Source organism: Haliotis cracherodii, unplaced genomic scaffold (assembly GCF_022045235.1).
Source record: "Haliotis cracherodii isolate W230 unplaced genomic scaffold, xgHalCrac1.p SCAF_32, whole genome shotgun sequence".
NCBI classification, from domain to species: Eukaryota; Metazoa; Mollusca; class Gastropoda; order Lepetellida; family Haliotidae; genus Haliotis; species Haliotis cracherodii.
In genome coordinates, this window is record NW_027266289.1 from 1160422 (window position 1) to 1232510 (window position 72089).

Sequence of the window (72089 nt, forward strand, 5' to 3'; positions counted from 1 at the left end):
ATGTGATCATCAACATCATGACAACATATAAATACTTATGTGATCATCAACATCATGACAACATATTGATACCTATGTGATCATCAACATCATGACAACATATAGATACTTATGTGATCATCAACATCATGACAACATCTAGATACCTATGTGATCATCAACATCATTACACCATCTAGATACCTATGTGATCATCAACATCATGACAACATATTGATACCTATGTGATCATCAACATCATGACAACATCTAGATACCTATGTGGTCATCAACATCATGACAACATCTAGATACCTATGTGATCATCAACATCATGACAAAATATTGATACTTATGTGATCATCAACATCATGACAACATCTAGATACCTATGTGATCATCAACATCATGACAACATCTAGATACCTATGTGATCATCAACATCATGACAACATATTGATACCTATGTGATCATCAACATCATGACAACATATAGATACTTATGTGATCATCAACATCATGACAACATATAGATACCTATGTGATCATCAACATCATGACAACATATAGATACTAATGTGATCATCAACATCATGACAACATATAGATACCTATGTGATCATCAACATCATGACAACATCTAGATACCTATGTGATCATCAACATCATGACAACATCTAGATACCTATGTGATCATCAACATCATGACAACATCTAGATACCTATGTGATCATCAACATCATGACAACATCTAGATACCTATGTGATCATCAACATCATGACAACATCTAGATACCTATGTGATCATCAACATCATGACAACATCTAGATACCTATGTGATCATCAATATCATGAAAACATATTGATACCTATGTGATCATCAACATCATGACAACATCTAGATACTTGTGTGATCATCAACATCATGACAACATCTAGATACCTATGTGATCATCAACATCATGACAACATCTAGATACCTATGTGATCATCAACATCATGACAACATCTAGATACCTATGTGATCATCAACATCATGACAACATATTGATACCTATGTGATCATCAACATCATGACAACATCTAGATACCTATGTGATCATCAACATCATGACAACATATTGATACTTATGTGATCATCAACATCATGAAAACATCTAGATACCTATGTGATCATCAACATCATGACAACATATAGATACCTATGTGATCATCAACATCATGACAACATATTGATACCTATGTGATCATCAACATCATGACAACATATAGATACCTATGTGAACATCAACATCATGACAACATCTAGATACCTATGTGATCATCAACATCATGACAACATCTAGATACCTATGTGATCATCAACATCATGACAACATATTGATACTTATGTGATCATCAACATCATGACAACATATAGATACTTATGTGATCATCAACATCATGACAACATCTAGATACCTATGTGATCATCAACATCATGACAACATCTAGATACCTATGTGATCATCAATATCATGACAACATCTAGATACCTATGTGATCATCAACATCATGACAACATCTAGATACCTATGTGATCATCAACATCATGACAACATCTAGATACCTATGTGATCATCAACATCATTACAACATCTAGATACCTATGTGATCATCAACATCATGACAACATATTGATACCTATGTGATCATCAACATCATGACAACATATAGATACTTGTGTGATCATCAACATCATGACAACATCTAGATACCTATGTGATCATCAACATCATGACAACATCTAGATACCTATGTGATCATCAACATCATGACAACATCTAGATACCTATGTGATCATCAACATCATGACAACATATTGATACTTGTGTGATCATCAACATCATGACACCATCTAGATACCTATGTGATCATCAACATCATGACAACATATTGATACCTATGTGATCATCAACATCATGACAACATCTAGATACCTATGTGGTCATCAACATCATGACAACATCTAGATACCTATGTGATCATCAACATCATGACAACATATTGATACTTATGTGATCATCAACATCATGACAACATCTAGATACCTATGTGATCATCAACATCATGACAACATCTAGATACCTATGTGATCATCAACATCATGACAACATATTGATACTTATGTGATCATCAACATCATGACAACATCTAGATACCTATGTGATCATCAACATCATGACAACATATAGATACCTATGTGATCATCAACATCATGACAACATATAAATACTTATGTGATCATCAACATCATGACAACATATTGATACCTATGTGATCATCAACATCATGACAACATATAGATACTTATGTGATCATCAACATCATGACAACTTCTAGATACCTATGTGATCATCAACATCATTACACCATCTAGATACCTATGTGATCATCAACATCATGACAACATATTGATACCTATGTGATCATCAACATCATGACAACATCTAGATACCTATGTGGTCATCAACATCATGACAACATCTAGATACCTATGTGATCATCAACATCATGAAAACATATTGATACCTATGTGATCATCAACATCATGACAACATATAGATACTTGTGTGATCATCAACATCATGACAACATCTAGATACCTATGTGATCATCAACATCATGACAACATCTAGATACCTATGTGATCATCAACATCATGACAACATCTAGATACCTATGTGATCATCAACATCATGACAACATATTGATACCTATGTGATCATCAACATCATGACAACATCTAGATACCTATGTGATCATCAACATCATGACAACATATTGATACTCATGTGATCATCAACATCATGAAAACATCTAGATACCTATGTGATCATCAACATCATGACAACATATAGATACCTATGTGATCATCAACATCATAACAACATATTGATACTTATGTGATCATCAACATCATGACAACATCTAGATACCTATGTGATCATCAACATCATGACAACATATAGATACCTATGTGATCATCAACATCATGACAACATATAGATACTTATGTGATCATCAACATCATGACAACATATTGATACGTATGTGATCATCAACATCATGACAACATATAGATACTTATGTGATCATCAACATCATGACAACATCTAGATACCTATGTGATCATCAACATCATGACAACATCTAGATACCTATGTGATCATCAACATCATGACAACATATTGATACCTATGTGATCATCAACATCATGACAACATCTAGATACCTATGTGGTCATCAACATCATGACAACATCTAGATACCTATGTGATCATCAACATCATGACAACATATTGATACTTATGTGATCATCAACATCATGACAACATATAGATACCTATGTGATCATCAACATCATGACAACATATAGATACCTATGTGAACATCAACATCATGACAACATATTGATACCTATGTGATCATCAACATCATGACAACATCTAGATACCTATGTGATCATCAACATCATGACAACATATTGATACCTATGTGATCATCAACATCATGACAACATATAGATACTTATGTGATCATCAAGATCATGACAACATATAGATACCTATGTGATCATCAACATCATGACAACATATAGATACTTATGTGATCATCAACATCATGACAACATATTGATACTTATGTGATCATCAACATCATGACAACATATAGATACTTATGTGATCATCAACATCATGACAACATATAGATACCTGTGTGATCATCAACATCATGACAACATCTAGATACCTATGTGATCATCAACATCATGACAACATATAGATACCTATGTGATCATCAACATCATGACAACATATAGATACTTATGTGATCATCAACATCATGACAACATATTGATACCTATGTGATCATCAACATCATGACAACATATAGATACCTATGTGAACATCAACATCATGACAACATATTGATACCTATGTGATCATCAACATCATGACAACATATAGATACCTATGTGATCATCAACATCATGACAACATATTGATACCTATGTGATCATCAACATCATGACAACATATTGATACCTATGTGATCATCAACATCATGACAACATCTAGATACCTATGTGATCATCAACATCATGACAACATCTAGATACCTATGTGATCATCAACATCATGACAACATATTGATACCTATGTGATCATCAACATCATGACAACATATATATACTTATGTGATCATCAACATCATGACAACATATTGATACCTATGTGATCATCAACATCATGACAATGAGAAGGCACTGATACTATTATGTCAGTACCGCCCCGGTCCAAATATTGTGGATTCTAGAGAAGAGAAGGCCACTTTCAGAAGATTCAAGAGTGAGAATATTCTGTGAGATGACATTAATCCTAAGGCTTGTTCGTTGTTGCTGCAGGCACTTATCTGACACATAGTATGGTAAACCTGAACCACGATGTATTGATTATTCTGTGAGATGACATTCATCCTAAGGCTTGTTCGTTGTTGCTGCAGGCACTTATCTGACACATAGTATGGTAAACCTGAACCACCATGTATTGATTATTCTGTGAGATGACATTCATCCTAAGGCTTGTTCGTTGTTGCTGCTGGCACTTATCTGACACATAGTATGGTAAACCTGAACCACCATGTATTGATTATTCATTGTTTTGTGTGGTCATTTACTGATTTCACAACTTGGTTCTGTGCAAAGCGGTGTCTGGTTCACCTCTGCTCAATAGTTACGAGCCGATTCCCAAACTGAATCAATGTTGCCTGCTGGACCTGCACTGTGTACACTCATGATAAAAGAAAAGACCCCGTTTTATTTAATCTATTCATGAAATTATGTCTGCGTGTCAGGCGAACATAATCATGCATATGAAGCTATGAATGCATAATAAAGCGCCTCGCATATATATACTCCAGACACGGTATTCTATAAACCAGACAATTGGTGTTCGTTTTTTCACCCACAAGGTAAGTCTTCAAGGATCCTCATGATCTGTTTACTGACTGTAGATCTCATGTTTTAAACACATTAAAAGACTCGGATCGACTGGCCAAACATTGGAAGGTACATAGGCAATGTAGCCGGAAAATACATGCTGTGAATTAGAATTGGTTCTATGCAGTGTTAAAGATTGCCGCCTGCTGATTGTACAGAGTACAGTGTTATGTAAGGTGGAATATTTAGAGGTCATTATCAACCCAAAATCAATCTGAGATCTCATTAGCCAATGCCCAGAGGGTGGTATGGGGGTATGATGTGAACACTGGCTATCAATAACATTTGTATCATTTGCCATAATTTCAAATTACAAATGGTATATATTTGCAAGTGAATATAATACATGTCTTGTTTGGAAGACACTGTCACGGGAAAGCTGGCCCAGCATACGTCACACTAAGGGACGTAACTCCAAAGTCTTACTCCCCAGTTTGATATCGATTGCCCTTTCAAGCAAACCCTGGAGGGGTGTAATAGGGCCCTGGAGTAGCCCCTGTGATCAATGTTGGCCCTATACCACATGCAAACCGGCTGATATCATTGATAGTGTGTGATAATTTTAAGTAATCGTATCGAGGGCCAGTCTTCATATATGCAATACTTCGTACTATTATTTGTGACTACATATGTTCTCAAACAAGGGACTATTCATTTTCATATACAATTTCTTTCGATATTTTCGTTGTGGTGGCATACTTGCCCAACTTCGATTTCATGTATGCAATATACTTCGAAATAATGTCGTTATTCACAGTTTCCGTGTGTATGTGAGTGAACACTGTTTTCAAACATCCAAAGCTCACACATTCCACTGTTTTCACATCCACCAACACTGGCGGGATGCCAATAAACAGTCATAGCATCGAATCTGGGATTCTAAACCCACGATTTGAGGATTCAGAGAGGCAACATGCTGTAGTCGAAATCGTACAGTGACTTTATTTGCCTCTTTTATTCAATAAAACTTGCGTCAAACCACAGATGAAGGTGTCTGAGTTTATCCAACACAATCTTCTTCTCATCTTCACCATTCTGGCTATCGTCCTGGGATTGGTTGCTGGGATTGTGTGTCGACTGTTCGGTCCATCCTCAGACACGGTGCAGCTTGTACAGTTTCCAGGAGAGCTCTTCCTGTGTATGTTGAAGATGCTGGTGCTGCCACTGATCGTATCTAGCATCATTACAGGTAAATGTACAACATTATACTTAGTTAGTGTTTGAGTTGTGATTAACTGATTTCAACATTGCAACATGTCTGAGGATGCAGGAAGGCCTGGACAAATAAAGGGTGTAAGTGAGTACAGTTTTACGCCGCTTTCAGCAATATTCCAGCACTTTTACAGCGGGGGACACCAGAAATGGGCTTCACACATTGTACCCATTTCGGGAATCAAACCCGGGTCTTCGGCGTGACGAGCGAACGCTTTAGCCACAAGGCTATCAGACCGCCCCTAAAAGGGGACGGGGGTAGATAATGGTCATTAGTTTTGAAACGACTTTTGTTGCTTATTTTTACCTACTTATTTCTAACCGTGGTCTTAATTCAATGCCTTAGTGAAACATTCCAAACATCAGGTGGACTTCCCAAATTCGATACATCAGTGTAAATATTACTGTCTGATGGAATTCCTTAGTTTAAATTGTACCCTTTATTCACATGATTTTTTAAGTGAACGTGGACCTGTGTTTTCAAGTGATTGTGATGTTTTCCAAACATAATATGGATCTAACAAGCAAAGTAGGGATGCTCACTTATATTTGTTATGTTATGTGAGTTCCTTGTCAGCAGGAACAACAAACGTTTCATGTAGGGCAGACAGACATTGGGTTGTTGATTACAATTACTAGTATGTCTCCTTCTTTGCAAATGGCACCATCGCACTCTTACATAATCCATTCTAGCGACATTTAACAGGTTCATCTTCCATAATGAGTTTTACAAAAAACATGTGATCCAATTGCTAGAAGGCAGCTCACTTAAGTTTATTTGAATATTTTTAAGAAGTACAACCAATTATGACTTCTGTCCATTACAACATATTTAGATAGGAAAAATCAGAAAATGCAGTGTTTTCTTTGTTGCAAAGTACCAGCTATCATATTATTCTATCCATCGATGGTCATTTTTACATCCAGTTCTAAAGCTTCTCCAACGATTCTACATGGGTATACATAATATTAACCCTACGGAGCTGTGTCTCAGGAACATACAATAATCTGACGTTGATAAATACAGTTATTTTTACATCCGTCGATTCTCAGCTCAAAGTGGAATTGTGAGATTTAACATCCAATCTAATAAAACTAATGGGATCTGTTTGTTAAGGTCTGGGAAACATCACAGGATCGTGTGCTGGAAGAATATGTGCACTGTCGATGGTATACACTGCATGTACCTCTCTTGTTGCAACGCTGATTGGTTTGACATCGGTCTTGACCATCCAGCCTGGAAAATACTCGAAGTCATCAACAAATCGTTTGTCACAAAATGATGCCATGGCATCAGCAAAAGATGTTGTTTTCGATCTATTAAGGTGGGCATTTAAAAATATAACTATATAACAAAAATATATACATGTCAATCACATTATATCATTAATTTTAGGCATGTTTTAGTTGTAAGTCAGAAGTTGTGATGAAAGCCTCTTATCCTTATGGTTTGTCAGTCTTTCTTAATTAACTGAATACAACCGTTCCCTCAGCACCTCTGTGTATCACTGGTATCACCAATATAAAATGACCGCCTCCGTGGTCTAGTGGTAGAGCGTCCGCCCGGAGAGCGGAAGGTCATACCAAAAGACGTTAAAAGATGGTACTTGTTGTTACCCTGTCTGGCGCTCGACATTAAGGGCCTACAACAAGGACTGGTCGGCTCGGAGTCAGGATACTGTGTCTGAGTGGGGTATTCATGTTAAACTGCGGAATGGTGTCTCAGTGGGCTAGCACTATAAATCGGCATCAGTCCGGACTAGTACAAGCAGCCACACACACACACGTGCATGCACGTCGCTATGTAAGTGCAATAATCTTGGACGCGACGTTAAACCCAATTTCACCTCACCTCACCAATATAAAATAGTCAGTCGTATGTTTTAACCAGGAACATTGTACCAGACAACATAGTCGCTGCCACAATTCAACATGCCAGCACTGTGTTGGTTAAGGAAGAAAGAATGGAATCTGGTGGCAGCTCCAGTTACATGAAGGAGGATTCTTCGATGGAAGTCAACGGCACCAACAGTTCGATTGTCGCAAAGAAAACAGTAATGGTTGATGGCACGAACATCTTAGGTGCTGTTAATTATACAGTTTGTTACCAACGTTTCTTTACAGTAAATTGACATAATTTTTCAATTTGTCAGCTTTCATGTGCCTCTAGTTTTGCAGGAATAACATTATCTATGGCGTTAATGGCAAAGGCAATCCGGACATGAGGTCAAAATGAATGTCACTGCCATAATCTGACCATACGTCGGCTGGTCAAATCGTTCTGAGACTTACAAACAAAACCAACAATTGTGAAAGTGTTTTTAATTTTTTTTATCAACATAATGTCCTTGCTCTCCAATACACTTCTAATATCAATAGTGAAGCTTTTCAATTAAAGTCAGAAAGAAGTATTCTGATGCCACCCGGCAATACAATTCACAGCAGTTAAGAGGTCACCGTTGTCGTCATAGTGGTGGTCTTTTAGTTTAGGAAACAGGTGGAAATCACTTGGTGCCAGGTCTGGCGAGTATGGAGGGTGAGGAAGCTCTAAGAACGTACATTGTCGCACGGCAGCCTTTGCATGTCGAGAGGTATTAGGAGGGGTATTGTCATGAGCAGATATCTTCATCATCTGTACATTGTGCCTGAATAATAGCTTCAATTGATCCGTAGCTTAGGCCTGTGTCTTCCTAAAGTTCAGCAATGGTAATACGTCTATCTAAAAGTATGATGAAACTTGAGGGACGTCCAGACCTAGTGTCATCATCATATGCTTGTTCTCTCTTAAACATAGGTTCCCAATGCTAAACAGTGGACCAGCTAGATTACTTATCCCCATACACTTGTGATATGCGTTCATGAATTTCTTGGGGAGTACCTTGATGACTGATTGGCATTCCCTTTTTCCATTTCTATGTCCATTTGGACCCCAATCACATCCAACTGTCTGTCACTATACACAACCAGCCTCAAAATACGAGATACACTTGCAATGATCTATGCAAACAATGTTCTACATTTACTTTGTTGTGGCCCATTGTTAAAAGTTAGTCAGGCTTTGAAGTTTTTGACCAGCCCTCGTATTTGACGAGACTTGATAAATAATGGCAATGATATCTGGTTTATGATTTGAAGTTTTTGACGAGACCTGATAAATAAAGGCAATGATATCTGGGCCCAATAAATGTTCTGGTTTAGGTTTACACTTTCACATTCCTGCTTTGAGGATCAGTTGTCATCAAACCTTCAATATGGAATATTTGGCAGGCATGGTTTCTTGGCTTAGGATGCTATTATTATGGCACCAAGTGCCTTCTGTGTATTGTGATGTCTGTCACGTCTTGACTCTTTCACGACAGGTGTACTTACATACTGCATAGTGTTTGGAGTGATGCTGAGCCAGCTGGGTCACCGAGGATCAGCCGTGACACAATTCTTCACAGGCATCAACATTGTCACCCTCAAAATGATTAAACTTGTGATGTGGTAAGTACGACTTTTTAAAGTTGTTTGGGGGTTAATAATTGAATGCATTTGCTTCTGATTAATCAACACTTTTGTCAAAGTTTAAAACCTAATTACTCCAAAATAGAACCCTCGCCATTCATATCAAAATATTGTTATAACAAGAACACCTGCAGACTTGCAACTCTATGTTAGATGTTTCAAGCAATCCAAGCAATTATTCAAACGTTCTACATTGATACTATTTATGATCATGTCAATCAAAATCAATTATCCAGGTTCTCTCCACTTGGAATAATGTCACTCATCATGGGCCAGATGATGTTATCTGACATTATGGAGACTGGACAAACAATATCCATCTACATTGCCACTGAGTTGGCCGGACTGGCAGTCCACTCACTGGTGGTCCTCCCAGCCTTGCACTTCGTCCTGACCAGACATAATCCCTACACCGTATACATCAAGTCACTACCAGCCCTCCTGACAGCCTTTGCCACAAGCTCCAGGTAAACATTTCCCAAGTTCCATCTCATCATCCCTGTTCAATACATTTCCCTCACGTTAATAAATGCAGCAAGAACATTTAATTCGTTAAAACTTCAAACATATGTTTCTGCCCATTCTATCCTACCAGGAAATAGGATGGTGAAGTGATATTTTTCCATGTAAAATCAGACTGAATCAAGAGGATACTTGTCTTTTCAGTAGGTTTATTAGATACCATTTTGACACACTCTTTTCCTGAATTTTCTGTTTTGAAAGATGCTGTGGATTTTCGGTCTTGAAAGTTCTCTCTTAGGTAACGTCAAACGCCAAATGTATGTTTGAGGGGATTTTCGACTGTTTTTATTTTTTAGGTGTTTCTCTAAAATGTGAATGGCGCTGACAGTATATTATGTTTCATGGAGAACAGTTAAGATTCCTGGACACATTGTTTTCTCAGCTTTGAAACAAAAATCACATTTCTTTCTAACACATACCTGCATACAAGATCTGAAGTGTTTGAAAAGCAATGGGAATCAACACAGACACCTCGCGTGAAAGAGGCGGACGATTCGTACCCTACTCACACGGACATGGCGTACGGGTTGTTGCTATGTACGAGTACAACGTCACTACATATTTAATAATGGCTTTCAACAATTCAGTCCCCAGTGGTCGGGTGAAATAGACGCTTTGTAAACAAGAACCGATGCTTCTTGTAGGATTTACTTTTCTGCTCTACTTTTCAAACTTTATTGCTCATATATACACTGTAAACAGAATGTATGTACTTTTCTACTGTGACAAACTCTTTTGTAAATAAGTACTGATACTTTTCAAAGCTTCATTGTTTATTTATGCACTGTAAACAATTTCATATAAAGTAATCGGTTGGGGCAAACCCCTGTGGACAAGAAATTATCTTTTTAGTATGATCTGCTCTATTTTTTGACCATTGATAGTTTTATATACTCTGTTATCATCTGGCGCTCCATTGTTACAATGGAAACCGATTAATGAACAATGTATAATGGGCCGGTGGCCCCCTTAAGAAATAAAGTCATTCATTCAGTACAACGTTACTTGTGGGCATCTGTTACCTTCCACTGCAGAAGCTGTGAACTTTGTCTACATTGTCAAAATATATATATTGTGAACAGTTTTCCCACTTTGGGACCCTGTATATGAATCGAAATCTGGAAAGAATCTGTAGTATTTCACCACAACCTGTGGTCATAATCAGCTTGGTAATGTAATACGAACAGATCTATACCAAAAACAATGTGTGACTTCACGGTTGTGTTTGTTCCCAGCGCTGCGGCTCTGCCGGTGACAATGTGTGACTTCACGGTTGTGTTTGTTCCCAGCGCTGCGGCACTGCCGGTGACAATGCAGTGTGTGGAGGAAAGGCTGCACATAGACAGAAGGATCTCCCGAGTCATCCTCCCAGTGGGTGCGACTGTCAACATGGACGGCGCTGCTATATACGCTGTCATCGCCCCTGTGTTCATAGCTCAGTACAATGGAATCAATCTGTCTTTGGGGGATGTCATCACAATAAGGTAACGTCACGTTAACACGTTGATGGCGTGAATTGAAGCAATCATATCGTATGAAATCATAGCTCAGTACAATGGAATCAATCTGTCTTTGGGGGATGTCATCACAATAAGGTAACGTCACGTTAACACGTGGATGGCGTGAATTGAAGCAATCATATCGTATGAAATCATAGCTCAGTACAATGGAATCAATCTGTCTTTGGGGGATGTCATCAAAATAAGGTAACGTCACGTTAACACGTGGATGGCGTGAATTGAAGCAACCTCTTACTAATTTGTCACAACCCAAGAAGTTTCCGAACTGTCAATGTGGCAGTTTGGTATCGATTCCATATATGCACCAACAGAATATGGTTGCTTTGTATCGAACTTTATATAAAACATTGCTACATTTTTCGTTGGTATATTATGCCAGTCTATAATGTGAAAACCTTCTTATTGTTACTGATCAATGATGTATAGGAAGCTCTCGGTGAAAAGGTGGTAACGCATGATAGTGTGCAGGCCAGTTTAAGATATGTTTGTTTCACAAATGTTGAACAATTTTCAATTTCTACTCCACCATAGGACCCCCTCCGCCCAGAGAGCGAAACTGCGGCATGGTATCTCAGTGTGCTAGCACTATAAATCGGCATCAGTCCGGACTAGTAGAAGCAGCCAAACACAAACACACACTCACATGCACGTCGCTATAAAAGTGCAATAATCGTGGACGCGACGTTAAACCCCATTTCACCTCACCTACTCCGCCATAATGTTTAGGCCACCATGGTCATGTTTAGGAAGACGTCAAACTAGGATTCTTCACTCAAAGTATCAAGTCCCTATGACATATGGATTGTGAGGAGATGTAACAAAACAATAGCATTAAAAAGGTTGGTATGTTAAGGTACAAAACAAATGTCTGACGGATTACATATCGTAGCGTATTGCACGTACTTCCACATATCACATTCCATGATAACACACGCAGTAATAGCAGAGTTGTGTGGAAAATACGTTATTCACAATATGCCCCGATAGTGTCGGAATTCAGAGGAGATATATAGAGAAACCTGAAAGTATAAGGTCTTATATATACTTGAGTGTATACAAGTATCATGTCTCATACAGAAAACCACTTACCTGCGTAATAAATGTCATTATCGTGCATGTAGAAAATAGTAATGAAGGGTTGGTTATGAGCACAGCAGGGATCATTCATACAAAGGTCAACTCCATAGTGTCATTCTCGGAGTTTCGATCAGATAGGGGGGCACGGGCAAAAAGCTACTGGAAATGCCTACACAGTGCCCTCACCAGTCTAGCGGCACAGAAACATTCGACAGGTTTCTATAACATACTGCGGGGCACGGGTGGCCAAGTCGTCTAAGGTGCTTTGCTGTATCTTTGCAGAGTTGCGTCTCTTGGGCACGCAAAAACTCATTATTGTGGGTTCGAATACCGGTTCGCCCCGATTATGTTTCTTGGTTTGTCAGCACCATACCCGTGCTTGTGGGTTTCGCCGAAGTGGTAAACGACCGATACCTGCATCACTTCGGGCTTTCCTCCCACATTAAGCCGACACGCCATGATATGACTGGAGTAAGGTTAAAAGCGGCGTTAAACCCAACTCACTCACTCACATCGATCAGATAAATGTTGACGATTAAACGGACAATCAACGCGACACAAGCTCGCTCAACTGTTGGTCGTATGAAATGAAAAGCTGACTATTCGTATGTTTAAAGTCGGTTTTTAAAACTTTAACATCCAATTGATAAAACAATATTTTTTTCCAGTTCAACAGCCTTCCTGAGCAGTATTGGAATTGCGAGTGTCCCTGGGGTTGGTTTTGCAATGCTCATGCTTGTGCTACAGACGGTCGGTCTCCCGGACCGAGGACTCGCCTTGCTGGTCACCATTGACTGGCTGTTGTAATTAGATTGTTCCAAATATTTTCGACTAAATTGTCTTGTTCAAAGTATGTTTAACGATTATATTCAAAAGTAGAACACATACATCTTTTTTTCACCAGAACCAGTATTATCATGGAGTTTGACGGCAGAATGTCACAAATGTCTTCCCATCAGTCGATATTAACAAATACAACACTTCAAATCAAGCCTGTATTCATAAGTGTAACCTCTATAGTTGCCTTTGACAAAATACCAAGCTCCAAATATATTTAATATTTTTCAGGGATCGCTTTTCCACCACAGTGAATGTGGCCAGTGATTGCCTAGTGGTAGGAGTTGTCTCCCGTTACACCAATCTTCCCCCACGTGACCCATCACCGGCTCAACCGATGCTGGAGAATGACCTGGTTTAAGAGAAACAAAGCATCTGCCTGCATATTGCGGAACTCGTCTTGTGAAGTTTGTGTTTTTACACAGTTGAATAAACATGACACTAAGCCACTAGGCTGTCATATGATCAAATATCTTCATTTGACCTCAACTGAATGAATTTGTTCCTTTTGTCTCAGTCGCGATAAGATAATACTGATCAATAAAAAAACCTCTTTTGACTTTGAACTATATAAATATATATATTTTTTTATATTCTGGGGATCGGTAGTTTAATTTATTGTTTACTTTAATTACTTTGTTTCTGTTGAGATTCAATAGAAGTTTATTGCATTGTATTTGGACAATACTTAGTTGTCATGAATGTAGTACTATTTAATGTTTTCGGTGGTGAGGAAGTTATTATATATAGATTCTCGAATTAGATGTAAACTCCCGGAATAGTATGGATGTAGGTCAAGCGTCATAGAAACCTCTGGAATATTCTGTGATGTTCAAGTGACACTGGACTGGTCTGGCACTGTATAGAAAGTGTTTGAAGAAAGTTATAAGTTTAGCGGTCGCGTCCATGTCTCATTTCTTACATTTGATCTGACTTTACATCAAGACCAGCTTTTGTGTGAAGATCACATTTCACACTGGATTCCAAGCCTAGGCCCATCTCGGTAGCTTGACCACTGTCGAGGCGAGGTGATTATTATTCTTGTCATTGGCATTTTCACTGCTTTCAGACTGTATACTGCCATTGCAAATTGTACTACCTCTCTCTTGTAAATTGCTGTGCAGTTATTTTTGTTGATTTGTAAACTTAGCAAATTTTGTAATACAATCGTTGATTGCATACTGTTTGTTGGATGTTTGTTGGTGTAAAACTAAATTATTTTACGTATGGATATCTGGGTTAATATATTGTTTCAATTAGGATATTCACAAGTAACAATATATAGTTTTTTTAAAGTACAATAAAACACTGCGGGGAGAATAAACTATGATTAACAACTCCCACTCGTCCTTTATTCCTGATATTCAACATTATGAAAAGACTCTTTAAAGGCAAGTACAGTGACAAAATGATTTGTTTTGCGAATATCAGCTTCCGAAATAAGCCTATCTGGGGTCATGGACTAAAGCTACTGGCGCAGGGTTGATTGCGTTTTCATTGGCACGTGTTTCTAGCTTGTGATTTTTAGCCGTTATACATATACTGTTTTTACTACCTTGAAAAATCACAAGATTGCATACAAGTTTGAATGTGTGAAACGACATTTAATCTTGACATTGTCAACAATTACAATAGCAATTGAGGACTAGCGTTTTATTACTGTTTAGTAATAAACTATTAGCTGACCTCGGCCCTATTCCACACAATAAATTTCTCTCAGGAATTAATGCCCTGAGTGAACAACTGAAGGCATACTCAGTGTTGTTACCAAGGTGACATAAGTTGGTGGATGCTGTAATCAAGTAGATGTACAGGCAGAAACATGGTGTAGTGTATTGAATCATCCCAGGAAGAATGTGGCAGACTGGGCATCAGCCTGGTCGTCATGATCGGTGAAATAGCGTCGCCCGTCAAACACAGGGAACAGATTTCAACCCCAGTACGTTGCCCAGCTTCATCTATGGGGAACAACTCACTAGACACTTCCCTCTTAACAATACCGTCGTCCCATGTACGACATCAGAATGTTGCGAGTGCATGTTCGAGTCTCCATAAATGACGCCAAGATAACACATTGTTTTATAGTGAAATGAACCACGTTTCGTATTTTATTGTTCTTTGCGATATGTCGTGTAGATTACTTAAAATGCAATTGTTATCTACTCCAGTGATTATTAACATGAGCATTGATCTATCCATTTGGGCTAGAAGGACATGTGTCAACCAAGATAGCTGGCATGACCACCCGATCAGGTTAAGAGAAGGAAACCTCGGTTGACTGTTAAGAGTTGATAGGAAAAGATTATGAAAGATTATGAAAAATAACCTTCACATCGATGATGCTCTAAAATAAGATAAAGTATTGACAGATCGAGTTCGCCGTTTTCGTAAGAAGAAACAAAGGAATAAACCTCGACCCCTCGCGTTAAATTACCAGCAGCCAATCCAAGTTGGATGTCTTGTTCCGTTCCAGGAGAAAGCTAAAGCTGAAGCTGAAGTTGGGTGTGCGGCCAGGGTTAAGTTTCAGACGCAAATTAGTAATGCCTACCCATACGCTAAATATCTTCTAAACTGCCGGTCACTTAAGCCAAACAATAACAATAACGTGACATTTACTGTGAAAAAAAATCTGTGAAATGTTATACCCTCGTTAAGACCATTTATTTGCCCCTGCAAATCGCGGTGCGTCTTCGGACTATTGGTATGCTGGAACATCGTCGTGATATGGCCAATACCTTAACATTCTCACAGTCTGTGCCTATGGACCAGGTACCAACCTCATAACGTTGATGATCAGTCCCATTCAGGGCGTGACAGGTCAACGACAAGAGCACAAGATCTATTGATCCAAAACCAGGATCTACGAAATCGAGCTCAAAGGGCGAATCAAAGTGCTGTAGAGTTTCATCAGGCTACTGGAGTACGAGTTTCGTCTTCCATATGCAGCTAATCGTTACACTCGACGGAGACGTGTTCTGCCGCCCCTTAAAAATTGTCGTATTGCCAATTGACGTCAATGGTGTACACAACGTCGAAACTGGTGTAATCAGTACTCGTGGTGGATTGGTTATGGTGTGGGGTGACATCACTATGACTGACCGAACCCCACTCGATGTTGTACAAGGAAGATTCACCAATGTGTTCCCTTTTCGTTCATTATTATCATACAACTATTTCTAAAAACAAATACCTCTTACAATTTTGGAAAATTTTAGTTATTTCTCTCAAGGCACTTGAGTCATGTTAAAACGAACGTCAGGCTAAGACCAAGATGATGACTTTGACCCTTGACGTAACTGTCAAATTCATCAATGCCAGAATAATTTGCCTCGGTTTTCCGAAAAAGATTCCATCAGACGTAAAAGGCAAATTCGGGAAATAATTAATATGGAAGTTCGCAAAGAGGATAAGCGTACCATGATCTACCGGTAGTACCTGACACAAGCACAATGTTCATATACGAGCTGATATTAAACCTTAAAGCATCCGTATTAATGTGGCAGACACAAGTATTAACATACAGTTTTGTTGTACATATGTTTTATCTATTTGAGGTCCTTTAGGTTTGTAATATCATTTTAAGTTGTTAGGAAAGTAGGTTCTTAGTTCAATATCTATTATGGGCTTCTGGATTAGTTTACTTATAATGTAGAGGGTGGTTGGGTTGGTCTATGTTTGTGTCATTGTTTCTCCTCTTTGTTCTAACCCAAGCCTTGTTTTCATTGGCTTGTTCAAACTGTGCACTTTTCATCCATCTTGCACTTGACACTACACCAATTCAGAAGTCAGTCAACAATTTGGACTTGGACAGATCTGGGATAACTAATTCGATTATTAAGGTTAGTAATCTATAAAATTGCTAGCTAATCTCTATATGTATTTAAATAATAATATAACTTATGTTATCTAAGTTATGTGGAATGTTATTTCAGTATTATTAACATGCTTATCTTTGGTATGGTGATTGTGTCACCATATTACTAAGTTAATAATTAAATAAGGCTAAGTAAACACTATAAATGCTTTTCATCCTTCTTCTTTCTGTGTGTGGATGTTTGAATGAATGCGTTGATTTTTATCATTGTGTAAATACTGAATTTGTAGGCAATGTCAATCATTGTATGATAGTTTGTATTTAATAATATTTCCTCAATTGTATTCTGTGTGTTACATTTATGCATAGTTGGTTCTGTAATTAGGAGCGTGCTGACAGCTACATAGCTACCACGTAAGGCGGCTGCCTGGAGAGGACAAACACCCCAGTGTCACCCACAGGGTACGCATAATTTACATGTTTGTTGTGTCATGAAGTATAATTTGTAAATAGTGTATCATACCAAATGTATGATCAGGTAATGAATTAATATAATAGTTTCAACAAAGTGGTAATTGTATTTGAAATGTTCATTGTATGTTAGAACCGTGGACCATCTATATATTGTAATCTTATCAGTAATGTCGGGATCGAGTTATCGCCCTTGATAAATCGTTTGTTTACTTCAGGGTAAGATAATGGTTTTATATATCATTGATTATTAAGTTCATGTTGATGTAATGAATATAGACTATGTTTATATTAAATGAAAGGTCGCTTTGTATTGTATTAATATATGTGTGTATGAAACCTGTGTACTAGTGTTTTTATAATCTTATTGTTTGTACATTACAGGGTGTCATTGTTATCTACTAAGGAAATAAAGACTCACACCCGTAGCCTGTGTTGGACCTTGTATTTGCCATCACAAAACCCGGTTACAAAATGGAGCCCCCAGTGAGGATTTTTGCCTAAGAAATGTCAGCCAGCCTCTTCGTGGGATAGACAGCTCCCCTTTCATTCTGTATACAGGCACATGTACTGAGATCTGCCAAGCCATGTGATTCCCTTCACTTTCACGGTATCTGTGACTGACTTGTGTGTATTGACATTTGTGGATACAACGTGGATATAACGTTGTGTATTTTGTAACTTGTACCTTATTCCCGTACACAAAGCATATTTCTGATATCTGGTAATTTGTAAATTACTTCCCTTTGCAATCAATCATGTAATATATTTTACTTCATAGTATTTATTTGTCTTTGCCGGCTTAAGTTTTTGATTATTGTACATATATTTCAATTATCTGCATCTATGTAAGGTTTTCGTAATTCTAATTACATTCAACCTTTCTCTACATTTGTAATTATAGATATGTATCTGGCCAGTAAACCTTGTTATGTAGCATTTCGCAACTTGTGAAAACATTTTTTCGGTGATCACCAAGTTTGTATACTTTGGTATTGTGTACATTTGTTTACGGCATGTATCCTTAGTTTAGTTTAGTTTAGTTTAGTTTAGTTTAGTTTAGTTTAGTTTAGTTTAGTTTAGTTAGTTTGACTATTGGATAAACTGTTTGGTTAGTTTCAATAAAGTTTGAAATATTTGCCTACCTTACGTAGACTTGGTTTCCTTAGATTGGTTTAGTTAGTATTTAGTTAGACTTTTAGATTAGTTGTTGAGTTAGTTTCAATAAAGTATCATATTTAATTATAACCAGGTGAGTGTGTGTGTTTGAATCAGTTCTATTTGCTTCTTTCACCTTTCTACACGTATGCAAATAAACTTGGATAGGTATTAAATAATAATAATAATCAGATTAGAATTAGTTTGGGTTGTTGTTTTTTTGACTGCCCTACCACAGACTGACTTAGTTTGAAATCATTTTCCCCATCTGCACTTCTTTTTTTTTCACATTTACATAACAGCATGCTTTGATTTATTCCTTCGTGTTGTCTTGTGGGTCTTATATTCACACCGGGTATTAGTTATCTTAGGTACTTTATTTCATTATGTAGCATTTCAGTATCTACTTTTATTTTTCACTGAGATTATTTTTTTAAGAAATATTTTGCAATTAATTTTTTATATTCCATTGCAGCTGTTTTTCTTTCAGATTGCAGTTGTGACTCGGTGATCATCTCTATTCATTTTCAGATTTCAGTTATCAGCATCTTTCAAAACTTCTGTGACTTTTTATAGTCTTTGCACATCTTCTACACATGCTTTTGTGACCTTTATTTGGATTTTGTAATCCTTCCACTCGACTGCATCATACTCTTACATCATGAATCTTGAAGAAGAGGAGATGAAAAGTTTGTTAACTATATTTACAAAGATGGGACTGTCTCCAAAGGTTGAGAATCCGGATGACTTTAAAGCTTGGATTCAAGGAATGGCACAACAGGAAGGACCTATTGTAAAGACAGAGCCTGATGTCAAGGGCGCCTCCTCAGCCACTAATCCTGAACTTGCTGCTCCACCTTCAACATCTGGCATAACATACCAACACTTTCCCAAGATACCATTCTTTAGCGGAGAGACTGGAAAGGACACTCCATATGACTTGTGGAAATATGAAGTTGACTGTCTTCTACAGTCAAAGACTCATTCTCTAGATGTTATACTCCAGGTTATCAGAAAATCATTGAAGGGGGAAGCCGCACTGGTTGCCATGAAGCTTGGACACACTGCCACAGTTGAGGACCTCTTGTTCAAGATCCATTCTGCTTTCGAACTTTGAGAAGGAAGGAGACCCTGATGTCACAGTTTTATGGTACTTTCCAAGGAGACAAGGAAGATGTTACAGCATGGGGTTGCCGGCTGGAGAACCTCATGTACCAGATAGCCTCCCAACGTCAGATGAGCTTTGAGGAACAGGATGAAATGCTCCGAAGCAAGATGTGGGATGGCCTTAAGCCTGAACTGAAGAGCCTTGCTGCCCACAAGTATGATAACATCTTCAACTTTGATGAGCTCCGACTATGTTTAAGGGAAGTTGAGTTTGACATGAAGCGGGATCAAAGTCACAGCACAGGAAAGAAGACAGCTACCATAAAGATGGCCTCTGCGTCTGACTCTTCTACTGCTGTTGCTACTAAGGAAGAAGTGATGGATCTTAAAGCCATGATGAGGGATATCAAGACAGAGCTAGCTGACCTAAAGGAGCAACGTCAACATTCAGCTCAAGTATTTCTTCAACAGCCTCATCAACCATCACCAGCCTCTCAAGGTACTCCTCAGACTTCCTGGAGGAGGAACAGCAAACATTATGGGAAACGGAATGAACCATCACATCCGACAGGCTCATTCCAGTCCCAGATGCCATCTGTTATGCCTCAGCAACAGCCTTCTTACAGTCAGCACGCACCTCCAAGGCCACAAGCGCCATATATGCCCCAGTATATTCCACCACCACAACCACCTCAAGTTCATGGGTATGGATTGCAGCCAGAACCACAGGAACCCATATATTGTTACCGCTGTGGATACCCTGGACATATTGCAGTTGGGTGTAGAGTGAGACTGGACCATCTTCGACGCCCTTTAAACTTGGCCAGGCCTATGGGAGGGGGCAACCATTAGGCTTTATTGGGCGCCCCAAATATAAAGAGATTCCAGACGGACTAGTAGGAGATGCCACAGAAGTTGAGATCAGCATTGAAGGATTTCCTGTTCGTGCTCTGTTGGACACTGGTGCTACAGTCTCTTTCATATCTGAGACATTTTACACGAATCATTTACAGACTTTGCCCTTGGAACCAATCAGTGATATCTTGGATATTGAGTGTGCCGGAGGGGAACAGCTTCCATATCTTGGATATGTGACTCAATATCATTGGTGGAGGAATAAACAAAACTTCGGATTCGTGCCTCATGTTAATTGTTCCTGAACCAAGATACAATGCCAAGGTACCTGCTTTGCTTGGAACTAATGTGTTGCAGCATTTCTTGAATGAGTGTAAGCTACAACACGGAGCACGTTTTCTTCAGAAGGCCAATCTCCACACTCCTTGGTACTTAGCCTACAGGACTTTAGCATTACGGGATAAAGAACTAGAGCGACGAGGACACTGCCTTGGATTTGTTCGCAGCACAGAGAACAAGAACCTCATCATTCCACCCAACACCAACATGGTTATCAAAGGACAAGTAACCAAGGGGTTCAATTCACCAGTCATATGTGCTTTACTCCAACCTACCAGCTTTGCTTCATTACCACAGGATTTGGACATAGCCCCTACGCTTATATCTTACAACTATGACAGTCGGAACCCAGCGGATGTGCACATCTCCAACATTACAACTAGAACAGTAGTTGTCCCTCCTAGAGCTCTGTTGTGTGAGATTCAGCCTGTATCTATTCCGGAGCTACCAACTGGAGAACAAGGAGACCCAGATGACATCATCAACCAAGTCGATGTTGATGACACTGACCTGACAAGGGAAGAGATACAGATGGGACTTGACATCATCATGAAGTTCACAGACATCTTCTCCAAACATGATGATGACATTGGATGTAGCAACATGGTGCATCATCGGATAGACATTGTTGATGAAGTTCCCTTCAAACAGAGACATCGCCGAATACCACCTGCAATGTATGATGAAGTTCGGAACCATCTTCAAACACTACTCTCAGCTGAAGTAATCAGGAAGTCACACAGTCCTTGGGCATCCAATATTGTACTTGCCAGAAGGAAAGATGGGCGTCTCAGGATGTGTGCAGATTTTCGCCAGCTTAATGACCGAACCATTAAAGATTCCTACGCTCTGCCGAGGATTGAAGACTTACTGGATTGTTTGGGGGGAAACAAGTTCTTCTCAGTCCTTGACATGAAAAGTGGTTATCACCAGGTGGAGATCGAGGAAGCTCATAAAGAAAGAACTGCCTTCACTGTAGGACCTCTAGGATTCTACGAGTACAATCGTATGCCATTTGGACTTACCAACGCCCCAGCCACTAACCAGCGTCTCATGGAACGATGCCTTGAAGGTCTACACCTTAACATCTGTTTGATCCATCTCGATGATTTGATCATATTCTCTAACACGTATGAAGAACATATTCAACGACTGAAACAAGTTTTCCAACGGATACAAGAATGTGGGCTCAAACTAGCCACCAAGAAGTGCAAGTTCTTCAAAAGAAAAGTTCGGTATGTGGGGTACCTTGTTTCAGAACATGGAATTGAAGCTGACCCTGAGAAAATTGACAAAGTGCAACATTGGCCAACTCCTTCCAGCCCGGAGCAAGTCAGGAAATTTCTAGGATTTGCTGGCTATTACAGAAAATTCATCAAAGATTTTGCCAAAATTGCCAAACCACTTTCAGAGTTAATGCCAAAGTCAGCTTCAAAGAAGTCAAAGCAACCCAAGGACGTTAACTGGATGTGGGGGGAAGCCCAACAGAGTGCTTTCAACGAACTAAAGCAGCGACTCTCCATGCCACCAATTCTGGCATATGCTGACTGTACCAAGCCCTTTGAACTACATACAGGTGCTAGTGGTCATGGACTAGGTGCAGTACTCTACCAGGTGCAGGACGGACAGCCACGAGTAATAGCTTATGCAAGTAGAGGACTCAGTCGTTCTGAGAGAAATTATTCAGCACACAAGCTGGAGTTTTTGTGTCTGAAATGGTCTATCACAGAGAAGTTTCATGACTACTTGTGGGGTCATGACTTTGTGGTTATCACCGACAACAATCCATTGACGTATGTGCTGACAAGTGCTCGATTAGACGCCACGGGTCATAGATGGCTTGCTGCTCTCTCCAGCTATAATTTCAGCATTAAGTACCGCCCAGGGAAATCCAACAGTGATGCCGATGCTCTGTCCAGGTTACCAGTCAAGGAAGACCCTGATGACATGGATGAGATTGCAAAAGATTATGTCAGAGCTATTTGTCATTCTACCCATGTGACGAATCTTGTGGAAAGTCTGTGCCTCTCTGCAGATGTGGTTGAAGATGAAGACCTTGACTTAACTGAGGACAGATGTGAACAGAATGCCAGAGACTGGAGACGATCACAGGCTAAAGATCAAGCCCTTGTAGAAATTATCAAACACTTGAGGAATGGAGCAAGACCAGACCGGATGAACTACCTGAAGGATCCTGAAATGACATCATTGATGAAGAACTACAGTCAGTTCAAACTCAAGCGAGGAGTTCTATACAGATTCGCCAGTGTTAATGGCGTAGACAGGGAACAGCTAGTTCTACCCTCTCGATTAAGAACTGCGGCAATGAGGAGCCTCCATGACAATGTAGGACACCCTGGAAGAGACAGGACTGTATCACTTCTACAGGACAGATTCTACTGGCCAGGGATAACACGTGACGTGGAGACCCACCTAAAACATTGTGAGCGTTGTCTAAGGAGGAAAACTGCAACCAACATCAAAGCTCCCTTAATCAGCATCAAGACTTCCGAGCCACTAGAGCTTGTATGCATGGACTTCCTTTCCCTAGAACCTTCTAAAGGAGGAATAGAACATGTCTTGGTTGTGACAGATCACTTCACTCGCTACGCCCAAGCCTACCCAACCAAGAACATGTCAGCAAAAACAACAGCAGAAGCCTTTTTCAGCAATTTTGTCATCCATTATGGTCTTCCAAAAAGAATCCATTCTGATCAAGGAGCCAATTTTACAGGGAAGGTGATGCAGGAACTGTGCCAGCTTCTGAAGATAGAAAAGTCCCGGACAACGCCATACCATCCAATGGGCAATGGGATGACAGAACGGTTCAACCGTACTCTTTGTAACATGCTTGGTACTTTGGAACGAAATGAAAAGAAGAACTGGAAGGCACATGTAGGTCCACTTGTCCACGCCTACAACTGTACCCGCCATGAGTCAACATCTGTAGCTCCCTTTTTCTTGATGTTTGGAAGACATCCAAGACTTCCAGTTGACCTTGTTTTTGGATTGGACATGGAAATTCAGGAAAGCAAGTCCATAACAGAGTACACCAAATCCTTGAAGGACCGTTTGAGGCAAGCCTATGACATAGCTTCAACAGCATCTCAGAAATCTCAGGCCAAGCAGAAGACTTACTATGACCAGAGGGCCAGAGCTTCAATGTTGGAACCAGGAGATCGAGTCCTTGTAAAGATTGTGGCCTTTGATGGAAGACATAAATTAGCTAACAGATGGGAGGAAGATGTATATGTTGTGCTGCGCCATCCCAATCCATCGATACCTGTCTTTGAGGTTGGAAAGGAGAATGGAGAGGGAAGAAATAGAGTGCTACATCGTAACCTCTTGCTGCCAGTTAGTTCTTTGCCAGTCAAAATGCCACCAGCCATTAAACCCAGACGACGACAAGTACCAATACCTGTGCCTAAGCCGAGGAAGAACACGGCTGTCGAAACAAGCGATGATCTGTCTGATGAAGAATCAGCAATTTTATACTTCCCCCCACAGGAAAATGATGTCTCATCATTTGACCTTGCCGCTAACAAGGTCGAGAAGAGTATCAGCCACTCGGTGTCGCTGATCCCGGAATCTATCATCTGCTAGCAGAGAATTGAGATAGTTGGCTCTGGCAAGCCATTCTGGATTTCCAGGATCACATTTTTCAGAAAGAACATATTTTCCACTTCTCATCCAGCTGGGCTGTGACCTGGTCCTGGTTGACCGCCGTGGCTGGGAAGCATCTTCTGGCTGCAAATTGGTTTGTTCTTCTCTGTCATCCTCACTACCTGTGGCCCTAGTCTCAGATCTGTCTTCATCTTGCTCGTTCTGGTGAACAGTATCATCAGTTGGCTCTTCTTCTTCCCTCCCTTCTTCAGTAGGAATCTCATCTCCTTCTAAAGCTTCTTCTGACTCCCCTTCAGTTGGCCTTTCCACTGTGATCTCAGTAGGAACTGAAGGTTCTGAAGAACGGGTATAGCCAATTAACCCGGTTACATTAATACAGAGTTCTTTAAGAAAATATTATTTTAAATATTTCTTGCTTCCCCAGAAACATTGCACCTTTCCATGTCAAAGGTTAACAGGCTGTCAGCACGTAAGGTGCCCTGGTGGCATGTCTCTTGAGTTAGTACAACATCTGAGATCTTGAAAAGTAAGAAATGTAATACACAAAACAATAACTAAATGATTAAGTTTATTCACGAATGGAAACCAATAAGAAACATAGTTTAGGATGTTGGTAATATCGCTCCAGATACCTATCATGGACAACTGAATTTGTGCTTTTCATTTATGGTGCCAATACATGTATCGGCAGGGAATTAATGCCTTCTCCTGGTACAAAAACATCATCTTCAGAAAATAAGCTTAAAAGGGTCCTTGTCAAAATATGTTATCACAAAATATAACTGTTATTTATGCATTTGTGACCACTGTAAGGGAATACAACATTGTTGAGTATAAATATCGAATATAAGAACCTATAGTTGTTAATACTTTTACAAGAGCAAAAAATAATTCACTTGAAGATATATATTTTGCCTGATATTCCCAACTTACATGTCAATAGCTCAAACGTTAAACCAAATGTTTTTATCTGTAAAATATGTTATAAATATTTGCCTGTTCTGGTTATGTCGCAATGTGTGTAAGTGAGTTATGTCAATCAGTATGTCATCCTTGCACACGTATTTCTGTAAACGTGCTCCTGAACACAACTACACTTTGTCGCAATGTGTGTAAGTGAGTTATGTCAATCAGTATGTCGTCCTTGCATATTTGTTTCCGAAGCCCTCTTTAACAGAATGTTCTCAGTTCCGCGGGATTTTACATGCGTTTCATTTACTACACATATGCAAACTTAGCTTCTTCATCCGGGTAGCATGCAATTGATCAAAATATAATTACTCAGTTTCTTCAGAATAAATCTGACACCAGCTACACGTATAATATATATGGAGTAAAAAACAAGTGAGTGAGTGAGTGAGTGGGTGAGTGAGTGAGTGAGTGAGTGAGTGAGTGAGTGAGTGAGTGAGTGAGTGAGTGAGTGAGTGAGTGAGTGAGTGAGTGAGTCTGGCTGAATATGTGACAGGGCTACACTCGATGAGAGAAACATGATCTTTCACTCGACACAAGGAATATCCTCTATATTTTATACCTTTTAGTATGATTATGTCATTACAAATGTCAAACCTTGAAATTGCGACTTATATGCAGAATTAAAACTACAGATGATGATATGTCCAAGTTGCCACCTCACGCGGTTGAGTCAATATCGTGTTGGAATCAGCCCTGATAATATTGCCAGATACTATCCTGGAAGCCCTACCTCCCTATGAAAAAACAAGATGTGGTAGTTTGAATGGGCTTCACACATTGTACCAATATCGGGAATCGAACCCGGGTCTTCGGCGTGACGACCGAACGCTTTAACCACTAGGCTACCCGACCGCCCCTTACAAGAAGGGATCTTTTTGTTATCGCCCGGAAGTGTAAACCTGAAAACTGGGCTTATCACCAAAGGTGTGTCGTAATTCGTTGGACCATTTGCGTTTACTCTTTCAAAAATTATCTAAATCTGAAGAAATTGAGGAACTATTTACAATATATATTCTCAGTCGATTGCAACAAAGGATAGGAGAAACAAAAATGTTACCTTACAACTACAAAGATATATAACCCGCAAAGAGTATTATTGATTGTATGGCTGTTATAGTCAGCGCAGTCTGACCACGCGATCCACCAAGTCGCCTCTTACGACAGCCATCAGTTGCTGGGGACCTGCTCGCATCCGCCATTCGCAGTTGTGATGAAGTTCATAAGCATAGGCATCAAATAGCATATCAATTGATGCTACTCAAATGCAATAGTTATTGATGAATTGGGGGAGCATGGTTACAATAGGAAATAACCATAATACAAAAGTCTTGTTTGTTTGAGGAAAAAATATATTTGAGAATGAAAAAGCGAGTGAGAGAGTATAACGACACTTTTTGCACATTCCAGCTGTTGGCATTATCTTTTTACAATATGACCATATTTGGATTCAACACAAGGCAACCCAGACGCCTGATCGAGATTTGCAGTAATGGCGATAATCAACAGACTTTAAAGAGACTGACCAAACAACATTCCAGGAAGGTTGTCTTTTTAAGTAGAAGTAATTCTGAAACATGTCGCGAATGAAGCATGAACTTTGAAAAGTATAAAACATTTTCGATGATCCCTTTCTAAAAGTGACTTTTGAAGTTACATGGATTGAAATGTTCTGAACACGTCTGTCCATTGTTGTATATCAAGTCTTTGCACCAAGGTAGCTACACGTATTGTAACTGCTGTCTGTCTGGAGAATCCTCTCTGTGACCTTGGGTTGTCGTTTGTGGCACTGCTTCTTCTGTTTATTTCAAGTTCTTCAGCCAACTTACGAATTGTTGTATGTTCTCCACAAGACCTTAAATAAAACAAAGTGCTATGTGAAAGTAAAGGAATCTTGCACCATAGAGAAACAAATGTTGACATACTGGTGATTATAATACTCCTAACGGGACAGCTGTTTCCAAGATGAAACATGACAGTGTCATGCATCAATCTGGTTTCAATAATTTTTAAAACTGAGTGTTCGGAAGGTATTAGAGTTGAGTGTTCCGAAGTTAACTAAAACACATATCTATATGTTTACACTGGCATCAATACTTACCTGTTTCTGTTGTTACTTAGTGTTCCACAGGTAACTAAAACACATATCTGTATACACTGGCATCAATACTTACCTGTTTCAGTTGTTACTTAGTGTTCCACAGGTAACTAAAACACATATATATCTGTGTACACTGGCATCAATACTTACCTGTTTCAGTTGTTACTTAGTGTTCCACAGGTAACTAAAACACATATCTGTATACACTGACATCAATATTTACCCGTCCCCGTTGTTACAGAGTGTTCCAAAAGTAACTAGAACACATATCTGTATACACTGGCATCAATACTTACCTGTTTCTGTTGTTACCGAGTGTTCCACAGGTAACCAGAACACATATCTGTATACACTGGCATCAATACTTACCTGTTTCTGTTGTTACCGAGTGTTCCACAGGTAACCAGAACACATATCTGTATACACTGGCATCAATACTTACCTGTTTCTGTTGTTACCGAGTGTTCCACAGGTAACCAGAACACATATCTGTATACACTGGCATCAATACTTACCTGTTTCTGTTGTTACCGAGTGTTCCACAGGTAACCAGAACACATATCTGTATACACTGGCATCAATACTTACCTGTTTCTGTTGTTACCGAGTGTTCCACAGGTAACCAGAACACATATCTGTATACACTGGCATCAATACTTACCTGTTTCTGTTGTTACCGAGTGTTCCACAGGTAACCAGAACACATATCTGTATACACTGGCATCAATACTTACCTGTTTCTGTTGTTACCGAGTGTTCCACAGGTAACCAGAACACATATCTGTATACACTGGCATCAATACTTACCTGTTTCTGTTGTTACCGAGTGTTCCACAGGTAACCAGAACACATATCTGTATACACTGGCATCAATACTTACCTGTTTCTGTTGTTACCGAGTGTTCCACAGGTAACCAGAACACATATCTGTATACACTGGCATCAATACTTACCTGTTTCTGTTGTTACCGAGTGTTCCACAGGTAACCAGAACACATATCTGTATACACTGGCATCAATACTTACCTGTTTCTGTTGTTACCGAGTGTTCCACAGGTAACCAGAACACATATCTGTATACACTGACATCAATACTTACTCGTCCCCGTTGTTACTGAGTGTTCCAAGTGTATGTAGAAGACGTATCGGTACTCATTGACATCAGTATTTACCTTTCCCTTCCTTGGCCAATCTCGTGGCACCTAGAGTTACCTCCATCCCACCAGCAGCCATGTGAGGACTGACGACGACTGGATTGGGCTGCCCTCTGTATGCAGCTACAAAAGACAGATGGTGATAGGGTTATCGTTATAGGCGACAGTCATGTCAAATGCTATTCCCTATTTTCCATATTTAATGTGCACAGTTGACTTGCCGATGCATGTGTTTTTGACGGGAGTCACCGAGGAGGCAGGGCGCCCTCACCTTTTCGCGAACACCTGGTATCTTCACGATCTGATAGTGATTCATAAACACATGCTCATTGTATGATCGGAGCTGTTGGCGGTGATTTCTTGTGAGTATGGAAATAATTTTGTTTAGTTACATGGCAGTGCCTTGTTTACCATACTATAATGTATAGCAGTTATATAGAAACCAATTACATTAGTGCATGGACATGTCGACATTGCTTATGTAAATATCTGACATTGATAAAAACCTACATGTAACTATCTCACGGTCAAATAAAACATATTCCAGATTATCCTTAGCAGAATCCCATAGACACAGTGGCATAACTCTTGCATGTATATATTTATAAAAAAATCGAAAACAAATTAAATCTTGAGCTGAGTATTTCATGTATACAACGTCTTATGAGTACGTGAAGATACGATATTTTCAGATTGATTGTCTTTGCTACTTACTTATACAACAGTGAATGATTTAAATACATCATTAATACATGTATGAATACATTAAGTAGAGAGAACAACATCACACTGCATGGATCGATTGAAGAATACAAGCGAATGAACCGTAACCAGTTGAATGTTCGTGAACATTAATGTTCTCTGTGTGGCAAAGGATATGACCAGCACATACACATACCATAACCAGTGACCTGACCTTAATGTCCAGCAATCGACGGTGGTGTTTCAAATAGCCTCATATATGTTCACGTTGGAGTTTAGTTTACGCTATATATGATGGATTCTGATAAGGGCTACTTTCCTCATGGTCTCACATCCTGATAGTTCTGCTGTGTTTTATATGGTTAGCTTGACTTTGTCGGAAGTAACCCAGATACAAATCGCTGGTTGACCCAATTAGATAGATCGTGCATACGAAGTGTTTCTGAAGTTTATCACAATGCCAAACCTATTTTACGAGAAGTGATCCTTTTCACGAACTCCTGGTGTCATCACTGGCCATCAGTGGTCCCTTGATATAATGTCCACAGCTGTTCATGACTGGTTTGTCTCTTTCATTGGCAATTCATATTTCCACGTCAGCCAAAAGACCTTGCTCACATGGTCAAGAACATATTTATATTCAATGAAGAACATCGTAATGACTGTTCCAGGGTAAATGAAGGGCACTGGTGACCTATACGTCCAAGATGCTACAATTCCTTGAGTTTCGTCAATGTTCAAAACGGTTCACTCTCACAATACAACTGTTTCTGTTAATTATTATATTAATATTTTTGAGTCACTGGCTACAGTGTTTTGCTATTGTCAGGTGATGCATAACTCATTTTGTCATCTGATGAATATATACACTCCAAAACGTTGTGTTCCTCATAATAAGTAAGTTGGCATACATAAATCCTTTTCCTTATGCGTATCACTTCCAAATGCCTTTCAAAGACTCGATGATGTGTTAGTGATATAAGTGAAATATTAAATCTGTCCCGGTGGATAATCTTGACTGGTTAATCTCATCCATTGGTAATTTATATTACCATGTCAGCCAAGAGACCTTGCGAACATTGGTCAAGAAAATATTTATATTGAAAAAAAAAATCAAAAAAAATCGTAATGGCAATTCCATTGCAAATACAGAGCACTGGTTACCTGTCCGTCTAAGATGCTGCAATTCTATGAGTTGCGTCAATGTTCAAAATGGTTCGATCTCTGGTGGTCCATTTCAAGATCCTTCCACGGGAAATTGTTACCGGTTGTGACTGTACCCTTTCTGCAAGTCTTTGAGCAAACGATCCGAGGTATAACGATTTTACACTTTTTTTCCAGGGCACTTCACAATACAAAAATGTTTCTGTTAATTGTAATAGTCATGTGTTTATGTGTCACCGGTAGCATTATTTGTCTATTTCAGATGATGCATAACTCATTTTATCACCTGATGAATGTATACACTCCGAAACGTTGTATTCCTCACAATGAGTAAGTTGACATCCATAAATCGTTGTCCTTATGCGTATCACTTCTATATGCCTTTGAAAGACTCGATGATGTGTTAGTGATATAAGTGTTTATATCGTACATTGGTGATGAAATGCTCGGAACTAAAGATAATTAATATTTTTCTCATCATGTGATGTTTGCAGTATGTTATTTGTACTTGTGGCTTCTTACTGCAGATAATTATTTACCTTTCCGAATTTCTACAATACCTACCATTTTGTCTTTGTTCATTGCTTATTCTCTGCACCTGTAAGTATAAGAGCAAAATGACACGTTCCTGCACATTAGGGATAATGCACTTGAATATGCACGTGGAACCTAACTGTATCTTTAAAAGACTTTCAAACATTTTCAAGCATATGAAAGGTGCAGTCAAACATGGCATACAGGGATGACACAAGACAGTTGTTAGATATTCGGAGAACTGTTCGTGTTTTGAAAATCCGAAGTGACAATATTTTTTCACTTAAATTGTTAAGGAAAATAATGTTGTTATTCTTCAGTCGTCACTCCATAACAACCTGATTTTCCCTGCCCGTCAATGGTTTTACATAAGAATGATGTTTTATTAGAAACACAATGGCCCCACAACGCTTGCCATACCAGTTTAGTGTTAAATCTTTATCACAAACAGTATTAATATACGACTGCCATGAAGACGGCTCATCATTTTCATAGAAAACCTAACTTTACTTACCTCAGCCTGCATCTGTTCTCGTTCTCTTTGTTCCCCTAAAAACAAAATAAAGTTAAAGTTTAGATATTGTATTTAACTTAAAGTGATTGTATTTGTTTTTATCGTCCAACATTGGCTCCCACAGGATATATCGCTTGATTGAGATCAAGCGATATCTACACTGTAGATATCGCTGCAATGAAATTACATCACAATGCTTTGCATACCATTGTGACGTCACTGGTTACCATGACGTCACAATCAAATGACATCACTAATGGCTCTGCTACTGAAGCTGTAAGCAGTACTTTTTACACTTAAGACACTGCTAATTACTGTCTACAAACTGAAAAAGTTGGAAGAATGATGTTGGATGATAAATAAAATCTCACCCTCGTGTCTTTTGATATCAAATATATCAACACTCGTTGATATATTTGATATCAAAAGACACTCGGGTGAGATTCTCTATTTATATAGCTCAGATATAGAACATTATCACCATATCTGTTAAACTGAGCTTAAATTATTTACAATTTGAAATATCAAGTAAAAAGTGCTATGTAACATTTAAAAAAATGAAATAGAACTGTAAATGTCAAATTAAATAGTTGGGTTACGTTTGATGTCCTCATGTAATATCTTCTCTACTGTTCTGCTTACTTTGCAGTTGTTCCTCCATGGCTGCCTGTCTTTCCTGCATCAGTCGTCGTGCTTCTTGTTCCTCCATTGCTGCCTGTTTTTCCTGCATCAGTCGTCGTGCTTCTTGTTCCTCCGTGGCTGCCTGTCTTTCCTGCATCAGTCGTCGTGCTTCTTGTTCCTCCATTGCTGCCTGTCTTTCCAGCATGAGTTGTCGTGCTTCTTGTTCCTCCGTGGCTGCCTGTCTTTCCAGCATGAGTCGCCGTGTTTCCTCCTCCCTCTCAGACTGCTCCTTCACTTCCTGTATCTGTCATGTAATGGTTATAATGAGTTACAGGCTCTATGTGATGTTGTCATTAAGGACGATTTCAGTTTTTCTAAATTTAGATATAAATCTTTAAAAAATGAATAGGTATTGATCTAGTGCTCCAAATGTCCTAAAACGGTTGTTGTGTATTGTGTTGCACCCTGTGCACTTCTCACTGTGTACTCCTCAGGCATACATGACAACATGGTTTTAACAAGATTTACTGACATTAGTAAACCTTTCTAACATATTTTAATCAGATATTTATCAAGCCTTCAATAATAAGAACACCCTGGTATCTATATGTTATTCATCTTCCCGAGGCAAGTGAGTTAACTGACTACAAAAGTCCAGTTTCCACCCTTGCCGAACTAGGCTGGTATTATGGAGTTCTCAGTGTTAACAATGTTCTACTATGTTTTATTTGAAGATTGCTCTTGGCTCTACAAAAGACTGAAGGAATAAGGGTGTTTGCCGTGTTCTCTTCTTTCTTATTGTTCACATTGTCACAGAAAATGACACCAGAAGAAAATAGAAACGCCAGTACAAAACCTTTTTCTGCATTTCTTGTGTTTCAGTGTCTTCATCTGAAATGAAAGGAGCAATCACGAAGACTGTTAACGGTAGCTTTAAATTTGTTGTTGCTGTGGAAATACATGGATTATCGTATACTGTGGTTGTCAAATCGTACATATTGAAAGAGGCAGCCGGGTTACTAAGGTTAAAGCGTTCGCTCGTCACGCCGGCGGCCCAGGTTCGATTCCCCCCTTGGTTATAACGTGTGAAGCCTATGTCGTGTGTTCCCCGACTTGGTACAGCACGGATATTGATGAAAGCGACGGAATACCTCAATCACTCACCCACATTCTGAAAATATGATCAAATAAGTGAATGAAGTTTTACTCTACAATTTGCAAATTCCATAACAGTTAGGTGTTTCCCCTATGTTTTGTTTGTTTCACATTTGTGTACGATATTATTTATATATACTCCGTACCTGGCTCCTCAACAGAGTCTCCAGTTGCAGATCCTGCTTCATCCTTGTTGCAATTTGCATCATCACGCTTTTTGCCTGAGAAATACATTTCATAAGATATGACCAAATCTTTCGTGTTTATGTAGGTAAACCTTATGTGCTTACTTTGCTTTGATCCGCTCCATAATATATTGCAGTCAGTTCTTTAACTGAATAAGCAAACAATACTATTTCTGTTATGAGGCAGATTCCGGCTTAGAATTGGTATTCATCAACCGATACTTGAGATCTAACTAACAGGATTGGGTGGTCAGGCTCACTGGGTTGATACATGTCATCGATCCCAATTGCGTAGATCGATGTGTATGATGTCAATCACTGGATCGTCTGGTCGATTATTTAGAGACCGCCGCCATATAGCCGGAATATTGCTGAGTCGGGCGTATAACAACAAACAAACCAAACCAAATGATGAGACAATCAGGGAACTGAAGTCCTAGTCTTGTTTGGTTTATGGAAGGTTAGTCAATCAGGGAACTGTAGTCCTAGTCTTGTTTGGTTTATGGAAGGCTAGTCAATCAGGGAACTGAAGTCCTAGTCTTGTTTGGTTTATGGAAGGTTAGTCAATCAGGGAACTGTAGTCCTAGTCTTGTTTGGTTTATGGAAGGTTAGTCAATCAGGGAACTATGGTCCTAGTCTTGCTTGGTTTATGGAAGGTTAGTCAATCAGGAAAGTGTAGTCCTAGTCTTGTTTGGTTTATGGAAGGTTAGTCAATCAGGGAACTATGGTCCTAGTCTTGCTTGGTTTATGGAAGGTTAGTCAATCAGGGAACTGTACATGTAGTCCTAGTCTTGTTTGGTTTATGGAAGGTTAGTCAATCAGGGAAGTGTAGTCCTAGTCTTGTTTAGTTTATGGAAGGTTAGTCAATCAGGGAACTGTAGTCCTAGTCTTGTTAGGTTTTTGGAAGGTTAGTCAATCAGGGAAGTGTAGTCCTAGTCTTGTTTGGTTTATGGAAGGTTAGTCAATCAGGGAACTGTAGTCCTAGTCTTGTTAGGTTTTTGGAAGGTTAGTCAATCAAATGCCATTTAATCACCTCCAATTAGTTGATAATACAATATATACGACATTTATACATTTACAATAAATATCAACATACACCAGCCATATTGGTATATCTAATGGACTCTATGTGGATCGTTTCAATTACATATTTCTCTGTCAGGCACATTATTCACTGTGCAAGCAAATCATATGTTTACAGATGTATGTATATAGAACCCTGAAACGTCTTCATAGATTCAGTATGCATGTTTACCTTCGTCTGTGGGGTCATCAGGTTTTCGAAGATCAATGATGCAGTCTTTGATGATCTGCACAGCGCCATCTTGCTGTTCGCCAGAATCTTCTCTCTGTCTGATGTTCAGGTCAAGGAACTGAAGGTTTCCACCGAAGCCACCATCAGAGTAGATTTTAGAATTTTCGATGCTTTGTTCATTTTCCATGCCTCCGTGAACTTCCCCAACAACGGTAGAGTCCTTGACAGTACCACCTGCAACTCCAGTGACTTCCTTCGGTTTGTCATCTGCATCTGTGTCATCTCCGTCAGGTTGGCCTCTGCTGCCTTTGATACATATATCGCTGTCAATCACGGTCTGTTTGTTGCGCATTCCGCCTTTTACCACACCAACTACAGTCGAGTTGTCAACATCTCCCCCAGTGATGCCTGAAATGTGCTCCACTCCAACATCAGAGAAAGCAACATCTTCATCGGATGAAATAACAGTAACCTGCTTCATGCTGTCCTCTTTATCCACGCTGTCATCTCCCCCAGTGACGCCTGAAATGTGCTCCACTCCAACATCAGAGGAAGCAACATCTTCACCAGATGAAATCCCCGTGACCTGCGTTTTGATGACCTCGCCTGTGGCGACTGTGATAATTGTCACGTGTTGCATTGAAACTGTCCCCACTGTTTGCAAAAAGAACATATTTATTAATCGTCCTCGCATGGCAGGAGTACTGAGGTAAGTAGTGTGTCCGTTGGACAGTGACAACAGTCAATATCGTTCCATCTCAAACCTGTCTCTTATACAGTAGCGTAAATACATGTAGTCAAATAACAGTTGCCTTCACAAATTGTTTCTAAGTACAATTCGCGGCAATCCATCAGCCTGTACACTAGGGTAACTGCCCTTTCTAACCCTAGCCTCTACGACGTCACGTTTGTGTAGAGTGCGCCTGTCCTGTCATATTGCTACGAAGTGCAGTCAGATGTACAAACAACGACAAAATGAAACGAGCTAACTATTCGTACATATTTCGGCCAAATCCAACTGTTTTAATTTGGGGAAAAAGTTTCAAGCCGCAGAGGTCTACAAGCAAAGATATGGAAACTGCTGCTGAAACTGATATTCAGTATATCAAACTATCCTTTTGATAATGACAGCAATCATCTAAGTAGTTTATCAAGATTCCAAATGGTTAATTCTGACTCGATCGCCGAAGGACAAGGGCGACGCCATGTTTGTTTGTAAACACTGAAAGTAGTCCCTACTTGACCTTTGATATTTGCATCTCTATCAACATATATCCCAAATAGATATCATTTTTATCCATTGTTTTTATCCTGCCGAGAAACCTACCCTTTGTATGAGAACTGTTGTTTTTTGCTAACATGTGCTCATTTTCTTTACTGTTAGGTGCAAAATATATTGGTTAGGACTTCGGAGGCCATTAGTTCAACTGAACATGACTTATTCGCTAAGCTTATCTAATACATCTGAACGGCAAATGTCTGCATTGTCCCTGAAGGTGTCTCACCTCAAAGGCCACTCATAGCATGTGGTGATTCTCACAAGTTGGCAATGCTAATCCACTGCGGTAGAGAGGGTTTGTCATGCTGAAAACCCGGATTCGATTCCCTACATTCGTACAATGTGTGAAGCCCATTTTCCGGTGTCCCCTGTCGTAATATTGCTGGAATATTGCTCAAAGCATCGTAAACCCATACTCACACATTCACCAACGAACGAACGTTTAGCGATAAACTGATTTTCTATATTGCTAAATTATGCTATCATTCTATAGTCGAATGAGTGCCATGTTAATTCCTATGAGAATGTTCCTCACATACAGATCGTATAGCAATGTTCATGTCTTTTGGTTTGTTTAAAAAAAAATGCATTTAGAAACATGTGGTTCGTTGTATGCAAGGACACAGAAGTCAAGATTAATACGTGTAGTCTTACACTGGTATTCAGTGGTCGTGGTTCTGAGTGATAAGCCGCATGTAGTGGGGCCTTTGCATTGAAATAAACCTCATGAAACGATGTTTGTGGAAACTAAGAAAGTAGTGCAAACACACATCAATTTCTAATGTGAAGTGTAGACAATATACAGCCATATTCAACCCTAACCCTAACCCTTTAATGTAAAGGGTAGACGATATACAGACATATTCAACTCTAACCCTAACTCTAACCCTAACCCTAACCCTAACCCTAACCCTAACCCTTTAATGTGAAGTGTAGACGATATACAACCATCTCCAGTGCTAACTCTAACACTAACCCTTTAATGTGAAGTGTAGACGATATACAGCCACATTCAACCCTAACCCTAACCCTAACCCTAACCCTAACCCTAACCCTAAATCTTAGCCTTAGCTTAAACCTAAACCTAACCCTGATATACAGCCTTTCCAATGGGACGAGAGGCAAGTTACATGTAAAAAAAACAACGTTCATAAGCGTTTGAATAACTTTTTTATATACGTTTTTCACAAGCCTGTATTGTTTAAATGACGTAAACCGACTGCTTCCATATCTTTATGGAAACCCCTGGGAATCACCAAGTATGTAGAAATACAGACACATTGTTTGATCTGTAAAATAGTGTTTTGGTATACATTGGGAAACCTACCCTTGTGACGAAAATGAAGAAATGCAAACTGTAAACTCGATCCGTGTCCAGACAGTCCACAGCAATCAAAGCATTTACATGAGTATTTACTTGACACATCTTTACTAACTCTTCACTGATCGGACAATTGTGCTATAATCTATTTCACTGCATGTCATGTTGTATATATTGACAACTTGTCCCCTTACCCTGAGTGTTAAGTCCCGATTGCTGTGATCTATTTCACTGCATGTCATGTTGGATATATTGACAACACGCCCCCTTACCCTGAATGTTAAGTCCCGAGTGCCGTGATCTATTTCACTGCATGTCATGTTGTATATATTGACAACGTGTCCCTTACCCTGAATATTAAGTCCCTAGTGCTGTGATCTATTTCACTGCATGTCATGTTGTATATATTGACAACGTGTCCCTTACCCTGAATATTAAGTCCCTAGTGCTGTGATCTATTTCACTGCATGTCATGTTGTATATATTGACAACGTGTCCCTTACCCTGAATATTAAGTCCCTAGTGCTTTGATCTATTTCACTACATGTCATGTTGTAACTATTGACAACATGCCGTTCTTACCCTGAGTGTTAAGTCCCGTGTGCTGTGATCTATTTCACTGCATGTCATGTTGTAACTATTGACAACATGTCACCCTACCCTGAGTGTTAAGTCCCGTGTGCTGTGATCTATTTCACTGCATGTCATATTGTAACTATTGACATCGTACTAATGACTAGTAAAGCAGAACGATGGAGGCGTTAATACAAGTACACTGCTATGTTAATTGCTATGGACATTTATGCATAACAATTTTAATAATCAAACACAGTGGGAACTCTGCGTGTGTAGACACAGATGTGTAGTAAATGCGCCTCAGTAACTAGTCATGCATGTCAGAGGGATTCCATCTGGCACACCTTCTGCAGGCCTGTTGCACAGGACTTGATTGAGAGTCGTTCACACGGTCTACGTAACCCCCCGCCCTTCAACGTGGGTAACTAAGACTGTAAAGGTTACAGCTCACTGCACTGTGTACCACAGACTGGCGTCATTGCGACCCAGCGGGGTATCCTGAATATAATATGCACCCAGTGGCGACAACATGTTTTGTTTGTTTGTTGTTGAACGCCGCACACAGCGGTAGTCCAGCTATGTGACGGCGGTCTGTAAATAATCGAGTTTGGACCAGGGAGTCATGTGATTGAAATCATGAACATCGATGCACGCAATTGGGATCGATGACATGTATCAACCAAGTCAGCGAGCCTGACTACCCGATCTACACCTCGTGAATGAAAAATGGACTTTGTAGCAGACGTTCTATCCACTACACCACGGGATTGAACCATGGACTTTGTAGCAGACGTCCTATCCACTACACCACGGTGTCATTCACGGTGTTAAACGACAATGAACAAATAAACAAATAAACAAACAAACAGAGAAGTAAAACAAGTACAGTAGGAACGAGCAAGTGGAACTCATTACGTGTGAACACAGTGTTAACAATTTACATTTATATCGCAGCGTCGACCTTACGCAAGAAGAGTTCACCCTGTGCCCGATGTTAACAGTGTGACGAAATTACTGTTCCCATATATACTCTTCAAAACAAGAAACGCAAAAAAGATATTTTTGGCCATAAAAACAAACTTAGCTTACCGAGAGGTGCAAAATGAATAGGTTTAATGTGTTATAGTGTCAGTGACAAATTCCCGGGATCAAAATGATCAAAACAGGGACATGCAAACCATTAGTCGGGAAACACGTACGATTCGGAAAAACGCACCCAGTGCATTAACAAAAGGGCCTTTGAGTTGCACCCACTGCACATGCAGCAGCACTATGAACGGTAATAAAGTGCAGTTTTTGTGATTGCCTGGCATCTGCGTCAATCGAACAGTGACAGTTTAACAAGATGCCAAGGTTAACAGAAGTGCAATGAAACAACGTCAAATGGCGCTCAAGGGTGTTCAATGTAGTGCCCAGCACCATCACAAGACAGCATGGGTCAACACGTGATCGGTCGAGGTCGGGACGACCAAGAATAACTACTCCCGCCCAAGACTGCTACATCCGACTGCGCCACCAACGTGAAAGGGCGACCACAGCCAACTCAACCGCATGCAAAATACCCCGACTGCGCGGAATCTCCGACCAGACCGTACGAAACCGCTTAAGAGCAGCAGGTCTACGAGCAAGACGTCTTACTCGACGCGTTGTATTGAGTCGACAACATCGTCAACAACGACTGCATTGGTGTCATCAACACAGGTGTCATCACTTGCGACGGGGAGATGTCTGGTTCAGCGACGAATCAAGATTTCGTCTCCGTCGAGGGGAGGGAAGAGCACGGGTCTACAGACGTCGGGGAGAAGGTTACGCCGGAAACTGCGTAAAGGAAGTGGACAGGTTTGGTGGAGGTAAAGTAATGTAAAGGGCGGCTATCTCTCATCATCGCAAGACAGGTTTGGTCCATATCCCGGGATTTCAACCCGATATAGCATCTGTGGATTGAATTAGATAGACGGCTACGCCGACGTCAACCCAACCCCAGACGTTGCAGCAGTTGGCTTTGGCGTTGCAGGACGCTTGGGCAAATACTCGTCTCTTCCATTGGCAGGAGATGTCAAGCCGGTATCGATTCCAGCGGGGGACATACGCGTTATTGATAGTAGCTGACCTTCACCTTGGACTTTTCCTATGTACCGATAACTGAGATGACTACAGTCATAAAGCGTTCTCTCCACAACATTTTGGCTCAATACCTTGTACAGTTCCTCGTATAAATGTCCTACCTCACACAAATCTGGTTTTGTGTTTCTTTTTTTGATAAGTAAACATTGCACAATCACCTTGTTGCTTTTGATGTTTACGGAACTCACATAGTCAAATAACCCTTTCCGTAGTCTGCTAAAGTCAGTACATCATATGATTCCAAGTAAAGCATTAGCATGTGTCTATGAGTCACCTTCAAAGAGGAAATTATGTTTGCGAAACTTTTGAACATATCCTGCACCACAGATGACACAACACGGTATCAGCGTCATTGACACAATACAACATCATAACAGTGGGAACAACGCAGTTTCAGCATCTTGAACACAACACAGTGTCAACACCATGGACAAAACAAAATGTCAACATCATGGACACAACAAAATGTCAACATCATGGACACAACACAATGTCAGCATCATGGACACAAGACAGTGTCAACATCATGGACACAACACAATGTCAGCATCATGGACACAAGACAGTGTCAACATCATGGACACAACAGAGTGTCAACATCATGGACACAACACAGTGTCAACACCATGGATACAACAAAATGTTAACATCATGGACACAACACAGTGTCAACATCATGGACACAACACAATGTCAACATCATGGACACAACACAATGTCAGCATCATGGACACAACACAGTGTCAGCATCAAAGACACAACACAGTGTCAGCATCATGGACACAACACAGTGTCAGCACCATGGACACAAGACAGTGTCAACATCATGGACAAAACACAATGTCAGCATCATGGACACAACACAGTGTCAGCATCATAGACACAACACAGTGTCAGCATCATGGACACAACACAGTGTCAGCAACATGGACACAACACAATGTCAGCATCATGGACACAACACAGTGTCAACATTATGGACACAACACAGTGTCAGCATCATGGACACAACACAGTGTCAACACAATGGACACAACACAGTGTCAGCATCATGGACACAACACAGTGTCAGCATCATGGACACAACACAGTGTCAGCATCATAGACACAACACAATGTCAACACCATGGACACAATACAGTGTCAGCATCATGGACACAACACAGTGTCAGCATCATAGACACAACACAGTGTCAGCATCATGGACACAACACATTGTAAACACAATGGACACAAGACAGTATCAGCATCATGGACACAACACAGTGTAAACACAATGGACACAACACAGTGTCAGCATCATGGACACAACACAGTGTAAACACAATGGACACAAGACAGTGTCAGCATCATGGACACAGCACAATGTCAGCATCATGGACACAACACAATGTCAACATCATGGACACAACACAGTGTCAGCATCATGGACACAACACAGTGTAAACACAATGGACACAACACAATGTCAGCATCATGGACACAACACAGTGTCAGTATCATGGATACAACACAGTGTCAGCATCATGGACACAACACGGTGTCAGCATCATGGACACAACACAGTGTCAACACAATGGACACAACACAGTGTCAGCATCATGGACACAACACAGTTTCAGCATCATGGACACAACACAGTGTCAGTATCATAGACACAACATAGTGTCAACAAAATGGACACAACACAGTGTCAACAGAATGGACAGAACACAATGTCAACATCATGAACACAACACAGTGTCAACAAAATTGACACAACACAGTGTCAACAGAATGGACACAACACAATGTCAACATCATGGACACAACACAGTGTCAGCATCATGGACACAACACAGTGTCAGCATCATGGACACAAGACAGTGTCAGCATCATGGACACAACACAAACACAGCATCATGGACATAACACAGTGTCAACATCATGGACACAACACAGTGTCAGCATCATGGACACAACACAGTGTCAGCATCATGGACACAACACATTGTAAACACAATGGACACAAGACAGTGTCAGCATCATGGACACAACACAGTGTAAACACAATGGAGACAACACAGTGTCAGCATCATGGACACAACACAGTGTCAACATTATGGACACAACACAGTGTCAGCATCATGGACACAACACAGTGTCAGCATCATAGACACAATATAGTGTCAACAAAATGGACACAACACAGTGTCAACAGAATGGACACAACACAATGTCAACATCATGGACACAACACAGTTTCAGCATCATGGACACAACACAGTGTCAACATCATAGACACAACACAGTGTCAACACAATGGATACAACACAGTGTCAACATCATGGACACAACACAATGTCAGGATCATAGACACAACACAGTGTCAACACAATGGATACAACACAGTGTCAACATCATGGACACAACACAGTGTCAACAAAATGGACACAACACAGTGTCAACAGAATGGACAGAACACAATGTCAACATCATGAACACAACACAGTGTCAACAAAATTGACACAACACAGTGTCAACAGAATGGACACAACACAATGTCAACATCATGGACACAACACAGTGTCAGCATCATGGACACAACACAGTGTCAGCATCATGGACACAAGACAGTGTCAGCATCATGGACACAACACAAACACAGCATCATGGACATAACACAGTGTCAACATCATGGACACAACACAGTGTCAGCATCATGGACACAACACAGTGTCAGCATCATGGACACAACACATTGTAAACACAATGGACACAAGACAGTGTCAGCATCATGGACACAACACAGTGTAAACACAATGGAGACAACACAGTGTCAGCATCATGGACACAACACAGTGTCAACATTATGGACACAACACAGTGTCAGCATCATAGACACAATATAGTGTCAACAAAATGGACACAACACAGTGTCAACAGAATGGACACAACACAATGTCAACATCATGGACACAACACAGTTTCAGCATCATGGACACAACACAGTGTCAACATCATAGACACAACACAGTGTCAACACAATGGATACAACACAGTGTCAACATCATGGACACAACACAATGTCAGGATCATAGACACAACACAGTGTCAACACAATGGATACAACACAGTGTCAACATCATGGACACAACACAGTGTCAGCATCATGGACACAACACAGTGTCAGCATCATGGACACAACACAATGTCAGCATCATAGACACAACACAGTGTCAATACAATGGATACAACACAGTGTCAACATCATGGACACAACACAGTGTCAGCATCATGGACACAACACAATGTCAGCATCATGGAAACAACACAGTGTCAGCATCATGGACACAACACAGTGTCAGCATCATGGACACAACACAGTGTCAGCATCATAGGCACAACACAGTGTCAACACAATGGATACAACACAGTGTCAACATCATGGACACAACAGAATGTCAGGATCATAGACACAACACAGTGTCAACATCATGGATACATCACAATGTCAGCACCATGGACTCTTCACAATGTCAACATCTTGGAACATTATGTCATTATCATTGACACAACACAATGTTAGCAACATGGACACAACACAATGTTAGCAAAATGGACACAACACAATGTTAGCATCATTGACACAACACAATGTTAGCAACATGGATACAAGAGAGAAGAACATCGAACGTACCTGAGACCTGCACAAGCTGCCGCAGTACAAAGCCAGTATTGTGAGCGGGGCTTCCCGTTACACATGAAGTACACCCATACAGATGAAATGAAGCCTGTGACAATTGTAGCATTGACCTCACGTCGACACAGACACTGAGATTGAACAATGAAGCCTTACAGGAGTTTGTAACCGACCGCTTGATATTCTGTTAGAGGAGGTGATTTTGCTTGTGGGGTGGGGGCTGGGGTGGGGTGGGGTGGGGTGGGGTGGGGTGGGGTGGGGGTTGGGGTTGGGGTTGGGGTGTCAATGATGTGTCAGTGATGTGTGAATGATGTGTCAATAAGTGTCAGTCGTATGTTAGTGGTGTGTCAGTGGTGTGTCAGTGGTGTATCAGTGGTGAGTCGATGGTGTGTCAGTGGTGTGTTAGTGGCGTGTCAATGATGTGTCAATGATGTGTCAGTGGTGTGTCAACGATGTGTCAGTGATGTGTCAGTGGTGTGTCAGTGGTGTGTCAGTGATGTGTCAGTGATGTGTCAGTGATGTGTCAGTGGTGTCAATGATGTGTCAACGATGTGTCAACGATGTGTCAATGATGTGTCAATAAGTGTCAGTCGTATGTCAGTGGTGTGTCAGTGGCGTGTCAGTGGTGAGTCAATGGTGTTTCAGTGGTGGGTCAGTGGTGAGTCAATGGTGTGTCAGTGGTGTATCAGTGGCGTGTCAATGATGTGTCAATGATGTGTCAGTGGTGTGTCAGTGGTGTGTCAGTGGTGAGTCAATGGTGTGTCAGTGGTGAGTCAATGGTGTGTCAGTGATGTGTCAATGATGTGTCAATGATGTGTCAATGATGTGTCAGTGGTGTGTCAGTGGTCAGTCAATGATGTGTCAATGATGTGTCAACGATGTTTCAGTGATTTGTCATTGATGTGTCAATGATGTGTCAATGATGTGTCAGTGAGGCAACAGTGACAGGTCTTGAGTGTCTACCATACATGTACATAACACTGAGGGCGGTCGGGTAGCCTAGTGGTTAAATCGTTCGCTAATCACGCCGAAGACCCGGGTTCGACTCCTGACATGGGTTCAATGTGTGAAGCCCATTTTTGGCATACCCCGCAATAATATTGATGGAATATTTCTAAAAGCGGCGTAAAATCAAACTCACTCACTCACATAAAACTGACTGTACACTGTTGATACATTTGAATCACCAATTGTCAAAATCCAGGGTAATGTCTATAAATATGCTACATAATCATATATGTCACACACTGATTAATTCCACTACGGAAATCTCAGAAAACTAACACAATAAAGGTTACGTGTGAATGAAATGACGAAAAAATCAATACTTACACAAACGTAAATAATCAAAGGCAAGTGTCACAAATACATACTGCGCAGGCTCCGACTGACGATGTACTAAAGACGCGACACTTGTCTTTAGAATGAAGTGATATGTACCCCACGTGACCCTCTATACGGATGGGTAATAGCGCGGATACAACATTCAGGGACGTCATAAACACCAAGATACACACCCATAATGGTGTTCTCTTGTTGCCGTGTATACATACGTATGTATTGTGAGGTATGGCCACACACATAAAACAGGAGGAACGGTGGGCAGCGGTTGAACAGGTTCAAGGAATGTTTGGTAATACGACTACACAATGGATATACATAACAGTATGACAAAGTGGCAAATGTCTATTGAAATACCTTGAAATGTTTTTGAGGCAACCACAAACGTTTTCTAGAATTTCTAACTGGATGTGTGTGACTCACACTTGACATTCTCAAGCGGGCGATAAACGCGCAAGCACTCGAATCGTGCGCTTTGCAAATTGTATTCATACGTCTTCATGAACATGTATTGAAAGATGCATTTTTTATTTAGAGAAGAATATGTTTCTTTTTATCGAATTTAATATAAAACACAGCTACTTGTCTTCGTTAGTAAACTGGGCGGCAAAAGAAAGTATATGTCGAGTTCCATGATCGATAAAAAATAACAAGAAGAGGTTTTGTTGTGAATTATGATATAATCTAGGGATGGGTCACAAATGATTGATCAACCACAGTTTGAATGAAATTGTACAATCACAGGTAATGTAAGCTCAAGGTAAACAATGGTGGGGTAAGAAATTTCATTTTCAAAGGTTGTCTGAAATGTCACCAACAAATTGTCAGGCACACTACAAGTTCATTGTCGACACATGGCGTGTATGACCTCCAGATGCCTCATTGCATCCTGTGATACGCCGCCTCATCGATGACGTGGACTGGAATTCGTTGCCACTCGTCTCTCAGGGCCTGCTGCAATTCCTGTCTGTTGACGGGAGGCTGATGGCGTGCTCTAATCTGTCAGTCAAGATGGTCCCACAGATGTTCAATAGGATTCTTATCAGGTGAGTGGGCAGGCCAGGGCAAAACGACACCTCCCCCGCCGAATGGATGGACATCTGGGATACATGCCGGAGTCAAACGTCATTTCGAAATAAGTTAAACTTACTTTCATCAGTAAACAACACTCGACGCCAATTTCTCACTTGCCAGCGTCGAACCTGCTACGCCCATCGCAGTCTGAGGTGTTGAGCAGTCAGTTCCATTCCTCGGAAAGGACGATACGCTCGGATTCCAGCAGCACGAAGTCGTAGTACTGTACGTTGGCTAATGGGATGTCCCAACGCTGTTGCTGCCGTCGCCGTCGCTGTTACGAATCTGTTTTGCAGGGGAATGAGCCGTGTCTGACCGCCTTCCAGTGGTGTTGTCACTCGGGGTCGTCCGGTTTTAGGCCTGTCCTGTGTCCTCCCTGTCTGCCTGTACCGTTGAATCAGCCTGGCTACTGTCAATGGTGTACAACCAAACCTTCTGGCAATTGGGACCTTTGTTGCCCCCATTTCGACCATATTGATGTTTCTCTCTCTCTGCTCCTGTGACAGTCGTGGCATTTCTTTTGTGTGCTTTCATCACGTGTGGTTATACCCTACAGACGAACGCATTTATGCACCTAACATGCACGTGCAGTTTATGCCATAGGCGGGAAACCTGTTTCACCATTTTATTGTCACAGCACGAGCGCCGTCAAAGATGGCGCGTTCTGTTGAGGCGTTTTTTTGTACCTGTTCCTGGGCTGTCATATTCCCAATACCCACTTTCCACTAGTTATCGCTGTTTTTAGGAAAATTACAAATTGCCATTTACAAATTTATTTACTTATTACCAATGGCAAATGTGTTTAGTAAGTCTACAGTGATAGGAAGATGATGATCGTTTTTGTATTTCTGAAAATAATGTACATATGCACGTTTCAGTGAGTGTGAGTGAGTGAGTATGGTTCTACGCCGATTTCTGGCAATATTCCAGCAATCACGGCGAGGCCACCAGAAATTAGGAATCGAACCCGGGTCTTTCTTAAACAGGATTGGGGATTGAGGGGGGAAGGGGGTGGGTGCTGAGGTGTGGTGGATAAACGGTTGGGTTGGTTAGGGGGCAGGGGATTGAGCAGTCTGAAAAACAGGGTGTGTGGGTGGGGGGGGGGGGGGGGGGGGGGGGTGGGTTGGTGTTGTAAAGGGGTGGGGGTTGATGGGATGGTTGGTGAGTGATTGAGGGGTGTGGTGATGAGGAGTGAGAGTTTCAGGGGGAGGTAGCGAGAGAGCAGGACAGTAAGGGATCTGAAACACAGGGTTGGGTTATTGAGGGTTTGGGTGGTGAGTGAGTGAGTGAGTATGGTTCTAAAGTGCTTTTGACAATATTCCAATATCACGGCGGGGACACCTGAAATGGGCTTCACACAATGTGCCCATGTGGGGAATCGAACCCGGGTCTTCGGCGTGACGAGCGAACGCTTTAACCACTAGGCTACCCGTCTGCCCCTCATGTAGGTTTGGAGGTGAAACAGGTGGCATATTGGTACATAGCATGAAACAAGTAATTAACACATCTCGACCAAATTGGATATTACGTTTAAGTAGAGCAGCATTAATAAGACATCTCAAACCCATGACCTTGTGGATTATTACAAAACTTTTTAAGCTGTCGCGTATTTGTGACATTAAAACTCACAAAACCCCAACCCCACCCCAACCCCCAACCCCTCACTTATGAGCAGCAGAATTTCTGCACTGCCCGTCGCAAAGCAGGAATATTGCTGTGTGACGTCAGGCTATAAATACTTACTTCTTTCAAACAAATATTGTGACTGGCGGGTTCTACCGGTAGGGCAGGACATGCTTAGCTTTTCCGCGAACATCTATGTAACATTTGGGGGTAGATATTTCGGCAAGAAGTAGGCATTCCAAATAATCGAGAAACGTTGTGTGTAGTTTATCTTTAAAAACAATATGTTACTCAGAAATAAACATATTTTCTGTTGTCAGTGATGTTGTATATAATTGTTGTGTACTTATGTTGTTAAAGATGACGTGTTTGTAGAACCATCGTCAGCTGACAGAAAGAGAATTCATCACAAAATAAATATATCATCTGAAGTGTACTGGGAAAACAATATGTGACACGCTGAATTTCATTATTGATAGCATTTATGTCAAATGTGGGGGTAAGATATTTCGGGAAGAAGTAGGCATCGACATGGCCTCCAAATTTGCTCCATCTCCCTGCTGATCTGTCTCTATATGCATATGAATCGGAATTTCTGCCCGGATTGGTTAAGTCAATACGAGTCAAAATGGCCAAGAAGTTCATCTTGATCTTAATGTATAGATATTGATGTAATGATAGTAGTATAGTGTCAGTAGGCAGGAGCTGGTTTTGGTTGAGGGAGGTTGAGTGAAAATAGGGAAGGTGATTGGTTGATCCAAGTCACGTGTTCGGATAGGATGACTCATGCATCAACAGCGCGTCGGGAAAGGGTGGGGAATGAAAGGTGTGTGTGTTTATAAGGCAGAAAAGAATTCATAAGAAAACAAAAGTAAAAGGTTATGAATAGAGCTATGCGTATAGCGTGCTGCCCTAAATAGACAGACCGTACCCACAATAGAGACGGGTTATGTCAACACGATATACGCCGGGTAATGTAGGCACACACACAAATGTACGTGTAGCTGGATTAAATTCATCTTGTACGGTCTACACGTTGTACACCATGAACGTGAGACAACCTGTATAGAAAAAAATATATAGACAAAATAGATAAGACTATGCAATCAGCAAGCTAGCAGTGTCGTTTAATTACGTTGAGCGCACAACAACGAGGTCGTCACGTCACCCTGCATTGACTATAACGCTGAAGGCAGCCGGATTTCGAATCACCCCGCGCTGCGTACTATTGTGAACCATTTGTATAGAGGGCGTTCACTTATTCAACCCTGTCCCGACTTGCATAGTTAATGTTTCAACGCTAGCGTTTCCATTTAACGCGATGACAAATAAGCCTTACGGTTTGAGTTTTAACCGTGTAACATGCTATTTTGAAAATAGCTAGAAAACTGATAAGCACATGTAGCAGTGTGACGGCACGACGCTAGGTTTGTTGGGAAAGTGATGGAAGCAATCTATAGGACATTTTCATGTTTACAATACTCACCCTTAATTCGAAGACAGAACAGAGTTTATCATGGAAAATTGTTTGACGAGGAAAATGTTTTTCACGGGTTGGGGTGTTGAAAAATTCGTGTTCGGATATAGGTACAACCCTCTACACGAACATACTTTCCTACATCATTCAAATGTATTAAATACCGGATACGTTTAATAGACACCAACGAAAGAAAGGTTTAATGAGGGGAATACCCATATATATCCTCTCTGAAATAACTCCCTTTTAAAATAACAAATGTACAACACATCTTCCCTAACATATCATAAATACGGGACACTGGTCACACAATTTATGAATGGGAAGCTTCAGGCGAGGCTGGTATGTTAACATTAATTGTAAGGCCGGGGTATGTTGACATTGTTATGGGCGGTCGGTCGCTTAGTCTCTCTGCTATACATTAGCTATGAATAAACCTGCTTCGACATATATTTCCAATAAAACATTTTCCTCGTCAAACAATTTTCCATGATAAACTCTGTTCTGTCTTCGAATTAAGGGTGAGTATTGTAAACATGAAAATGTCCTATAGATTGCTTCCATCACTTTCCCAACAAACCTAGCGTCGTGCCGTCACACTGCTACATGTACTTATCAGTTTTCTAGCTATTTTAGCATGTTACACGGTTAAAACTCAAACCGTAAGGCTTATTTGTCATCGCGTTAAATGGAAACGCTAGCGTTGAAACATTAACTATGCAAGTCGGGACAGGGTTGAATAAGTGAACGCCCTCTATACAAATGGTTCACAATCGTACGCAGCGCGGGGTGATTCGAAATCCGGCTGCCTTCAGCGTTATAGTCAATGCAGGGTGACGTGACGACCTCGTTGTTGTGCGCTCAACGTAATTAAACGACACTGCTAGCTTGCTGATTGCATAGTCTTATCTATTTTGTCTATATATTTTTTTCTATACAGGTTGTCTCACGTTCATGGTGTACAACGTGTAGACCGTACAAGATGAATTTGATCCAGCTACACGTACATTTGTGTGTGTGCCTACATTACCCGGCGTATATCGTGTTGACATAACCCGTCTCTATTGTGGGTACGGTCTGTCTATTTAGGGCAGCACGCTATACGCATAGCTCTATTCATAACCTTTTACTTTTGTTTTCTTATGAATTCTTTTCTGCCTTATAAACACACACATCTTTCATTCCCCACCCTTTCCCGACGCGCTGTTGATGCATGAGTCATCCTATCCGAACACGTGACTTGGATCAACCAATCACCTTCCCTATTTTCACTCAACCTCCCTCAACCAAAACCAGCTCCTGCCTACTGACACTATACTACTAATGATATCTTTCAACAACCAGCAAAGAGCCAATTCCTTTCCACTGATGTATCCAGCTCAACTAGAAATGAAGAAAACAGTGAGACCACCTCGTCTCTGTCATGTTCAGATCTAAGCATGCGCATGCGTGAGGCGGTGCGCACTTGTTTGAACTCTCTCCCACATGAGAACAGACATTGAGACATGGCCGGTTTGGATGGATATGTTTAAGAATAGGTGACTTGGGGTTTAATGTCGCGTCCAGGATTATTGCTATAGCGACGTGCATGCCCGTGTGTGTGTGGCTGCTTGTACTAGTCCAGACTGATGCCGATTTTATAGTGCCTTCCCACTGAGATACCATTCCGCAGTTTAACATGGATACCCCACCCAGTCACAGTATACTGACTCCGAGCCGACCAGTCCTTATTTTAAACCCTTAATGCTGAGCGCCAGGCAGGGTAACAACAACTACCATATTTTAACGTCTTTTGGTCAAAATCATCAAAACAAGAATCTATGATCGTGACACATTTTCCCAGTTCAGGGATACGCTTTTAGTGCTTCAACAATTCCGACGATATTTGAAGGATCAAAACGATGCAGCAATATTTATAAATGAAGATTTTATGGCGCTTGTTGGGAACGCTCAAAGAAGACTCGGTGATGAGACTGTTAAGGGGAGATAATACGTGTGGTGTACTCCTATAGGACAAACCTGTCATCGATGATGTCCACTAGTACAACGAGTCCTAAAACTAAATTGAACGAGTAGGGAAAACGTCGAATCCAGCATATTCGCCAATAACCACGACGGAACAAACTTCAGTTAGGGCGATGTATCGCTTCCATCACCCACGACGTCAGGCCAACCGGAAGTGGACCCGAATGTCAACATTGAGTCGACTGACCGAGACAGTTATAATGAAAAGACATAGGGATGTGACCGTGGCGCTACGATCTGCGATAACGCCGAACTCAGCAATATTCCAGCTATATGACGGCAGTCTGTAAAAAATGGAGTCTGGACCAGACGATCCAGTGATTGACATCATGAGCATCGATCCACGCAATTGGGATACGATGACATGCATCAACCAAGTCAGCGAGCCTGACCACCCGATCACGTGAATCGCCTCTTATGACAAGCATAGTCGCCTTTTAGGACTTTTAGGGGATTATGCTTGTCGTATAAGGCGGTCGCCGAATCGGGTGTTCAGGCTCTCTGACTTGGTTGATGCAAGTCACCGCATACCGACTGTGTAGATCGGTGCTCATGCTGTCAATCATTGGATTTTCTGGTCCAGACTCAGTTAAATACAGACCGCCGTCATATAGGTGGACTATTGCTGAGTGCGGCGCTAAACAACAAACAAACAACAAACAGAAAGAAATAGGGATAATGAGATGTTAAAAAAAGTTGGACTTGTTCTTGTAGATTTATGTGGTGAATTTGGTATACACATATTGAGTGGTCGTTTTGTTGATGGTCAGCATGTATCGTCCATTCAGGGGCCAGCACTGTCGATCATGTGATGGATTCAACCAGTTAAACACCGTTTCTGTTGAGTCTCAGACTGAAGCTTGCCACATGCCAATAATGTGTACACATGTTTTATTCCAGTGGAAAAGAAGTATGTTGAAAAATATTATGATACCTTCTCTGATGATTACCCATTTGAGCCCTCGGGGAAATGTAAGTGAAATCCGCAAGAACAAAAAAATGTGGAATATGACGAAAGGAGCATGCTTGTCTTCTGGATGAAGTAGACATAATTGGGATGTTCCTTGGTGGGACAGTGAGTTGGAAAAAATCAAAATTCTAAAAAAATAAGTTATTTCAGAACTTTCGATGTGTTAAATTCTAGAATGCTAGAAATGTTTATGGAACATATAACAGAAGTTTTTAATCTAAATTCTAAAAAAAAGTTTAAAATAAACAACAACAACAAGATGAGTTGATATCCTGTCGGAATGATTACACACAATTTTGGAAATGAATTATAATACTAAGCCTGAATCCATGTTTGGCGAGGATATGTTTGAGAAATTTTGTGCTTAAAACTGTCTAACTTTTTTTAGGAAACTAAGTAAATCGCTTTGCAGTGATGTTAAGCTATTTTTTTATTTCAAAAGTCTGAAGCAAAATTAGTTTTTTTCCAAACATTTCAGGGCCATTTCTTTTCCAAAAAGTCCCCACTCCCCTCCCAGAATATGGAATGGTCTTTCCAAACGGATATAGGCAGCAGGGCGAGAGGCACCAGGGGTGGGTTGGGGACACTGCAGGAAATCGAACAGGATGAGCAAACGCTTTGGAATAGGGCGCGTCGCAGTTTTCCTTTTCTCAAGGAGTATGTGTGCTTGTAGATCCACCGGCTTGATAAACGCTACGGTGTGAAGCTAAACGTACACTGTCAATACAAGACAACAACCAGTCTGGATTATCCGCAAAAACCATCCGCTAACGACAAAGAACTCTTGGTTTTGCCTTAGAAAAACTTTGCAGCTCATGCCTCAGATAAGAGATATATATTTATATAGGTGTGTTTACATTAAACGAACATTGTACATGAGAAGAATTGTATTATTTACTGTATTTCTGTGCATGTGTATGACACTGTTTAAATCAGAAAGCCTATTTTTTCGATATATCACACCATATGACAAAATACGAACATCTATGATACTAGATAAATGTATCCAAATGTTTCTTGCTGTACTGTTTCTGGCTTCAGCCATTATCTCTGTGCTTGTTATCTATTCCCTGTGGTTGTAATGTTAATCTGCTGCCTGTTACAACAGGCCACGCATATATATCCCTCATCACTTGGTTGTGGTCACTCCAGCTTGATGACGTCTCAGAATCCGCATCGAATCGTCAATACAATAAGCAAGAATTTGTTATCCATAATTTTTTTAATTTTTTTTCTTGCAAATATATACATCGCATTCTTTTACAAAGAATGACATACAAAGAATGGATATGACCTTTGTGCAAGATGTACGAATGGTGAATTGTTTCACGACTACCACGGAAGCTCAGGAGCATGGTGCTTCATACTTTGAAATACTGCGAGGACAGGAGGGGGATGTCGTCGTGGGGCAGGGCGTCCACCAGGGTCATGTTCTGAAATAGGAAACAGCGACGAGACCTTGAGGGAAACACTAAGAATCAATCTACTTCAATCTACAATTTCTGCTGCAACCTCCTCGGACACCTCCACATGAGGCAGCATCAACGGTGTTTTGTTTTAATGATCGGTTCGTGTCGGTGTAAAGGTCTGATTTTAATGATAAAGAAGCATGCCAACTTTGATTGTTTAACAGACAGTTAAATAAAACCACGTATACCTAAGATAGTCATATTTCTTTCTGAGCAAAAGTAGATGTGTTCTGAAGATCTTAGAAGGAGTCAATGAGTTTGGTTACACGCCGCTTTCAGCACTATTTAAGCAATATCATGACCAGGGACAATAGACAAAGATCTCAGAAGGGGTTTGTGGCAAAGGACTGGTGTGAAACAGCCATATATCTTACAAATTCTAAATGAACAAATGCTGGATAAGGAATGGGATAAGTCCAGTGTTACTTAACGCGGAGGTCAACAACATCCCAGCTATTACACGGCGGTCTGTAAACAAATGACTCGAATCATGACCCTCAACCAGCGCCATGGGGGAACGATGTTAGATACTTCACAGATCTGGAGTGAGTGAGTATGGTTTTACGCCGCTTTTAGCAATATTCCAGCAATATCACGGCGGGGGACACCAGAAATGGGCTTCACACATTGTACCCATGTCGGGAATCGAACCCGGGTCTTCGGCGTGACGAGCGAACGCTTTAACCACTAGGCTACCCGACCGCCCCTCACAGATCTGGACAAAGGATAATGTTGTCCTATCCCACAAAGAGGTAATGGCAATAGATTTTCTACAGGATCCAACAAAGTGTTAAGGTTTGGGGAAAACAATGGATTTTGAAGCAGGTATTGGAGACATTGGAGGACAATGTGGAATATAACATAGTTGGTCCTGTCTTACCGCTTCCCGGCACAGCTTGGGGATGTGGAATATGGAGGGGTCCCTGATGCCCCTCTGGATGTCGGAGTAGCTGAAGGTGAACACTTGGGGAACTGCAAGATGAGAGAGGGTAAACAGTCAGGAACAGGGAAACAGTCGGGAACAGGGAAACAGTCAGGAACAGGGAAACAGTCAGGAACAGGGAAACAGTCAGGAACAGGGAAACAGTCGGGAACAGGTAAACAGTCGGGAACAGGTAAACAGACAGGAACAGGTAAACAGACAGGAACAGGTAAACAGACAGGAACAGGGAAACAGACAGGAACAGGGAAACAGTCGGGAATAGGTAAACAGACAGGGTCGGGGAAACAGACAGGAACAGGGAAACAGTCAGGAACAGGGAAACAGACAGGAACAGGGAAACAGTCAGGAACAGGGAAACAGTCGGGAACAGGGAAACAGTCAGGAACAGGGAAACAGTCAGGAACAGGGAAACAGTCAGGAACAGGGAAACAGTCGGGAACAGGTAAACAGTCGGGAACAGGTAAACAGACAGGAACAGGGAAACAGACAGGAACAGGGAAACAGTCGGTAACAGGGAAACAGTCGGGAATAGGTAAACAGACAGGGTCGGGGAAACAGACAGGAACAGGGAAACAGTCAGGAACAGGGAAACAGACAGGAACAGGGAAACAGTCGGTAACAGGGAAACAGTCGGTAACAGGGAAACAGTCGGTAACAGGGAAACTGTCAGGAACAGGTAAACAGTCAGGAACAGGTAAACTGTCGGGAACAGGTAAACAGACAGGAACAGGGAAACAGTCGGTAACAGGGAAACAGTCGGGAACGAGTAAACAGTCGGGAACAAGTAAACAGTCGGGAACAGGTAAATAGTTGGGAACAGGTAAACAGACGGGAACAGTTAAACATTCAGGAAGAGGTAAACAGTCGGGAGCAGGTAAACAGTGGAGAACAGGTAAACAGTCAGGAACAGGGAAACAGTCGGGAACAGGTAAACAGTCGGGAACAGGTAAACAGACAGGGTCGGGGAAACAGTCAGGAACAGAGAAACAGTCGGGAACAGGGAAACAGACAGGAACAGGTAAACAGTCAGGAACAGGTAAACAGACAGGGTCGGGGAAACAATCAGGAACAGGGAAACAGTCAGGAACAGGGAAACAGACAGGAACAGGGAAACAGTCGGGAACAGGTAAACAGACAGGAACAGGTAAACAGTCGGTAACAGGTAAACAGACAGGAACAGGGAAACAGTCAGGGTCGGGGAAACAATCAGGAACAGGGAAACAGTCAGGAACAGGGAAACAGACAGGGTCGGGGAAACAATCAGGAACAGGGAAACAGTCAGGAACAGGGAAACAGACAGGGTCGGGGAAACAGTCAGGAACAGGTAAACAGACAGGAACAGGGAAACAGTTGGGAACAGGTAAACAGACAGGGACAGGGAAACAGTCGGTAACAGGGAAACAGTCGGGAATAGGTAAACAGACAGGGACAGGGAAACAATCAGGAACAGGGAAACAGTCAGGAACAGGGAAACAGACAGGAACAGGTAAACAGTCAGGAACAGGGAAACAGTCAGGAACAGGGAAACAGTCGGGAACAGGTAAACAGACAGGAACAGGTAAACAGTCAGGAACAGGGAAACAGTCGGGAACAGGTAAACAGACAGGAACAGGTAAACAGACAGGAACAGGTAAACAGTCAGGAACAGGGAAACAGACAGGAACAGGTAAACAGACAGGGTCGGGGAAACAGTCAGGAACAGGGAAACAGACAGGAACAGGTAAACAGTCAGGAACAGGGAAACAGTCAGGAACAGGGAAACAGTCGGGAACAGGTAAACAGACAGGAACAGGTAAACAGACAGGAACAGGTAAACAGACAGGAACAGGTAAACAGTCAGGAACAGGGAAACAGTCAGGAACAGGGAAACAGTCAGGAACAGGTAAACAGACAGGAACAGGTAAACAGACAGGAACAGGGAAACAGTCGGTAACAGGGAAACAGACAGGAACAGGTAAACAGACAGGAACAGGTAAACAGTCAGGAACAGGGAAACAGTCGGGAACAGGTAAACAGACAGGAACAGGTAAACAGACAGGAACAGGTAAACAGACAGGAACAGGGAAACAGTCGGTAACAGGGAAACAGACAGGAACAGGTAAACAGACGGGAACAGGTAAACAGACAGGAACAGGTAAACAGACAGGAACAGGTAAACAGACAGGAACAGGGAAACAGTCGGTAACAGGGAAACAGTCGGGAATAGGTAAACAGACAGGGTCGGGGAAACAGTCAGGAACAGGGAAACAGTCGGGAACAGGTAAACAGACAGGAACAGGTAAACAGACAGGAACAGGTAAACAGACAGGGTCGGGGAAACAGTCAGGAACAGGTAAACAGACAGGAACAGGTAAACAGACAGGGTCGGGGAAACAGACAGGAACAGGGAAACAGTCAGGAACAGGGAAACAGTCGGGAACAGGTAAACAGTCGGGAACAGGTAAACAGACAGGAACAGGTAAACAGACAGGAACAGGGAAACAGACAGGAACAGGGAAACAGACAGGAACAGGGAAACAGTCGGGAATAGGTAAACAGACAGGGTCGGGGAAACAGACAGGAACAGGGAAACAGTCAGGAACAGGTAAACAGACAGGAACAGGGAAACAGTCAGGAACAGGGAAACAGTCGGTAACAGGGAAACAGTCGGTAACAGGGAAACAGTCGGTAACAGGGAAACAGTCAGGAACAGGTAAACAGTCAGGAACAGGTAAACTGTCGGGAACAGGTAAACAGACAGGAACAGGGAAACAGTCGGTAACAGGGAAACAGTCGGGAACGAGTAAACAGTCGGGAACAAGTAAACAGTCGGGAACAGGTAAATAGTTGGGAACAGGTAAACAGACGGGAACAGTTAAACATTCAGGAAGAGGTAAACAGTCGGGAGCAGGTAAACAGACAGGAACAGGTAAACAGTCAGGAACAGGGAAACAGTCGGGAACAGGTAAACAGTCGGGAACAGGTAAACAGACAGGAACAGGTAAACAGACAGGGTCGGGGAAACAGTCAGGAACAGGGAAACAGTCGGGAACAGGGAAACAGACAGGAACAGGTAAACAGTCAGGAACAGGTAAACAGACAGGGTCGGGGAAACAATCAGGAACAGGGAAACAGTCAGGAACAGGGAAACAGACAGGAACAGGGAAACAGTCGGGAACAGGTAAACAGACAGGAACAGGTAAACAGTCGGTAACAGGTAAACAGACAGGAACAGGGAAACAGTCAGGGTCGGGGAAACAATCAGGAACAGGGAAACAGTCAGGAACAGGGAAACAGACAGGGTCGGGGAAACAATCAGGAACAGGGAAACAGTCAGGAACAGGGAAACAGACAGGGTCGGGGAAACAGTCAGGAACAGGTAAACAGACAGGAACAGGGAAACAGTTGGGAACAGGTAAACAGACAGGGACAGGGAAACAGTCGGTAACAGGGAAACAGTCGGGAATAGGTAAACAGACAGGGACAGGGAAACAATCAGGAACAGGGAAACAGTCAGGAACAGGGAAACAGACAGGAACAGGGAAACAGTCGGGAACAGGTAAACAGACAGGGACAGGGAAACAATCAGGAACAGGGAAACAGTCAGGAACAGGGAAACAGACAGGAACAGGGAAACAGTCGGGAACAGGTAAACAGACAGGAACAGGTAAACAGTCGGTAACAGGTAAACAGACAGGAACAGGGAAACAGTCAGGGTCGGGGAAACAATCAGGAACAGGGAAACAGTCAGGAACAGGGAAACAGACAGGGTCGGGGAAACAATCAGGAACAGGGAAACAGTCAGGAACAGGGAAACAGACAGGGTCGGGGAAACAGTCAGGAACAGGTAAACAGACAGGAACAGGGAAACAGTTGGGAACAGGTAAACAGACAGGAACAGGTAAACAGTCAGGAACAGGGAAACAGACAGGAACAGGTAAACAGTCAGGAACAGGGAAACAGTCGGTAACAGGGAAACAGTCAGGAACAGGGAAACAGACAGGAACAGGTAAACAGACAGGAACAGGTAAACAGACAGGAACAGGTAAACAGACAGGAACAGGGAAACAGTCAGGAACAGGGAAACAGACAGGGACAGGGAAACAGACAGGAACAGGTAAACAGACAGGAACAGGTAAACAGACAGGAACAGGGAAACAGTCAGGAACAGGTAAACAGACAGGAACAGGGAAACAGACAGGAACAGGTAAACAGACAGGGACAGGGAAACAGTCGGTAACAGGGAAACAGTCAGGAACAGGGAAACAGACAGGAACAGGTAAACAGTCAGGAACAGGGAAACAGTCAGGAACAGGGAAACAGTCGGGAACAGGTAAACAGACAGGAACAGGTAAACAGACAGGAACAGGTAAACAGACAGGAACAGGTAAACAGTCAGGAACAGGGAAACAGTCAGGAACAGGGAAACAGTCGGGAACAGGTAAACAGACAGGAACAGGTAAACAGACAGGAACAGGTAAACAGACAGGAACAGGGAAACAGTCGGTAACAGGGAAACAGTCGGGAATAGGTAAACAGACAGGGTCGGGGAAACAGTCAGGAACAGGGAAACAGTCGGGAACAGGTAAACAGACAGGAACAGGTAAACAGACAGGAACAGGTAAACAGACAGGAACAGGGAAACAGTCGGTAACAGGGAAACAGACAGGAACAGGTAAACAGTCGGGAACAGGTAAACAGACAGGAACAGGTAAACAGACAGGGTCGGGGAAACAGTCAGGAACAGGGAAACAGTCGGGAACAGGGAAACAGACAGGAACAGGTAAACAGTCAGGAACAGGTAAACAGACAGGGTCGGGGAAACAATCAGGAACAGGGAAACAGTCAGGAACAGGGAAACAGACAGGAACAGGGAAACAGTCGGGAACAGGTAAACAGACAGGAACAGGTAAACAGTCGGTAACAGGTAAACAGACAGGAACAGGGAAACAGTCAGGGTCGGGGAAACAATCAGGAACAGGGAAACAGTCAGGAACAGGGAAACAGACAGGGTCGGGGAAACAATCAGGAACAGGGAAACAGTCAGGAACAGGGAAACAGACAGGGTCGGGGAAACAGTCAGGAACAGGTAAACAGACAGGAACAGGGAAACAGTTGGGAACAGGTAAACAGACAGGGACAGGGAAACAGTCGGTAACAGGGAAACAGTCGGGAATAGGTAAACAGACAGGGACAGGGAAACAATCAGGAACAGGGAAACAGTCAGGAACAGGGAAACAGACAGGAACAGGGAAACAGTCGGGAACAGGTAAACAGACAGGGACAGGGAAACAATCAGGAACAGGGAAACAGTCAGGAACAGGGAAACAGACAGGAACAGGGAAACAGTCGGGAACAGGTAAACAGACAGGAACAGGTAAACAGTCGGTAACAGGTAAACAGACAGGAACAGGGAAACAGTCAGGGTCGGGGAAACAATCAGGAACAGGGAAACAGTCAGGAACAGGGAAACAGACAGGGTCGGGGAAACAATCAGGAACAGGGAAACAGTCAGGAACAGGGAAACAGACAGGGTCGGGGAAACAGTCAGGAACAGGTAAACAGACAGGAACAGGGAAACAGTTGGGAACAGGTAAACAGACAGGAACAGGTAAACAGTCAGGAACAGGGAAACAGACAGGAACAGGTAAACAGTCAGGAACAGGGAAACAGTCGGTAACAGGGAAACAGTCAGGAACAGGGAAACAGACAGGAACAGGTAAACAGACAGGAACAGGGAAACAGACAGGAACAGGTAAACAGACAGGGACAGGGAAACAGTCGGTAACAGGGAAACAGTCAGGAACAGGGAAACAGACAGGAACAGGTAAACAGTCAGGAACAGGGAAACAGTCAGGAACAGGGAAACAGTCGGGAACAGGTAAACAGACAGGAACAGGTAAACAGACAGGAACAGGTAAACAGACAGGAACAGGTAAACAGTCAGGAACAGGGAAACAGTCAGGAACAGGGAAACAGTCGGGAACAGGTAAACAGACAGGAACAGGTAAACAGACAGGAACAGGTAAACAGACAGGAACAGGGAAACAGTCGGTAACAGGGAAACAGTCGGGAATAGGTAAACAGACAGGGTCGGGGAAACAGTCAGGAACAGGGAAACAGTCGGGAACAGGTAAACAGACAGGAACAGGTAAACAGACAGGAACAGGTAAACAGACAGGGTCGGGGAAACAGTCAGGAACAGGTAAACAGACAGGAACAGGTAAACAGACAGGAACAGGTAAACAGACAGGAACAGGTAAACAGACAGGGTCGGGGAAACAGTCAGGAACAGGTAAACAGACAGGAACAGGGAAACAGTCGGTAACAGGTAAACAGACAGGAACAGGGAAACAGTCGGGAATAGGTAAACAGACAGGGTCGGGGAAACAGTCAGGAACAGGGAAACAGACAGGAACAGGTAAACAGTCAGGAACAGGAAAACAGTCAGGAACAGGGAAACAGACAGGAACAGGGAAACAGTCAGGAACAGGTAAACAGTCGGGAACAGGTAAACAGACAGGAACAGGTAAACAGACAGGAACAGGTAAACAGACAGGAACAGGTAAACATACAGGAACAGGTAAACAGACAGGAACAGGTAAACAGACAGGGTCGGGGAAACAGTCAGGAACAGGTAAACAGACAGGAACAGGTAAACAGACAGGAACAGGTAAACAGTCAGGAACAGGTAAACAGACAGGAACAGGTAAACAGACAGGAACAGGTAAACAGACAGGAACAGGGAAACAGACAGGAACAGGTAAACAGTCAGGAACAGGTAAACAGACAGGAACAGGTAAACAGACAGGAACAGGTAAACAGACAGGAACAGGTAAACAGACAGGAACAGGTAAACAGTCAGGAACAGGTAAACAGACAGGAACAGGTAAACAGACAGGAACAGGTAAACAGACAGGAACAGGGAAACAGTCGGGAACAGGTAAACAGACAGGAACAGGTAAAAAGACAGGAACAGGTAAACAGTCGGGAACAGGGAAACAGTCAGGAACAGGGAAACAGTCGGGAACAGGGAAACAGTCAGGAACAGGTAAACAGTCAGGAACAGGTAAACTGTCGGGAACAAGTAAACAGTTAGGAACAGGTAAACAGTCAGGAACAGGGAAACAGTCGGGAACAGGTAAACAGACAGGAACAGGTAAACATTCCAGAACAGGTAAACAGTCAGGAACGAGTAAACAGTCGGGAACAGGTAAACAGTCGGGAGCAGGTAAACAGTCGGGAGCAAGTAAACAGTCAGGAACAGGTAAACAGTCGGGAACAGGTAAACAGTCGGGAGCAAGTAAACAGTCAGGAGCAGGTAAACATTCAGGAATGTTCCCAGGACGGACGCTCTACCACTGGACAATGGAGGCGGTCCTGGGACCAGGTAAACAGTCGGGAACAGGTAAACAATCGGGAACAGGTAAACAGTCGGGAACAGGTAAACAGTCAGGAACAGGTAAACAGTCGGGAACAGGTAAACAGTCAGGAACAGGTAAACAGTCGGATACAGGTAAACAGTCCGGAACAGGTAAACAGTCGGGAACAGGTAAACAGCCAGGAACAGGTAAACAGTCAGGAACAGGTAAACAGTCGGGAACAGGTAAACAGACAGGAACAGGTAAACAGTCGGGAACAGGTAAACAGTCCGGAACGAGTAAACAATCGGGAACAGGTAAACAGTCGGGAACAGGTAAACAGTCGGGACCAGGTAAACAGTCGGGAACAGGTAAACAGTCAGGAACAGGTAAACATTCAGGATGAAGTAAATAGTCGGGAACAGGTTAACAGTCAGGAACAAGTAAACAGTCGGGAACAGGTAAACATTCAGGAACAGGTAAACAGTCGGGAACAAGTAAACAGTCGGGAACAGGTAAATAGTTGGGAACAGGTAAACAGACGGGAACAGTTAAACATTCAGGAAGAGGTAAACAGTCGGGAGCAGGTAAACAGTCAGGAACAAGTAAACAGTTGAGAACAGGTAAACAGTCAGGAACAGGTAAACAGTCAGGAACAGGTAAACAGTCGGGGACAAGTAAACAGTCAGGAAAAGTAAACAGTCAGGAACAGGTAAAGTCAGGAACAGGTAAAAAGTCGGGAGCAGGTAAACAGTCAGGAACAAGTAAACAGTGGAGAACAGGTAAAGAGTCGGGAACAGGTAAACAGTCAGGAGGAGGTAAACAGTCGAGAACAGGTAAACAGTCGGGTACAGGTAAACAGTCGGGAGCAGATAAACAGTCAGGAGCAGATAAACAGTCGGTAATGTTTCCAGGACAGGACATCGGAGGTAACTTACTTCGAGGAATATTCCCGTAGCATACTTCCCAGGACAATAATACCAGGGTTACCTACTTCCCACGAATGTTCCTGGGACAGGATATCAAGGGCTACTTACTTCCCACGAATGTTCCCGGGTCAGGGTATCAAGGGTTACCTACTTCCCACGAATGTTCCCGGGTCAGGATATCAAGGGTTACCTACTTCCCACGAATGTTCCCGGGTCAGGATATCAAGGATTACCTACTTCCCACAAATGTTCCCAGGACAGGAATACAAGGGTCACCTTCTTCCCACGAATTTTCCCGGGTCAGGATATCAAGGATTACCTACTTCCCACGAATGTTCCCGGGTCAGGATATCAAGAGTTGTTTATTTCAAGGAACGTTCCAGGGTCAAGAATACCAGGGTCACCTACTTCCCAAGAATGTTCCCGGGTCGGAATATCAAGGGTGACTTACTTCCCACGAATGTTCCCGGGTCGGAATATCCAGGGTCACCTACTTCCCAAGAATGTTCCCGGGTCGGAATATCAAGGGTGACTTACTTCCCACGTATGTTCCATGGAAGGACTCGGACAGAGGGGCGCAGGCCTTCTGTGTCCAGATGGCACACATGGTACCCCGCGTGTCGGCTGTCTGCTGCTTGAAGGTGTACACGTACTCCAGGGCAGGGTAGGAGGTCTCGCCGAACCCTAGCCACATGAACTTCCCGTCCTGGCCCTCTACACACACAGACAAGGAGTGAGTGAGTGACTTGGGTTTAACGCTGATTTCAGCTATATCACGGCGTGTCAGCTTGATGTGGGAGGAAAGCCCGAAGTGATGTAGGTCTCAGACGTTTACCACTTTGGTGAAAACCACGAGCACGGGTATAGTGCTGACAGTCTAAGAAACATAATCTGAATTCGATCCCGTGAGCATTGTTTCCTGGCGTGCCCAAGGGACGCAACTCTGCAAAACGAATTGCGGCGCCTCAGACGCCTGGGCCACCCGTGTCCCCACAGAGACAAGGATGCACTCAGAAATCATTACAGTAATGTTACAACTTCCTGAGCATATCGGTGTGGTCTACAACATGGGTGCATCCAGTAATAGCGGACAAAACTTGTCATGCATGCATCTCAAGTCATAGGATCATGACACTGACTCCACACACAGGCAACTTACTTGGTGAACACAGTTCAGTGAAAGGTTCCGGGAGGGGCTTGACCTTGCAGCCTCCATCTTCAAGGACGTAAAGAGTTTTCTGAAACACAGTGGCATTGGTTTATCAATTCCAACCCGCCCCCCTCTATTCTGTAGCCGCCTTATTGTACCGTCCACCACTCGCTCATGTATTAATATAAAGTCGCAAGCTAAATGGACGAGGATTGTAATGTGTGTATCACATATAACACTGAGGCAAGGGTTTGGGTTAAATAGTTTGTCACATATGCAGTCCTGACGCCACATAGTGACGACATGAGAACAAATCCAATCAATCTCAAACTATCAACTGACCATATCAATACACCAGGTTGTAGAACTGATACATCAAATATATACAATTGACCATATCTATATATCGACTTGTAAAATTTATACATCAATATATTCAACTAACCTGATCAATACATCACCTTGTAGAAGTGATACACCAATGTATAAAAAAGACCAGATCAGTACATCAGCTTGTAGAATTGACACATCAATATATACAACTGACAAGATCCATACTGCTGCTGGTTAACCGTAAATTAGTATATACACACAGAGAAAACGTTAAAATTGCTTTCTTAAGCTCGGTTTTAAACAATTATTACATTGTGTGACCATGGAACGAAGGCGATTATCAAAAGCCACAAGATGCCAATTAATCAGCATGCATAACGCAGGACTGTCTTGAAATGCCATTGGTCAGAATTTAGGTTATCATCACACTGTCGTTAGCCGTTTAGCCGAGAAACATGCTCAGACTGGTGATGTACAGGACCGTCCCAGATCCGGAAGACGACCTGTGACGACACATCTCGATGATAGGGACCTTCTTCGTCTCATACGCCGAGAGCTCTTTTTAACAAGTACTCGTCTGAAACAACTGAGGTTTCGTCGTTTCAGCACCAGAACCGTCAGGAATCGGCTGAAAGCAACAGGACTGAGGGCTAGACGAACCATAAAGCGTCTCTTTTTGAGCGATCACCACATAGCTGCTAGTTTAGCATGTTGTATTGCGCGACAGAACTGGAATCTGAGAACTTTGGGAAACAGAACTTTAGGGAACTGAGAACAGACGAAAGTCGCTTTCTGCTCCACGCCACTGATGGAAGAAGAACGCGAATTTGGAGACATAGGAACACGGCCTACACCCCAGGAACATTAAACCGCTGTTGCATACGGCGGGGGCTCGGTAATGGAGGTGTATCTCTTACTTCTATGACTGATGGACTGTATAGCAGTGTTACATACATGTTTGAAGTCCTGTATCACTTACTTCTATGACTGATGGATTGTATAGCAGTGTTACATACATGTTTGAAGTCCTGTATCGCTGTCAGGAGGCGTTTCCTTGTTCCTACTGATGTGTTGGCCACAGCCACCACCATCGGTCCGTCAGCATTGTAGTGCAGGTTGATCTTGGCCTGCATATAGAAGTTCATACGTGAGTTAATACAATAGTCCTTACACAGACCTGTGCAGGTTCAGAAATGGGCCTGTGTGAAGGTTCATACATTCGTTAAAACACAGCTCATAAATTGGTCTGTGTCTGTTCCTACATGATTCTGCGCAGATTCATACATGGCTTTATGTTGGTTTATAATTTGTCAATATAGGTTCATACATTTCTTTTCTGTGTAGCTTCATACTTATTCAGTGTAGGGTATTGCACTAAGGTCAGTGTATGGACGTACATGGGTCTGTGTAAGTTCATACCATGGTCTGTGTAGGTTCATACCATGGTCTGTGTAAGTTCATACCATGATCACTGTAGGTTCATACCATGGTGTGTGTAGGTTCATACCATGGTCTGTGTAGGTTCATACCATGGTCTGTGTAAGTTCACACCATGGTCTTTGTAGGTTCATACCATGGAGTGTGGAGGTTCATACCATGGTCTGTGTAGGTTCATACCATGGTCTGTGTAAGTTCACACCATGGTCTTTGTAGGTTAATACCATGGAGTGTGGAGGTTCATACCATGGTCTGTGTAGGTTCATACCATGGTGTCTGTAGGTTCATACCATGGTCTGTGTAAGTTCATACCATGGTCTGTGTAAGTTCATACCATGGTCTTTGTAGGTTCATACAAGGTGTGTGTAGGTTCATACCATGGTCTGTGTAGGTTCATACCATGGTGTGTGGAGGTTCATAAAATGGTCTGTGTAAGTTCATAGCATGGTCTTTGTAGGTTCATACCAAGGTGCGTGGAGGTTCATACCATGGTCTGTGTAGGTTCATACCTTGGTGTGTGGAGGTTCATACCATGGTCTGTGTAAGTTCATACCATGGTCTGTGTAGGTTAATACCATGGTGTGTGGAGGTTCATACCATGGTCTGTGTAAGTTCATACCATGGTCTGTGTAGGTTCATACCATGGTGTGTGGAGGTTCATACCATTGTCTGTGTAAGTTCATACCATGGTCTGTGTAGGTTCATACCATGGTCTGTGTTGGTTCATACCATGGTGTGTGGAGGTTCATACCATGGTCTGTGTAGGTTCATACCATGGTGTGTGGAGGTTCATACCATGGTCGTGGAGGTTCATACCATGGTCTGTGTAGGTTCATACCATGGTCTGTATACGTTCATACCATGGTCTATGTAGGTTCATACCATGATCTGTGTAGGTTCATACTATGGTCTGTGTAGGTTAATACCATGGTCTGTGTAGATTCATACCATGGTCTTTGTAGATTCATACCATGGTCTGTGGATGTTCATACCATGGCCTGTGTAGGCTCATTACCCTTATACACCTCGCATCGATTTTGTTTGGATTGTGTTGGCTGCTGTGCAAACAACAAACACTATACTACACAACAGTATTACCGTTATTCACCCCGCAGTGAATTAGTTGGGATTGTGTTGGCTAGTGTATTAACAACAAACACTATACTACACAATAGTATTACCGTTATTCACCCCGCAGTGAATTAGTTGGGATTGTGTTGGCTACTGGGTTAACAACAAGCACTATACTACACAACAGTATTACCGTTATTCACCCGGCAGTGAATTAGTTGGGATTGTGTTGGCTACTGGGTTAACAACAAACACTATACTACACAATAGTATTACCGTTATTCACCCCGCAGTGAATTAGTTGGGATTGTGTTGGCTACTGGGTTAACAACAAACACTATACTACACAATAATATTACCGTTATTCACCCCGCAGTGAATTAGTTGGGATTGTGTTGGCTACTGGGTTAACAACAAACACTATACTACACAATAGTATTACCGTTATTCACCCCGCAGTGAATTAGTTGGGATTGTGTTGGCTACTGGGTTAACAACAAACACTATACTACACAATAGTATTACCGTTATTCACCCCGCAGTGAATTAGTTGGGATTGTGTTGGCTACTGGGTTAACAACAAACACTATACTACACAACAATATTACCGTTATTCACCCCGCAGTGAATTAGTTGGGATTGTGTTGGCTACTGGGTTAACAACAAACACTATACTACACAATAGTATTACCGTTATTCACCCCGCAGTGAATTAGTTGGGATTGTGTTGGCTACTGGGTTAACAACAAACACTATACTACACAATAGTATTACCGTTATTCACCCGGCAGTGAATTAGTTGGGATTGTGTTGGCTACTGGGTTAACAACAAACACTATACTACACAATAGTATTACCGTTATTCACCCGGCAGTGAATTAGTTGGGATTGTGTTGGCTACTGGGTTAACAACAAACACTATACTACACAATAGTATTACCGTTATTCACCCCGCAGTGAATTAGTTGGGATTGTGTCGGCTAGTGTATTAACAACAAACACTATACTACACAATAGTATTACCGTTATTCACCCCGCAGTGAATTAGTTGGGATTGTGTCGGCTAGTGTATTAACAACAAACACTATACTACACAATAGTATTACCATTATTCACCCCGCAGTGAATTAGTTGGGATTGTGTCGGCTAGTGTATTAACAACAAACACTATACTTTACAATATTATTACCGTTATTCACCCCGCAGTGAATTAGTTGGGATTGTGTCGGCTAGTGTATTAACAACAAACACTATACTACACAATAGTATTACCGTTATTCACCCCGCAGTGAATTAGTTGGGATTGTGTCGGCTAGTGTATTAACAACAAACACTATACTTTACAATAGTATTACCGATATTCACCCCGCAGTGAATTAGTTGGGATTGTGTCGGCTAGTGTATTAACAACAAACACTATACTACACAATAGTATTACCGTTATTCACCCCGCAGTGAATTAGTTGGGATTGTGTCGGCTAGTGTATTAACAACAAACACTATACTACACAATAGTATTACCGTTATTCACCCCGCAGTGAAGAAGTTGGGATTGTGTCGGCTAGTGTATTAACAACAAACACTATACTTTACAATAGTATTACCGATATTCACCCCGCAGTGAATTAGTTGGGATTGTGTCGGCTAGTGTATTAACAACAAACACTATACTACACAATAGTATTACCGTTATTCACCCCGCAGTGAATTAGTTGGGATTGTGTCGGCTAGTGTATTAACAACAAACACTATACTACACAATAGTATTACCATTATTCACCCCGCAGTGATTTGTTGGGATTGTGTCGGCTAGTGTATTAACAACAAACACTATACTACACAATAGTATTACCGTTATTCACCCCGCAGTGAAGAAGTTGGGATTGTGTCGGCTAGTGTATTAACAACAAACACTATACTTTACAATAGTATTACCGATATTCACCCCGCAGTGAATTAGTTGGGATTGTGTCGGCTAGTGTATTAACAACAAACACTATACTACACAATAGTATTACCGTTATTCACCCCGCAGTGAATTAGTTGGGATTGTGTCGGCTAGTGTATTAACAACAAACACTATACTACACAATAGTATTACCGTTATTCACCCCGCAGTGAAGAAGTTGGGATTGTGTCGGCTAGTGTATTAACAACAAACACTATACTTTACAATAGTATTACCGATATTCACCCCGCAGTGAATTAGTTGGGATTGTGTCGGCTAGTGTATTAACAACAAACACTATACTACACAATAGTATTACCGTTATTCACCCCGCAGTGAATTAGTTGGGATTGTGTCGGCTAGTGTATTAACAACAAACACTATACTACACAATAGTATTACCATTATTCACCCCGCAGTGATTTGTTGGGATTGTGTCGGCTAGTGTATTAACAACAAACACTATACTACACAATAGTATTACCGTTATTCACCCGGCAGTGAATTAGTTGGGATTGTGTTGGCTACTGGGTTAACAACAAACACTATACTACACAATAGTATTACCGATATTCACCCCGCAGTGAATTAGTTGGGATTGTGTCGGCTAGTGTATTAACAACAAACACTATACTACACAATAGTATTACCGTTATTCACCCCGCAGTGAATTAGTTGGGATTGTGTCGGCTACTGGGTGAACTAACAAACACTAAACTACACAATAGTATTACCGTTATTCACTCCAGAGGGGATGGATGGTGTCGGCTGATTGGTGAACAACAAGCACAATGTACGGCAAAAGCATCACCAGTGTGCCTAATTTATGAAACATTCATCCGATCGCGAGGACTTTGACATTGTTCAATCACACAACTAGATTTCGTTGCTATGTCGGAAATGCCAATGCCACATTAAACTTCAACTCACCACCTCAATAAAAAAACATAACTCGTATCCGAATATATATATTCAACGATATTAAACAAGAAGCAACATGGCCACTGAGTTTGTCCACCAAAATGTGTGTGTCGTTGTAACCTCACTGTAACCTCCTGTCACCGTCTCCCGACCTGCTTGCTGCCGCTGTTGGTGCAGCGAGAGGTGTCATTTAGTGTGTACATCCTCCACGCTCCTATGACCTCACTATAACCTCCTATCACCGTCTCCCTATTGCTTGGTGCCGCGGTTGGTGCAGCGAGAGGTGTCATTTAGTGTGTACATCCTCCACGCTCCTATGACCTCACTATAACCTCCCGTCACCGTCTCCCGACCTGCTTGCTGCCATGTCTTGCTTTATGACCTGACAACTGAGGAGTGCTCCATTTGTTTGTCAGCTGGCCTTGTACATAATGGAAGGGTTGAGCTGAGTTAGATAAGTCGACATCGCGTGTATCTCGAACTGCAAATGATTCGGTTATAGTGTTTGTCGGTAGGGCGTGTCGTGTGTCTCCCGTTATTTCTGTCTGTTTTAGTGATCATGAACCTTGTTAATGCAGACGTGGTTTCGGAATAAAGAGGTTGTGCTGTAGAGAGGTTTGTTGTTGTGCACAACTTCACCTCTGACAACACTTCTTTATTTAGTCACAGGCGATGTGCACGTTCAAACATGTTACACAGTAGGACGTCATTAGTCAGCATCTCGCGAATCCAGAAACCCATGTTGTTGGGTTGGGCGGTGGCATAGTAAGAGATTAAAGTGTTCGCTCATCACGACTAATACCCGGTTCGATTCCCCATCTGGATGCAATGTGTGAAGCCCATTTCGGGTGCCTCACGCCGTATTAATGTCGCGTAGAACCATACTCACCCGCTAAGTACAGCGACGACTACTACTACTACTACTACTACTACTACTACTACCACCACCACTACTACTACTACTACTACTACTACTACTACCACCACCATTACTACTACTACTACTACTACTACTACTACTACTACTACTACCACTACTACTACTACTACTAATAATAATAATAATAATACTATATGTGAAAAAACTACCAGGTTGTGTATACGTGGTGTCATACTAGGACATCACACACATTATACGAAATTAATAGAGACAGTTTACTATGTTTTAATTGTTTTATTGTCATCCTGGCGATATATCAGGCCCGAGCAGGGATGCTGGTGACAGCTTCATCACTCTGCACGATGTCACCAGCACGCAGGCCGTGGAGCACAGATAACGCTGTAAGAGATTTTCCGTACATTACACAACTTCTGAACAGGTTGTTCAACCCCCGCTCGTGTTCTGATGTCCACGAAACCTTGTTTTAAAGAGAGTTTGACTCAGCACATTCAAGTTGCGTTTAAATACAAGTGACGGTACTTACCTGTATAAGCTCCGGTCTCTTGTGGGTGGCTCCCGCCATCTGACCCCCGAGCCTCACGCCCCACCCCTCCCACTGCCTAGGGGCACAGCACCTCCCCTCAAGCAGGCTGACATGGACGACGGACAGAAACACCACCACCAGCAACATCGTGACTGCCTCCTGCACAAACGTGTTGACTGCGAATACAGGCTTGTTACAACTTTAACCCTCATCA

At 41.8% G+C, this 72089-nt stretch overlaps 4 protein-coding genes across 5 annotated transcripts; 2 read left to right on the top strand and 2 right to left on the bottom strand.

Annotated features, from left to right (window-relative positions):
- The first annotated feature begins 6005 nt into the window (after window positions 1-6005).
- LOC139477198 (excitatory amino acid transporter-like) lies at window positions 6006-14057 on the top strand. The gene is made up of 8 exons (XM_071259758.1): window positions 6006-6210; window positions 7351-7558; window positions 8125-8315; window positions 9593-9719; window positions 9977-10207; window positions 11552-11746; window positions 13528-13662; window positions 13928-14057. Exons 1-8 carry the CDS (start codon window positions 6006-6008, stop codon window positions 14055-14057), a joined length of 1422 nt encoding a protein of 473 aa, XP_071115859.1.
- Window positions 14058-24382: 10325 nt separating this feature from the next.
- On the top strand, window positions 24383-25043 carry LOC139477242 (uncharacterized). Its single transcript, XM_071259795.1, has one exon. It carries the CDS (start codon window positions 24405-24407, stop codon window positions 25041-25043), a length of 639 nt encoding a protein of 212 aa, XP_071115896.1. The 5' UTR covers window positions 24383-24404.
- A 1471-nt stretch (window positions 25044-26514) lies between these two features.
- Window positions 26515-45861, bottom strand: LOC139477197 (trichohyalin-like). Of its 2 annotated transcripts, none has more exons than XM_071259757.1 (9): window positions 45733-45861; window positions 35419-36072; window positions 34125-34199; window positions 33680-33714; window positions 32845-33127; window positions 32203-32237; window positions 31719-31752; window positions 29307-29411; window positions 26515-27888 (listed from the first exon to the last, which is right to left on the bottom strand). In XM_071259757.1, exons 2-9 carry the CDS (start codon window positions 36056-36058, stop codon window positions 27836-27838), a joined length of 1260 nt encoding a protein of 419 aa, XP_071115858.1. In that variant the 5' UTR covers window positions 36059-36072; window positions 45733-45861; the 3' UTR covers window positions 26515-27835. The 2 variants fall into 2 exon arrangements, with proteins under 2 accessions (XP_071115858.1, XP_071115857.1); XM_071259756.1 differs by lacking the exon at window positions 45733-45861 and adding an exon at window positions 44398-44524.
- An 8346-nt stretch (window positions 45862-54207) lies between these two features.
- Window positions 54208-72031, bottom strand: LOC139477207 (mammalian ependymin-related protein 1-like). The gene is made up of 6 exons (XM_071259766.1): window positions 71876-72031; window positions 66091-66201; window positions 64751-64829; window positions 64129-64305; window positions 55260-55351; window positions 54208-54343 (listed from the first exon to the last, which is right to left on the bottom strand). Exons 1-6 carry the CDS (start codon window positions 72020-72022, stop codon window positions 54272-54274), a joined length of 678 nt encoding a protein of 225 aa, XP_071115867.1. The 5' UTR covers window positions 72023-72031; the 3' UTR covers window positions 54208-54271.
- Between the last annotated feature and the right edge of the window lie 58 nt (window positions 72032-72089).

What these genes read in the sequence shown, in the direction of transcription:
- LOC139477198 (XM_071259758.1), top strand. Translation starts at nt 6,006, where the DNA reads ATGAAGGTGTCTGAGTTTATCCAACACAATCTTCTTCTCATCTTCACC. An exon ending in TGATGGCACGAACATCTTAG is followed by an intron (nt 8,316 to 9,592) that starts GTGCTGTTAATT and finishes CTTTCACGACAG; the next exon opens with GTGTACTTACATACTGCATA. An exon ending in ATGATTAAACTTGTGATGTG is followed by an intron (nt 9,720 to 9,976) that starts GTAAGTACGACT and finishes TCAATTATCCAG; the next exon opens with GTTCTCTCCACTTGGAATAA.
- LOC139477242 (XM_071259795.1), top strand. Translation starts at nt 24,405, where the DNA reads ATGTTTGGAAGACATCCAAGACTTCCAGTTGACCTTGTTTTTGGATTG.
- LOC139477197 (XM_071259756.1), bottom strand. Translation starts at nt 44,509, where the DNA reads ATGCTACAATTGTCACAGGCTTCATTTCATCTGTATGGGTGTACTTCA. An exon ending in GAGAACAGATGCAGGCTGAG is followed by an intron (nt 31,753 to 32,202) that starts GTAAGTAAAGTT and finishes TTATACTTACAG; the next exon opens with GTGCAGAGAATAAGCAATGA. An exon ending in CAATGAACAAAGACAAAATG is followed by an intron (nt 29,412 to 31,718) that starts GTAGGTATTGTA and finishes TGTCTTTTGTAG; the next exon opens with CTGCATACAGAGGGCAGCCC.
- LOC139477207 (XM_071259766.1), bottom strand. Translation starts at nt 72,022, where the DNA reads ATGTTGCTGGTGGTGGTGTTTCTGTCCGTCGTCCATGTCAGCCTGCTT. An exon ending in CACTGAACTGTGTTCACCAA is followed by an intron (nt 64,306 to 64,750) that starts GTAAGTTGCCTG and finishes CTGTGTGTGTAG; the next exon opens with AGGGCCAGGACGGGAAGTTC. An exon ending in CCAAGCTGTGCCGGGAAGCG is followed by an intron (nt 54,344 to 55,259) that starts GTAAGACAGGAC and finishes TTCCTATTTCAG; the next exon opens with AACATGACCCTGGTGGACGC.